Source organism: Camellia sinensis, chromosome 2, assembly GCF_055761805.1.
Source record: "Camellia sinensis isolate YWXY chromosome 2, ASM5576180v1, whole genome shotgun sequence".
NCBI lineage: Eukaryota > Viridiplantae > Streptophyta > Magnoliopsida > Ericales > Theaceae > Camellia > Camellia sinensis.
In genome coordinates this window covers 38,386,846-38,452,500 of record NC_138962.1, presented here as the reverse complement: position 1 = coordinate 38,452,500, position 65,655 = coordinate 38,386,846, and the positions used below count along the sequence as shown (strand labels likewise).

Sequence of the window (65,655 nt, the reverse complement as noted above, 5' to 3'; positions counted from 1 at the left end):
TCTTGTACTTTGTTTTTTTTTTTTTTGATTTTCTATGTTTTTAGAGTTTATTGATTTAGATGGCTGTATTATTGTTGTTAAAACATTATTATATTCATACAATTTTTCTTTTCAAATCATCGAATAAATTAACAAGACAAAATGTAAGTTCATCATTCTAGGGGTTTGAGGGAAGAAAAAAAATTATATGAATGAATCATTAGACAATTTATTGTAAGAAAAAAATGATATTATTAATAAAGGTACATTTTTTAAATAATATATTTTTAAAAATTTATCTCAATAATATAGATGGTTCTGTATGAATTTATTTCAGTATTATTTATCTTAATAGTAGGTAATTTTTTCTCAATTAATGATTTATTTAGGAGTAGTTTTGTTTTTAAAATTTGATCCATATAAGATATTATTATAATGATGAAAATCAAATCAAATCAAATAGAACATTAATCAATTACTATCTTCCTGTATACAACATGAAGCTTAATTTGATTTACAAATCTATATAAATATTTACACGGGCGTACAAAAGAAAGAGAAACTGGGGGAAATTAGAGATTCTTCTAAAAGCTTGGATGCGATGATAGGTTTGATGAAGTTGCAATTGGACGGTGAAAATGTTCTTATAAGGATTGGTATTTTGCTGAAATTATTTTTGGAAGGGTTGGACTTTTCTTGCCCATCTATCTATACTATATGAAAATTGTTTGAGACCACTAAAACAATGAGCTCTAATAGTTCTAAAAATACTGTGTCCCTAATTGATTTGATGTTTTGCTCTTTGTTTTTTTTATTTTTTTTTATTTTCTGGACTGCCAGCTCATTAGAGCTGGCATAGTGGTCCATTTTTAGTGGGATCTATCACCACTGATACTATATATATAACCAAATGTAGTTGCTTTGTCAAAAGCCTCCAAATATTTATTCCTAAATTCTCATAATTTTAAAACACTCTCTTTCTTACGTGGCAACCTTCTTTGATTGCTTTTCACGTTTTCTATTTTTCTTCATTTTTTATTTGTTTGATTAATTAAAATTAGAATTAATTTCATTACTTGTGGATAAAGATTTGAATTTCAAAATTCCTCCATATAGATAAACATATAAAAACTGAAAAGTAATTTTATAATCTACAGACAAAGATAAAAAATAAACAATTAATTTAAAAAAATTAATTTCATAACTTATAGATAATTTAAAATTTCTTCCCATAAATAAACAAATAAAAATTGATAAATAACTTATAAAAATTAATTTCATGGCCTACAAATAAAGATAAAGATTAAATAATTGATTTTTTTTTTAAAACAAAATTACTCTCTTTTTTTCCCCCTCATTTCGTACTTTAATTAATTTCATTATAGATAAACATATAAAATTCATAAATAATTTATGAAAATTTATTTCATGACCTATAGATAAAGATAAAAAATTTAAAAATTATTTAAAAAAAATAATTTCATGACTTATAGATAAATAAACATATAAAAATTGATAAATAATTTATAAAGATTAATTTCGTGGCGTACAGATAAAGATAAAGATTAAATAATTGATTTTCAAAAAATTAAAATAATAAAATTTAGATAAAGATATGATTTGTTAATCTATATATCTATCAAAAACATATATATTTAAATCTTTATTTTGATTTACTCATTTTTTTTTTCTCCTATCACATATTATCTTTTTTTATTTTAAATTTTTTATCTTATGAAATGCTCTTATCTATAACTTCTTATCTCCTATTGAATTCTTAACATTCTCTTAATAATTTTTATTATTTGTTATTATCTACCAAATACCAAATGATAAAGATTATAAAAAAAAAAAAAATTATCGCTCTAAATGAGAATAGTATTAATAATGAAATAATAAAGGCTACACGGGAGAAAGTAGCACAAAAATCTTACAAAATTAATTTTATTCACTATATTTATAAAAGGTAATAATTTGAGATTCTTTCTATTAGTTATTAAAAATAATTTGCATTAAATCATTGTTATGTTTTTTTTTTTTTAAATTTTTTTATAAGGCTGTCATTCGTTATAGTATTTCTTCAATCTCATATCTAAATTCTCTCTTTGAAATTTTTGTTTTTTCAATAATTAAGTTTAGAATCAATTTCTTATCAAATTTGTTTTCTTGATCCTTATTTTATTGAAGGATCGAGACGAATAAAACTTTCATATAATATATGAAATTAATGAATATAATACAAAGATGATAGGAAAGTACTACATATTTGTCAATATCTCAATGTTATTATTAGTTGATTTGCTAGATTATACTATCAATTTAGAGCCCATATGATTTAATTCAATGTTCATGACTCTATTTGTATTTGACCATTTTTTCGTTAAGTAATCGATATAATTTTTTTTTTGGGTTTATAATGATTAAAGCTATCATTTGTTATATTTTTTCAAGTACAGTTTAAATAATTTTTTATTATTTTTTTTATAAATAAAATGGATTAAAACTATTCTCTTATATAATTTTTATAATACTATGACATTCTTATCTTGATTAATTTTTTTAAAATGACGTAGGAATTATGAAAGTATTATTCAATCTATGGAGAATGATTTATACTTTGATATGATATGAGTGTGTCATTGATAGAGGAAATCAAAGATAGAGAGTTGCTAACATAATCAATTAATGATTTGTTTGAGAAGTTCTTTTTATAAGCTTGGCAACAAACTTAGATTAATTTTTTTTAAAAACTACTTATAAATTATAATTAAAAGTTGATATTTATTCATAATTTGATCCCACAATAATAATATACACCACTGATTTAAAAGTCCAAGTAAATTTATGATAACTTTTCTGAGCTTATAGAATTTATCTCTTTTAATGTTTTGTTTAGTTTGATACAAGTTATTTATGTTATTAATTGATTGTGATACTATTATTCTCAACAATTTTTATAATTAATAATTTCTTATGCATATCAAATTTTATTGTAAAATTTTGTAAGTTAATTATTGTTAACATCTACCTAGATGGCTTAATATTATGGCTTGTCGCTATTAAGATATAATTTAAGATTAAGATGATTTATTTATCACACAAAATATATATAGTCTATTTTTTCGTGCATCGTACGAGTTACCGCTAGTTTCAAGAGAATGTTTGAGTTTGGTAGGTTTATTTTGAAATTAATGTTCATTTTTTAGATTCGATGAGTAAAATATTCATGTAAAAAATAAAAATAATTAAATATCAATAACTATATATTTGAATCAAATTTATATTATAAAAAATAAATAAATATTCTTAAAATTATATTTGTAGTCTATTATTTTAAAATAAATATGATTCAAATATAACTATTAATATCTAATCAATTTAATTTTTTACATGAATATTCTCTTCGCCAAGTCCAAAAAGTGAACAATTCAGATAACTAAAATCGGTTCTAAAATAGTCCTCCTAAGCCCAAATATTTTTTCAAGTTGAGATGATAGAGAACCCAAACCCTTTTTGAAAACCGTTTGTCAAATAGTGTTATCCAGAAAATGAATATCAAACAAGCATTCTCATGTAATATCAAACAAGCATTCTCATCTTTCAAGGTTATCATATTTGTCCGCATATAATTTAGAGCATGTACATCGCCTGCAAATCTCCTCAGAAACAAACCACCATGTTTCCATCACAAAAAGAGACATCCAAAAGATGCCACAAAATATTGCACTAGGATCATATGCATTCACCACATTTTTAGAAGAGAAATCTGAAAGATGCCATAAAGTATTGCACTACGATCATATGCAATCCACCTCCAGTGAAACTCAAGCAACATAGGGTGTGTTTGATTGGACGGATTGGAAAAGAGGGGATTAGAATCCATCGGACTTGAGTCCTGGGACTGTGAATCCCCGGATTATTTGGTCAGATTGGATATGTATCCTGTAGGATTATTTGGTCAGATTGGATATGTATCCTGTATTTTATCCTGTATTTTTTCATGGGATTAGATGTTATATTATTTGGTCAGATTGGATATGTATCCTGTGTTTTTTCATGGGATTAGATGTCTGGATAGGACTATTTTCAGTGAATCCAACGTTTGGTTGGACGGACTGAATAGGATAAATGAACAAAAGACTATTTTACCTTTTTTCAATTGTTTACTAAGTAATAGCAATATTAAACATATCTTTAATATTTTAATTATTTTTAGCTAGATTAAATAAAAATTTATTTTATTTTATCTTTTACACAATTAAATAATTTTTTTTTAAATTAAATAAATAAATAAATAAAAAGGGTAAAATTTGATTACGGTGTAACCATTACTGTGTAACCATTACTAAAGGGTTAAATTTGATTACTGTGTAAACATTACTGTGTTAAAATTTTTTACACCATTATACTGTTTTAAAATTTTACACAATGATTTATTAAATAAATTTGTTTTAATAAAATACAGAGGACATTATTTTTTTTATATTATTTAATAAATCATCAAAATTTCATTTAATACTGTATAACCTGTATAAAAAATTTATATTATTTTTTTAATTAAAATTTTAAATAAATTTTAAATAAAACACCTATTAAAATTTAAATAATAAAATTAAATAAATTATAAACAAAATTTTAAAATAAAACATCAATAAAATATCTATAAAAAATTATTTTAAAAAATTAAATAAATAAAACATCAAGAAAAAGTTAAATAAAATTATTTTATTTTTAAATTGAGACATTTAAATTTTATTGAATTTTAGTAAATATAATACATAATTAAATAGTAGAGGGTCAAAATGGTCATTTTAGCATCTAATCCCAACAGTGGATAGTCCCCCACATTCTGTCCCACCTCCCCCAGGACACAATAGTCCCCCATATGGGGGATAAGGAGTCCGGCCGGACTCCATGTCCGGCGGACTAAAAAAAAATCAAAAGGAGCATTATTTGAATTGTAAGGAGTCCGGCCGGACTCCATGTCCGGCGGACTAAAAAAAAATCAAAAGGAGCACTATTTGAATTGTAATCCAAATAGTGGATAGTCCCCCTCCAATCCCACGAATCAAACACGCCCATATATGTTAACTGCTGTTAGACAATCTCCACTGTCAATCACTGGAATGTGTTCACACTGTTGAAACCATTAACAAATGCATGAATCACATAAAACAATCGCAGATAATATACGGAGGCCACTACAAACAGAAAACAAAGTATTGATCATTCATGTAAACATCAAAACCCAAGTTAAACTTTTTCACACAAAAAATATGGCTTCAAAATGTCTTTTTATCTTCCAAAAAACCTAACCAAGCACTCACTGATACATACATAAACTTACTGTATCCATAAATACTACCTCCAATGTGATAACAATGAGGGAAACCAAAGTTGCCAGACTAGGCATGGGGTCTCACAAAGGCCACCCAGGATGAAAGGCAGGCTGCTCTATGTCATCATCTCCGTCGATAACTGCTTGAACCCCATAAAGGTAATTTGGACCGTAAAGTTGAAAATGTTCAAAATTCACAGGAAACCACTCGAACATACCACTTTCCTTACTCCTCTTCCTAGTCTCCCAGGAATTTGAAAACTTCTCTTTCCAGTGGCTTCCCTCTTGTGATCCCTCCACATGGCCAAACTGGTCCACAACCTTTTGCTTCCATAAATCATCGTTTGAAGATAAATCGCGCAATTCTGAACAAACACATCCTACTTTAGCAATATCAACACCATGGAGAGATTCAAAAATCTTAAGTTTAAGGTCAGATGGGAGACGCATAAAGCATGGCGGAGACGCCAAACCAGCCTTGTCACATAAATCTACTAAGAGGGGCAATGCAAGTCTGTCCTTTACATTGTTCCAAAATTCAAAAACTTGCCTCTCGGGATATATATCAAGGAAGATGCCTTTATCAATGCTCTCAAGAATGCCCCACATAACATTCAAGTCAGGAACCAAACGGTTCTCGTCCAAGCACAACCGATATATCCCGGAACCATTCTTAGTCAAAGATCCATAGATGCAAACATAATTCCCCAATCTCTGAAATTTCAATACAACAGTTTCAACTGCAGAAGATCCCTGAACAATGAGCTCAGGAAGAGTGTACGACAGAGACATAGTGAAAGCGAACGATGGGCGTTCATCAGGAAGGTAAAACCCTTCAATCTTCCTCTTCAAGACAGGGTCGAACGCAATAAATCCAGATTCTAATAGAACAGCATGGACAGCAATCACCAACAGCTTGTGATCACCACCACGACGCTCACCCACCTCATTTTTGAACACTTTCATGAGAAAACAAGGCACAGAAAACGACTTTGCCACCTTTACAATAGACCCATCTTCATCAGTATTCATGCTCTCTGGTTCAGTCTCCATCTCCCCAGATTCTGAATCTAGGGTTTCTTCCTTCTGGGTATTCAAAACTAGGGTTTCATCTTATTCAACATCTAGAGTTCGTTTTATCATGTTCTCTGGTTCAGTCTCAATCTTTTCAGATTCTGAATCTAGGGTTTCTTCCTTCTGGATATTCAAAACTAGGGTTTGATCTTCTTCAACGCATACAGTTCGTTTTTTCTGGGAATCAGGTCCTAGGGTTAGGGTTTCTGGTGAATTCAGGGATTGTGATGAATTGGGTTTCAGAGAATTACTATGAGATTGGACAATTAGGGATTCAGAAGAAAAAACATTAGGGTTGAGAGTGAAGAAAATAAGATCACCTGATGTATCACCGAGAGATTGGAGAGAGTCCTGAGGCGAAGAACCAAGAAGCTCGTCCTTTTGATTGAGAGAGAGGTGCAATGAAGATGAAGACGAAGACGAAGACGAAGACGAAGACGAAGAAGAAGAGGATGTCAAACGACATCTTCGAGGTGTTGAAGAGGGTACGAAGAGGGTACTTCGATTTGAAGGGTTTCTTCAGTTTTGATGGATCTAAGACTCAGTTTCATGGTGTGGATCGAAGAACAGAGCTTTATGATGATATTCAAACAGAGCAGTCTTCAATGGAGATTTGTTGGACTCTGTGTAAGGTTAAATAGAGAGATTTGGGGTAATGATTCCGTAATAACACAAAACTGGGTTTTATTAATAATGCCCTTATCGAGGAATTATTCATCATGTTTATCTTCATTTTTTTTAAAAAATTCTATTTTCGTATTTTTTATATTTTTTATTTTTACTAAATTTTATTAATTGTTTAAACATTTTTTTTTTTAAATTTTTAAACACATCTAACATAAATATACTTAAAAAATATAATTTTTATAAAAAAATATTTAAAAAATTCACTAAACACCAAAAATATAAAAAAATACAAAAATTCAATATATCTTTTATATTTTTGTGTATTTATTAATTTTTTAAAATATTTTATTTTTTAGATAATCACTATGGTTTGAATACTTATCCCATTTGAATTAGCATCTATATATTAGGAGAAAATTATGAAAGCTAATAAATATCCTATTTAAAATCTTACTCTTTTAAAATTATGAAAGCTAATAAGGCCAAGTTTGACAACTTAAAAATAATCCATCTTTTTATCTTTTTATTTTTTTTTCTATCACATCACCTCTTTACTTTTCTGAATATCTTTTCGTAAAAAGATAAAAAATGTACTTATTTAGGTCATCTCAAACAACCCCTAAATATCCTACTTTCATACTTTTTTATAATGTGAAAATTTAAAAATAACGCAATAAGAAAATCTAAATGAAAATTAAAATATAATGTGAACGTTCATAGAAAATAATAAATATACAACTAATTTTTTTAAAAAAAACAAAACACATACTAAAGTATAATGTGAATATTCACAATAAATAACAAATATACAACTAACCTTCAAAAAAATAAAACTTATACCAAAATATAATTTGAATGTTCACAATTTACAATTAACATACAACTAGCATTAAAAAATTAAACTAATACCAATGTGAATATTCACACTGCAACGTGAAAATATAAAACAAAATTGAAAAAAGTAAAAATCGACTATTTTGATTGTTCAATGGTAACAAAAAATGATTGTTTGATCAATAAGCATAGTAAAAAAAAAAAAACATATAACTAATTTTCAAAAAAATAAAATTTACAGCAAAATACAATGTGAATGTTCACAGTTTACAATTAACATACAATTAGCTTTAAAAAAATAAATTAACACCAATGTGAACATTCACATTGCAACGTAAAAACACGAAACAAAATTAAAAAAAGTAAAATTGACTATTTCGATTGTTCAATGACAATAAAAATAATTGTTCAATTAACAAGTATAGTAACAAACAATATACAATAAATAATCAAATAATATGTAAAAAAGTCATCAAATAGTTCATATGTATTGGCGCACATTTTTAGAAAAATATATATATAATCAACTCCGGCATAATACCGGTGAATAAATTACACAATATCGATAACTATACAAACCGACAGAGAGACTACGATTTATGTATAACAATGAAAAAAACGATTATTCATTGTCAATTTACTATCGTCTCTGTTGTAAGTCCATCATCATCTTTATCATCGGTCTATATGTACAACTAACCTTCTCTTTCAAATATTACTAGCATATCACTCATGTTATGCACGTGATTGAATTTAAAAAAACTATTTATGATTATGTCAAATATATTTTTAAATTGTTAATATAAAATATACGTAATTTTAAAAGAAAATGTTGACATTGCATAATTAAAGTAATAAAAATAAGAATTTATTACATTTGTTTCGGAATTCATTGAATAAATAAAATAAAGTATAACTAAAATCTAAATTGTTGTGGGTCTTCCATCAGCGTTCTTGCATTGTTAACATGATATTTAGTATCATAATCGATGAACAACACATATATTATGTATTTATAAAATGTTATACTCACATATTTTTTTTTTCTACCTTTTAAAAGGTATAGACATTTTTCAGACTAATTTATATTTAAAACAAAGGTTACGTACGGTACACAATCTAGTTGACCTTGCATTGTTGGCATAGGTATGATAAATGCATAGATACAATATTGGCATAACGCAATATAATCTTTAATCATTCTAACTTTATTATCCTGTAAAATTTTGAAATTATAACATTGTGTTTGAAAATATAAGAATAAGTTATTTAGCCTCCGTTTGGGAAGTGGGTTGGCTTTTTGGCTTTTTTGGCTATTTTAGCCTGGGCTAAAAAGCTTGGTTTGGGAAGGGCTTTTTGACTTTTTGGCTTTTTGGCTTTTTTTTTGTGAGAGAAGAGTGTAATGATTATGGGTTGGATGTGATGTTTTGTTTGTTGTGGCTAAAATAGCCTGTTTTGTCTTTTGTGGCTATTTTAGCCCCAACCCACTTGCCAAACACCACCTTATAATAAATTATATAGTTTTACACTTTTGATCTCATATTCTTCAAATATGATGGTTGACATCGCAAGATATGTAGTAATCTAGAATTTTTCCTTCCGCTCGAGCGGGGGAGTTGATGCTCGAGCGGACTTGTGAGGCTTCCAGTATTTTTGCAGTCTGTCCGAAATTCTGAGAGTTGTGAATTCCCGCTCGAGCGTAGGAGTGGTCGCTCGAGCGGCCGGCTTTGTTGGTCTGCGCGCTCGAGCGCGAGATTAGGTGCTCGAGCGGTCTGCCTGGTTGAGTTTGAATTTCTGAGGCTGGTGGGATTGTTTTTAACCCTTTTATTATTGTCTTTGGAGCCTCCTAGTTTTATTTTGGGTCATTGATCGAAGTGGTAACATGATGGTAAAGTAAGATTGGACCAAAAACTTTAATTCGGATAATCTTCCTACGAACAACCGTCACTCTTTTGCCATTTTCTTTTTCCACACTTTGAATTTGGATATGAGGCTAGAACCATTGGAAAACTTATTTTCGAGGCTTCAATTTGGACACAAGAACGACCTAAAACGGAGTCCGGATGGGAAAGTTATACCTGTTCGAAGTTTCAGAATCTGTGTTGGAAGTAGGTATGCTCGAGCGGGAAAAGGGACGCTCGAGCGGAATGCGCGAGTTCAGCAGCTTAAAAACGTGATTTTTAGATCATTTCTTACATTTTCTTTTCCCCTCTTCTTTGCTCTCATTCTAGGTCCGAAAACCTAGCCCGAAAAACCTTGATTTCCTCCACTTTTATTAACAAATCCACAATGGATCTTGCATTAAGGATGGAGAACAAGAGAAGATCAACATTTTCAACCAATTGAAGCTCGGATTTGTGACGGATTCTCATCAAAGCTTTGCTCATTTGCTTTATTCTTGAGGTAGGGGTTCTTGTTTTTTCTCAATACTTCCATAAATAGATAGATTTATGGTATTTTGATTATATACATACAAAACCTACATTTTTGGGCATCTAGAGTATATTATGAGAATTGGAAGTTTTGGGTTTGAGATGTTGGGAGCTCAATTGATGGGCTAAAATGATGGATTGTGAACCCTAGGTGTATAATCAATGGGAAAGTTGGAATAAAAAGTAATGGGTCAAGAAATTTGATTTTTTTCTAGAAATTTCTAGGTTTTCTAGAAACCTCAGGTTGATTCATGATGATAATCAATGATTTGGCCCAAATTGAAAGTAGAATCATGAAATTGATAGATTGAATTATATACGTACAAGTTTAATTGGAATTTGGTTATATTTGAAAATTATGTTTAAAATTTGCGAATGAACTTTGTTATGAGCATTGTAAATCATGCTATAATGAGAAAAGAAATTGGGGGAAATGATTTATTAATGATATAGATGACATAAACTCGGTTATGGAATGTTGAGATGGGATTTAAGAATTTACCTTGAATTATGTTGAATTATATCTAGTGGTGTTGAATTGAATCATGTTGAATAGTGTTGATTATGTTGAATTGTGTTGACTATGTTGAGTAGTGTTGAATTAAGTTGAGTTGTGTTGGGTTGTATTGATTTTGGGTTGATATAAATAAAGGAAATTTTGCCCTAATTGGATCAAATTGTTATTTTGTATAAGTAATTAAAATTGTCAGTGTAAATGTGAAATCGGAGGATTATTAATGATGATGATGGAGTTTGATATGCATTATCACTCCCATATGAGATTTTGGAAAAAAGCATATCTTCAAAGGAATTTATATATCGGTTTAGATGTATTTGTTTTGGGCTATCGGTGGAGGATAGCTGTGATTGGTGTAGAAATTGCATGTTGACTAGGCAAACCGGACTATTTATAAATCATGCATATCATGGAGAATGCAATGGATTTTGAGGATTTAAACTGTATGTTTTGGAAAAAGATTTTGGAAATTCTTGTGCTATGTTTAAGAGCACTTGTTTCATTTGAAAATCATATTTTGGATCACATGTATTGTGCTAGTTGAAAAGAGTAAATAATATGATAAATCTGAGAAATGGTTGTCATTGAATATGACTGTGTGTTTTAATACATTCTATATGTATGATTGTTTGGGAGGAGAAATGGGATGTACTCCATGTGTGATTGTGTGATTAAATATATTGTATATGTATGTTTGTTTGGGAGGAGAAAGGGGATGAGCTCCATTGTTTGGGAGGAGAAAGGGGATGGACTCCACTATTTGGGAAGAGAAAGGGGATGGACTCCATTATAACTAAGTTGGCCGGAGTGTCCTGGGTGAAAGTCCCGAAATTTATACATGGGTGCTGATCCCGCAGATGAAATTTTCGTAAAATGGCAGTTTGAAGTGTTTATGTATATTTTGTATGATTGGGAAAACCACTGAGTTGTAGTCTCAGTTTGGTTGTTGTGAAATAATGAAATTTACTCATGAATTGAGAAGAATAAATGAATTGAAAATGAACTGAAGGGAAATGGATTAAGGATTGAAATTGGCATTATGTGGGTAATTGGATTAAGGGCCAGTGATGACGAACTCAATGGATTGCTTGTGACAAAAGGGAAGACTATGAGCTTTGTTTTGTAAGTAATTGGGAAATTGAATTAAAAATGGTTTGTGATTCTTGTGTTATGTTTGAACTAGGGGTGGGCGCGGGTCGGTTGCGGCCACGGAACCTCCAATCCGCCATCCGTCCGCCAGATTGGCGGATTGAAGAAAATCAATCCACATCCGTCCGCCAATCCGGCGGATGTGGATTGAGCGGATTGGCGGTTTGGCGGATGGATGCGAATCGGTTTGGCGGTTTAAAATTTTATAAATTTTCAACATAATTCAAGTTGTGCACTTCCTCAAATAAAAAAAAAAAAGAAAAAAAAGAAAAAGAAAGTATTACAGTCAATGACTTAAAAAAGTATTACAATCATTGTATGCCTTATCCAAAGAAAAAAACGTTTGAAACTTTAGAATATCACGATCACTGCATGCCTCATCCACATATTACAATCACAGCATGATTAATCCCCATAAAATATTACAATCTGTGATTCTTAAAATATAATAACAATTCATTCCACCAAAACCATGAACAGAGCAGTAGTAGAGATTGAATGTCTCTGTATTGTTACATCTACATATGTTTTTGAAAACAAAAACCAACCAGCATATATCATATTTTCTATTTATTATTTTTAGAGTTACATTTAAAAACTAAAAAATATATATGAATAATACGTTTATTTTTTTCAATTCAAAAAATATATTCTAGTTGAAAACTTTTTTTCAACTAAATATTTAAACTCTTTTTCAATTGAAAACACAAACATAATATTTAAACAAATTGAAAATACAAAGTCTTATAAATTACTAGGGGTGCTCATGATTTGGCGGTTTGGCGGTTCGGTTGCGGCCAAAAAATCTCAAATCCGCCATCCGTCCGCCAAATTGGCGGATTTGAGAAAATCAATCCGCAACCGTCCGCTCGTCATCACGCATCCGTCCAAAATGTGGCGGATCGGTTCGGTTCGGTCGGTTTTGGCGGATCGGTATATCCGCTGCTCACCCCTAGTTTGAACTCTAATCTTTTAGATTTTGATGTTATGGAGTATGATAATTAGAAATGGAAATGAAATGTGTAATGTTAGAATGGAAACGAAATGTGGAATATTAAAATGGAAACAAAATGAGGAATAATTTGGAATCGGGTTAATGAATTTAAGATGATGTTCTTCCTTAAATATACTTGTTTTCAAAGAAAATTTATGGCTTCTTAAAGATGAGAGACTACATTTATGGCAAGGAGTTTTCTTAAAAGGTTCAAGTGAAATTTTAAGAAAAGATACTTTTTGGTATAATATTTTGAGCTTACAAAATGCCATCTTACTATATGATATCACTCTGCATGCATGATCATTTCTATCTATGTGGTTGTTATTGTTGTAGACCTATGAGATTCCTACTGGGCATTAGTGCTCACCCCTCGTTGTTTTATTCTTTTTCAGGAAGAGAATTTCGGATTCATTAGTTGAAGAGTATGGATTTTAGGTACCTTATGTGTAAAATTTATCATAGATGTTAAGGGAATGAAAAATGTATCTTGTGGTTTGTAATTATTTATTTGTAGCTCCGTAACGGAAGCTTGGCATGTATTATTGTTGTCATTGTAATATTCATGGAGAGAGAGAACATGTATCATTGTGTTTCTATCACCCAAGGGTAATAGACCTTTAAAAAAAAAAGGATCTAATTTAAAGGCTTTGGTAATGTTTCAGAGTAATTGAAAAATGGGGTGTGACAAGATAAACTTTGCCCATTTATCTTAAACAATGAGATTTATTGAACCAGTATTATCTTTGACCAAAATGTCAACATTGCATCTAATAAAAAAAATATTCAAACCCCCACAAAATATTACCCCCACAACACCCACTCACTTGTGATTGGTCCAAGTAAGAAAGAGAAAAAAAAAAAAAACCAATACAAACACATCATTGGTTCACATCACTGTGGGGGTGATGGGGGTCTCCCCAAAAAGGGGTCCCAAACATTTTCCTAAAAAAAAAAAAATGGTTAAAAGAAAATATTGTATTTAATAAAAAAATTAAAACACTTGTTAAGTTTGAATTATTATTGTATATAGAAATTATTTACCTAAAGAAAATTACCTCGTTATAATATTAGTATCATCATGCATGCAGTGATGACAAACAATATGACCATAATGATATTTAACTTTTTGATAACAACTTTTGCGTCAATCAATCCAAAGGTTGTCAATATCAATTTGTTCGATGTACCCAAGTATTCGAAAATATGAAACCTACAAAATATTTGAAAAAACATAAATTAATATCTCTCTATAAACAAGTATATATACATATCATTTAACTTTCATTACTTGAGATGATAACAATTCTTACCTTTGGCATATGTGTAAAATCACGTATTCAAATTCTTTTGGCATTTGATATTACCAATGACTGTGAACTTGAAAATCCATTTTTTCGATTCCAAGATACCAACTTTTGTGATATAGGATTCATAGCAAGCCTAAATAGACATCAATATATATATATATATATAATTGTGAGAATTATATTGTCATATGTAATTGGTTAATATTATACAATCATAACATACCACACTCGAATATGATTTGTATAACGGAATGAATGATTAGTATATAACTTGCTGTATTTGCATGTAGCGAGACATGGACCTAGAAGTTGAGAAAAGATAATTTATCAATATCAATATTTGTATATGCAACTATATATTATAAAAGTCAACAAAAAATAATTTTACCATAATAATCTTTAACTGATAATCCAGTGACAAATAAAATATTATCATTTTCTAGAGTATGATATAGTTACATGCCATCGGTTGTTGTAAACACGTTCTATAGAGTTAGTCTTACTAATGTGAAACTGTTTTTACAATTAAAAAAAAAAGGTTAAATCATTCGTAGAGTATTTCAAATTTGATAAAGACACAAAAATATGTTATAGTATCATATATTGTATCAAGTAGTAGAATCTCTCTTTTGTAATTATCAAGATTTGCAATACTTTGAAATTTCGGTTCTTTCTCCTTTGGTTGTTGTATCCGGACTTAGGTTCCGTGGAGTTGGTTGTTGTATATATTTTGTTGTCATCCTTTAATTCCATATATTTGAGTTTTAGGATGTATTGGGCAGGTTTGTTATAGGTTGGTTGTGTTTGGGAACAAATGGTTGCTGTCCAGATTTTGGTGTCTTCGCTCGAGCCAGACTTTTGTCGCTCGAGTGAGCTCTGTGTTTTAGATCCTTCGCTCGAGCCAGGGTTCCTTCGCTAGAGCGAGAGTTGAGTTTTGTGTCTGGTGGCTCGAGCGAGAAGTCTTGCGCTCGAGCTTGCGTCTGCATCTGATTCTGGACCTGAGAGTTGTATTTCTTGGCTCGAGTGAGCTTTCCTTCGCTCGACCGAGCGAGCTGTATGTTTTGGACTTCTTCGCTTGAGCGAGCTTTTGTTCGCTCAAGCGTGCTTCTGGGTTGCAAACCTGAAGCTTTGAATTATTGGCTCAAGCGAGGCTTTGTGCGCTCGAGCGAGGATTCTTTGTGTGTGGTCGCTCGAGCGACCACTCTTTCGCTCGAGCGAGCCTGGTATATTTCAATTCGCAGCAGCTTCTTGTTCCTTCACTTTTTCATCTCTTCTCTTATACAATCCCTAGACCAGCAGATTTTTCTCTCTCTACATATCTTCTCTCTAAGGTTTGATCTAACTCTAGTGTGTTTCTATCCTTGTTCCATTGTAGAAAAGGTAGAGCTTCACGAGGGCTTCGCTTTAATCTGAAAAATCTTGGATTTGGAGCACTTTGGGTTTTCACCATCTTCTCCATTTGGTCTCTTCATTTCGAGATAGGGATACCCTACTCCATCTTATGGGTTTTGACATGAATTTTAGTCATTTTGATTAGTTGGTGTTGTTGGGTAATTTTGAGAAAAGTTAGGGTTTGATTCGTGATTTATAAAAAGGGGGTTTTCAAAAGATTAAATCCCATGTGCATATGAGACCTTGAAAAAAATGGAATTATTGTCGTTATATTGGAGAAATTGAACCTTAGGGTTGATATCGAGAATTAGGGAAAAATGCCCTAATTATGTGATAAATTAATTTGAATAATTAATTTGTGGGAATATGAAATTAAGTTGGGAATTATGAAATTGGAGAATTATAAAGTTGAATGGTGGAGTTAGATAATCTAATCACTCACCCATGAGAATGTTAATATTCTATTGGTTTAATGCATTTATTTTCTATTTAGAAATAACTGCTTTGGGCTATCGGTGGAGGATAGTCTTGATTGTTGTAAACACTGTATGTTGATTAGGGAAAACAGAAACTAATCACATTGAATATGTCAATGAATATGACGGTTGGAATAATACATCAAATATGTGTATTGATCGATCCTTGTATATGATGAGTGTTGATATACTTGGAATATGTGTATTGTGTAGGAGGAGATAGGGGATGTACTCCACGGTTTGGGAGGAGATAGGGGATGGACTCCTAAATCGGGTATTTGGGAGGAGATAGGGGATGGACTGTATTGATACAGCAAATCTGTGTATCATTTGTGAAGTATGGAAGTGTTTTAATATGAGTTTTAATCTCATGTGAAATGTGAAGTATGGAAGTGCTTTAATATGAGTTATAATCTCATGTGAATTGTGAAGTATGGAAGTGCTTTAATATGAGTTATAGTCTCATTAAATTGTTGGCCAGGTTCTGAGCCATGTTATGAATTGAAAACTTAATAAGTAAAGGAAAGGAAAATGAAACATGGACTTTTGTCATGGAACTGAATTGGGTTATAAGTGGTTTTATAAGTGTTAGCCATCTATCGAATGCTAATGTTTTAGTTATTCCTTATACTTGGTTTAGTATATCTCTCATAGACATTGACTCACCCTATATAGGACATCATTTTCAGGTTCAGGGACATGCCACCTCCAAGGACATAGCTTGGAAGGTCTTGGGAGTTGAAGACTCTTTTGTTGTTTACTTTTTGTGTATTACATGTAAATTCAAGCCGAGGGCTTAATGTGTATGAGTTAGTACTCTCATTTTTGTAACTAAGTGTTGGCTTGGAAAGTTGTAAGCCCATAGGGCATTTACTTTTGTTGTCAACATGTAATACTTTTGCAATGAATACTCTGATAAATGGAAAAATGCTTTATTCTCTTATGTCTATGCATGTCAAGAATGTGGGTTTTTATGTATTATTTTGAGGGCGTTATAATTTACACTAACAACCAAGCCAATCACATCTACATAATTTAGCATTGACATATTTATTATTTTGATAGTTTAAATTTTTTCTATTAGTAATAAACTATGTAAGTATGTAATCTAGATAAGTATTATTTAGTAAAAATAATGTATCTATTAATTGAACATATTGACGAAGAAATTGAACAATGTGTGATAATTTTTACAATTTTTTAAAGACCTAATTACAATTTTTTTGCAAGACAACATATAATCTAATCATCAAAAAACATAGAAATTGTCACAACTCAAACAAAGCAACGAAGTCAATTGGTAATTAAAAAATACAATTATTTTTTTTCAAAAAACATCGTGAGTTAAAAATCCAATCTCAAATTAAGTTAACTGACAGTTAAAAAGCACAACATCTTTTTTGTTTTCTTCAAAAAATATAGTGAGTTAAAAAATCCAATTACAAAATACAATCTAATCATTATCATCAATAGTGAATACTTTATGTGAACTTAATGAATACAATCCAATCCCAATCACAAAATACAATCTAATAATCATTAATAGTGGGTATTTTATGTGAACCTAATAAATACAATCTATTTTTTTTTTCAAAAAACATAAAGTAAAAATATAATCACCGTGTGATTGTTTTCAAAAAACATGAGTATAATTTTTTTTCCCAAAAAATACAGATTAAATGAGTGTAGAAAAACACAATCATTAAAAAAAATAAAATCACCGTGTGATCAAAATGGAGTGTAAAAAAACACAATCACAAATTAAGCTAATTAAAAAAAAAAAGAAGCAATGAAGTCCATTGATAATTAAAAACTACAATTATTATTTTTTTTCAAAAAGTATAGTGAGTTAAAAACCCAATCAGAAATTAAGCTAATTAATAGTTAAAAAGTACAACCATTTTAAAAAAAAAGTGCAGTGAGTTAAAAAATCTAATTATAAAATATAATCTAATTATCATTATCAATAATGCGTAGTTTATGTGAACTTAATGAATAAAATCTAATTTTTTCTTCAAAAAACATAGATTAAAAATACAATCACCGTACTGAAAAATAAATTAAGTCCAATCACAATAACAAAATACAATCCAATCATTATCAATCAAACAGAGTGTAAAAATACAATCACCGTATTGAAAAACAATGAAGTCAATTGGAAATTAAAAAATAAAATTATTTTTTAAAAAAAATACAAATTAAGTTAATTGATAGTTAAAAAGCACAAACTTTTTTTTTTTAAACTACAGTGACTATTTTATGTGAATCTAATAAATAGAATCTAATTTTTTTCTTCAAAAAACATAGACTAAAAATACAATCACCGTATGATTGTATTAAAAAAACATGAATACAATCTTTTTTTTTTCTTCAAAAAACATATATTAAATAAAAAAAATAATCATTTTAAAAAAATAAAATCACCGTATGATCAAAATAGAGTGTAAAAATATACAATTACATTTTTTCTCATAAAAAAAAGCAATAAAGTCACTTGATAATTAAAAAATACATTTTTTTTTTTATCAAAAAGCATAGTGAGTTAAAAACTCAATCGTAAATTAAGCACAACCATTTTTTTTTTTGTTGAAAAATACAGTGAGTTAAAAAACCTAATTATAAAAAATAATCTAATCATTATCATCAATAGTGCGTACTTTATGTGAACCTAATGAATACAATCTAATTTTTTTTTTCTTCAAAAAACATAGATTAAAGATAAAATATTGAAAAATAAACAAAGTTTTAATCACAATTACAAAATACAATCTAATCATCATCAATAATTAATATTTTATGTGAACCTGATGAATACAATCATTCTTAATTAATTTAAAATATAATCAATATATTAAAAAATAAATGATTTACTCACAGACTTTGAAATGTTTTTCTTCCAAAAGTCTATCCCAAAGCTGCTGCCGCTGTGATAAGAAGGCTCCAAAATTCTGTCTTACTTTATGTGAACTCTCTCTCTTGCCCAAATTTTTTCTTGAGGTTGCTGTGTGCTGTGGTAGGATTTAGGTTAGTAGGTAGTAATGGGTAATAGGGTTTAGGGTAATACAGAAATTTAATGGGTAATAATGGGTAATAGGGTTTAGGGTAATACGGAAACATTACGGCTGTGTTTGGATAGATTTTCAAACCATAATTTCACCCCTACAATTCCAATGTCATGTTTGGATACATCTTTCAAATTATATTTCCACAACAAAAAAAAAAACTCTACAGAAAATTATGAGTCATGCGGGATTTTTTTTTGAAATTTGGCTTAACCGGTCGTCCGGTCAACCAGCACAAGGCAAGTTTTTTATTTTTTATTTTTTTTTTATTTTTATAAATATTTTTAATAAAACAATATTTTCGAAATTAAATTTTTTTTTATGAGCTTTGAATAGATTATTGAGTTGTATGTTTGGTTATGAGTTGTAAGTTTTTGTATCAGATATCATATGTCACATCAAAAATTGCCGATTCAATTCAAAACTCTTTTCAAACTCCTAACTAAACAAATCTTCTACACTCAAATCATAATTCTAAAACACATAAATTCAAAATACAACTCTATTCTCAAATCATATTTCCAAAACTCTTCCAAACACTACTTATTTTTTTTAATCAGAAAATTAAGAAATTATGATTGGAATAATGGAGCTCCCACACGGTTTGTGGGTTAAAAAGACCTTTTTTCTTTAGGTTGCGGTGTGCTGTGGTAGGGTTTAGGTTAGTAGGTAGTAATGGATACTAATGGTAATAGAGTTTAAGGTAATATGGAAATTTAATAAGTAATAATGGGTAATAGGGTTTAGGGTAATACCGAAATATATATATATATTTTTAATCAAAAAATTAAGAAATTAGGATTGAAATAATGGAGCTCTCACAAGATTTGTGAGTTAAAAATACAATTTTCCTTATATAACAGATTCCATGTCAGTAGCTTATTGTAAAATAATGGTGAAGGAAGATTTTTAATAAAGGGAATCCCTCACATTGAGGCAAACAAACACTAAGAATAATAATTTCTATATTTATATATAATATTTTATATATATCATAAATGAAATATATTTAATAAATGATTTTCTCTCTCCTTCATATATGGTATAATCTATATATATAAAGAAAAGAGACTTTTTAGTGAGAAGCCTTCTAGGAGCTCAAAGCCCTCATTCTAATTTTCTTGATTTTCTTAATTTTAAATAACTATTTTTATTTGATAATCATACATTGGGAAAAGAAGAAAAAAATGAGCTGTTTTACTCATATGAAGAGAATCTTATGCTCACATCCCATTTAGTAAGGAGCCTTGTGAGAGTTTCAATATCTCATACTAATTTTCTTGATTTTCTTAATTTTAAACAATTAAGAAAATTTCTATTGGCTAACTTTTATTTGATAATCCTATATCAGGAAAGAACGAAAAAGTGAATTGTTTAGGTTAGGATATTTTAGGTTGGAAGCTTTTGTCATAATTTAAATTGATAGTTCACCAAACTGTACGAAGAAAATATGTCTCTCTATGTAACAACCCCGACCCATGATTAACATTAATCCACGATTAATTATGCGTAACAGTAATTAAGGAGGAATTCTGAATTAATTTGCATGTGTGTTGCATTATCTGTGTTTATATCTATTTTGCGTAGGAAGATCTGTTTGTGTCTTAGTCCAATTTGCGAATTGAAGGCCTTATCGGTGTCCGATACAGAAATTGATCTGAATTATGTGTTAATTAGAATTTATAGGATTTTATGGTAGGTTTAATTGAAATTCGTTTCGGAACGGTTAAATAAGATTAATTTAATCCCACTTAGTTGCCTATGACTTAAACTAGTTAGGCACCATTTCTTTTATGAACCCACTCATCTCTTTCCATCTATTTTGATTACACCTTTGGGCCTTCAATACACACACGTGAGAGAGAGAGAGGGGAAGGAGGATTGAAATCAAAAGCTTGAGGAAAGGAGGATTGCTAGAATTGTTGGCAAATTAAAGAGAATTTGGGAGCTACAACTTTTATACTTGTAAATTCAAGCCTTTAGGTAAGAATTTTGTCTTATAGCCTTGAAGTCTAGACTCTAATGCATGAAAACAAGAGGGCTAAGTTGATTAACGCAAGAATTGAGCTAAAGATTGGGATTGAGAATAGTTTTGTGGTTGCATGTGCATTTCATGAGGTTTTAAATGTGTTTTCAAAGAATTCCCTCACGCATGTCTTGTATTCACTTTAACTTTGGGAGAACAATGAGTTTTATGTTGTTTGGTAACACTTGATCATGTTTTAAGAAGCTTTGGTTCAAAGAATTGCATGCATGTCATGTTCTTGGGTTATTCATGAGTTTCAAGTTGAATTTAGTACAATTGGCATGTCATTAGGCCATGATTTCTTGAAATGGTCCTTTAAACATGTTGTTTTATGAGTTTCTAAGTGTTTTCTCAAGTTTTGGCCATAAAAATGAAGTTTGATGCTTTAATGTTTGAGTTTGAACTTGAAGATCAAATCTGGAAAGTTCCAGAAATTTGATCCACACTTGAGCGGGGGGACTCCATGCTCGAGCGAACATCTTGAGTATGTGCACTTCCGCTCGAGCGATGTGAGTCATGCTTGAGCATGAAATGCATGTACTCAGAAGTTCATGTGATTTACAGTCTACTCGAGCGAGGGACTTCACGCTCGAGCGAAGGTCTGAGTCTCACGCTCGGGCGGAGGTCAAGCGTCCATCGAGCGTGAAATTCATGCATCCAGTACTTTTGTTAAAATTTACAGTCCGCTCGAGCTAGGGAATTCACACTCGAGCGAACCTTCACTTTTTGCATGTCCGCTCGAGCGAGGAAAGCCACGCTCGAGCGTGGACCCTGTTTTCAACAAGTTTGGAAAATATTTTTAAGTGCATTTTTGCATCCTCATTCCATCCTAAGCATTCCTAGGCCATGATTAAGACTCCATAATGAGGTTAAAGGCTAAAAACACACTAAGAACAAACGAAATAAGTCATGTACAATTGAGCGTGTGTTTCAATGTATGAATCTGCCATGTTATGTAGGTCACGCGCCTCAGGATAAGTGATTTGCCTACCTTGCCACGTAATTGGAGCTACCAATTATCTGTGAGTAATAACTCTATAAAGTTATGTTTAACTTTAATTATCTTCTGATGATATGAGATGATAAGTTTTTGAAATGCTATGTTTTGTATGAATGAATGATTGTCCAATTTTCTTTGAAACGTAATTGTGATATCCTTAGCAGAGGCCCTCGCCCAGGGGACATAATACTGTGGCTTATGGTCATGAGGCCCCAGCCCGGGGGATAATACTGTGGCCCAGGCCCAGGCCCGGGGGAAATAATACCATGGCAAAGGCCCTCGCCCAAGGGAAACAATACCGTGGCCTATGTATGAGACATGTTACCCGGTACCGGAGGTTCCTTCATGGAACATAATAAGCTTGACCCAAGAGACATGTTTGTGCTAATGGATGTACCGCACATGATTTGAATACGGACAAGATTATGATTCAATTTCGTTATGTGATTATGATTCTGTTTGCTATGAGATTGGAGTTATGTTATGGGCATCATTAATTAAAGTCTTTACTCTGTTATTATTCACTAGGCGATCGCTCATTATTTATAATATGCATGTAGGTAAGCAGGCACGTGACCAGGCCCAAAGTTGACGGCTTAAGTTTCAGTTTTGTCAGCCAACCGTTGTGCCTCCCGAGGAGGTTCTGATTGAAGTCAAGTTTCATGGTTGTTTTTGTAATCATGCTAGACTTTGTTATACTATGTTATGTTTGGGCAAGATGACTGATAACGTGTACTTGGAGTGATGTGTAAATATTGCATCTATGTTTATAAAAGTTTCAAGTTATCTGTTCCATATATGTCAGCACAGCTCTATGGACTATGTATGTCTTGATTATTTGCTTCCGCAATCCCTAACTTTATGTTAATTAGTCAAGAGGCCTTTGGTAATCCAAGGATTACTGGCCGGTTACGATACTAAATCCATGGGGGCGGGTTTGGGTCGTGACACTCTAATAGGAGGTGTAACAACCCTCGTCACTGATTACTGATTAGCCGCTGATTACTGCTAAACTGAGACTGATTACGATTGGTAATCGAACTGACTGAAATCCAGAACTGACTGACTGACTGTATCTGTTTAAAAGCATTGTCTATCTGTTTGACTGCCAAATTGTCTGTTTATGTCATATGCATTAAACTACAGATTGAAGGCCTTATCGGCGGCCGAATCTGAAATTAATTGATGTTTGTGACCATTGGAATTTATATGATTTTTTTTGGCATATTTATCTAAAATGTGATTTAGTATGACTAAATTAGATTAAATAGTAGTCAATTACAAGAGTTGGACTTATTTACTATTCTACCACTTAGTGGCCCACTATATGGACCATCTTTGAATCATATTACACTTCATTCAAAACATTTCCTCAGCTCATTTTGAGAGCATAACCGAACTAGAGAGAGAGAGAGGAAATAACTTGATTTCATTGTGATTTGGCTTAGAGAACTTGAAGATTTGAAGTGTAGGTTGCCCATTTGAGCTTCATTTCTTGAACTACAAGACCTAAGGTAGTGTAATTACCCTCTTGTTATGAATTGAGCTTGTTCTTGCATGATTCATGTCAAAAGTAGTGATTTGAGCATAGAACTAGCTTAAGTTGTTGAAATGAAGCTTAATTGTTGCATGCATGTTTATATCGCTAAGTTTTGAGGTTGTAGTTCATAATTCCTCACATGCATGTTCATGTCTTGAGAGTAGATCATGAATTCATCATGTTTTTGGAAGTTTAGACTCATTTGAACTTACTTTGGAGCTTTGAAGTTGATTAAAGCCATGCATGTCACATTTGAGTTGTTGTTCTTGAAACTTGGTTTGAAATCATGTTTAATTGAACTACCTTTGGGCTTTGATTTCTCAAATTGATCTTTGAAACATGTTATACTATGAGTTTTGAAGTGTTTTCCAGAAAATTAGCCCAAAAGGATCGAATTTGATGCATTGGAACTTGATCTGAGCATTGGAGTTCAAATCTGGATTTTCCAGATTTTGGTCTCCCGCTCGAGCGGGGAAAGTGAAGCTCGAGCGGGGAATTCGAGCTCCCAGCATCTTGCACTGTTTTACAGTCCGCTCGAGCGGATTAATGCACGCTCGAGCGGAGACCTTTGTCAGTATGTCCGCTCGAGCGGGGAAACCCACGCTCGAGCGGGAACTCTGATTTTCTGAAAATGTTTTCTGAGTGCATCTTTGCATCCTCTTCCCATTCTAGGCATTCTTAGGCCTAGTTTAAGATATCTTAATGAGGATATAGATGTAGAACACACCGAGGCATTAGGGGTTAAGTTATTATCTTTCCCAACTATGTAGCTTAGTGTGTGTTCGATCTGTTGATTGTGTAGGGTTGACTTCCGAGGAGACGCTCTAGCTTACTATAGCCCAGAACTCTGTGAGTAACATTTGTGTAAAGATATGTTCAAACTGATTATCTTCTGAACAATTAAACTGAACTGTTTCTGAACGGTATTGTTAACTGAATGAATGAATGTATGACCTATATTCTGAACTGTATTGTGGCATCCTTAGCAACTACTGTTATTGACAACTACTGTTACAGAGATCTCTGTCGGTTCCCATATTGGAACCACTACTGTTTACTGATATGATGGCCATCATTCACTGTTTGGTCTATTAAGACCCGGTCTATTAAGACCTACTGTACTGTTTAGCTACTGGATGTACCACATATGACTGTTATAATCTGTGAAACTTGGAGCAAAGTGCTGCACGGAACTAAGTGCTACAAAGTGAGCCACCTCTAGAATCTGTGCGAGACACCTCTTGAGTCCATAAGAACTGTATTGTTACTGTTACTGTTACTGTTACTGCTACTGTACTGCTACTGTACTGCTACTGTTACTGCTACTGTACTGCCACTGTACTATTACTGTTACTATTACTGCTACTGTACTGCTATTGTACTGTTACTATATTGTTACCGTTACTGCTACTGTACTGACGCTGCTACTAGTACTGCTAACGGATGTGCCACGTACGATTACTATGATTTCTAAATGACTGTTACGGCATCAATATGAGCCACAAACTGACTGACCGATGTACTGAATCAATGAACTGTTTAAATATTGAAAAGACATTCATCCTAAACCTCTTTACGTATTATGTTATTCACTGGGCTTTAGCTCACTGCTCATATATATATGTAGGTGTTCAGGCACTGGACCGCTGCTAGGAGCGTCAGGCAAGTTTTTGTTTTGTCAGCCAACCACTGTGCCTCACTGTGAGGTTCTAAGCCGTTCAAGCTTCGGCTTTGGGGTGTTTTAATATTCCCTGTCCGTCCCTGTAACTGTTTTGTTTACTGTATAGACTGTATAGACTGTTACTGTACCGTTTAATAGGGATTAGATCCCTGTTCTGAATGATTGTGCATGTATGTGTAGACTGTCACAGCTCATTGGACATTGTTCATTTACTATATTGGCTTCCGCCAGGCCCTGTACTCTGTTTTACTGGTTTACTGTTAGGCAGGCCTTCGGTAATCTCGGATTACTGGCCGGTTACGGTGCTAAACCCATAGGGCCGGGTTTGGGTCGTGACAGGAGGTCAACTTATATAATTTAAAGGATTTTTTTAATAATTAATGTTATTATTATTATTATAAAAAGGTTTAAAAATTTAGAGGCCATCACCCATCTCCCCCAAATGGGTCTATCTTGCTTGCATGACTACAATTAATTATATTTTTAAAACAATATTTTGCTCCAAATGCAATGATGTAGTGATGCAAGTTAATTCCACGATTATGACCACATGGATGGCAATGTAACAAGGCACATGTCGGAGAGGAGAAGAGGTCAGTTTATTGACTTCGATTCATTTTCAGTTTTTATTAGCAACATTCTGAACAAATTAAAGTTCGATTTACTTTGAGCGAAACTATCATTTATAATCACATAATTTTATTATATTTAATTTTTAAAAATAAATAATATATAATTTTATAAATAAATTATATATTTTTATTAAAGATAAATACATTAAAATCACATGAACATGACTTTAGAATGAATTTGATATTTTTTTTAATATGCACATGAGTCTACAAAATGATCGAGTATGATAAATCTACCAACCTAAACTATGCCTTTCTAATTTCCGTTGGCTAGCTTCCATTTACCTTTCATTTTACAATTCTACATCAGAAAAAGAAAGAAAAAGTGAATTGTTTCACTTACATGAAGTGAATCTTATGCTCCCATTTATATAAGCAAAATGAGATTTTTAGTGGGAAGCCCTATGATCAATATCTCATAATCATTTTTTTTGATTTTCTTAATTTTAAACAATTAAGAAAATCCCCATTGGCTAGCTTCCATTTAACTTTATTTTACAATCCCACATATTTTGATTTTAAAAATAATTTTGTATGAGATTTTGAAACTCTCGTGATATTTAACTTTAAAATAATTACAATCCCACATTGAGAAAAGAAAGAAAAAGTGAGTTGTTTCACTCATATAAAGTGTTACAATCCCACATCGGGAAAAGAAAGAAAAAGTAAGTTGTTTCACTTATATAAAATGAATCTTATAAAGGGAGTTTTAAGGGAGAAGCTTTCTAGAAGGTCTAAACCCTCACTCTAAAATTATTGAATTTTTAAAATTTTAAACAATTAAGAAAATTCCCATTGGCTAGCTTCCATTTACCTTTTATTTTACAATCCCAAATCGGGAAAAAAGAAGAAGAAAAAGTGAATTGTTTTATTTACATAAAGTGAATCTTATGCTCCAGTTTATATAAATTATTGAAATTTCTTAATTTTGAAACAATTAAGAAAATCTCCATTGGTTAGCTTCCGTTTAACTTTTATTTTACAATCCCACATCGGGAAAAGAAGAAAAAAAGTGAATTGTTTCACTTATATAAAGTGAATCTTACGCTCTCATTTATATAAGCAAAAGAAGATTTTTAGTGAGAAGCCCTATAATCAATGCCAATTTTTTTTGTTTGTTTTTTTAAGAACACATATATAATACTCCTAGCATATCAATGTGAAGGTGCTTTTGTAAACACAGTTTCAATCTGCAATCCAATGTACATATCCATTTAACTTTTATTTTACAATCTTACATAGGAAAAGAAGGAAAAAGTTAATTGTTTCACTCATATAAAATAAATCTTATGTATATCCATTTCACTTTTATTTCATAATCCCACATCAAGAAAAGAAGGAAAAAAGTGAATTGTTTCACTTATATAAAGTGAATCTTATGCTCATATTTATATAAACAAAAGAAGATTTTTAGTGAGAAGCCCTCTAACCAATACCATTTTTTTATACAATAAACAATTAATAAAATCTCCATTGGTAGTTTCCATTGAACTTTTATTGTACAATCACACATAGACGTTTTAATTTTAAAAATAATTTTGTATGAGATTTTGAAACTCTCACAATATTTAACTTTAAAATAATTACAATACCACATCGAGAAAAGAAGTAAAAAGTGAGTTGTTTCACTTATATAAAGTGAATCTTATACTCTCATTTAATATTATAGCATTGTGCATGTTTCAGTTCAAGATGGTTTAAATTTTAAAATAAAATTTAAAGGTTTTAATTAATTAATTTTGTTATAAATTGGTTGGTCTTTTGACTTAGCCGATTAGGCTGAATCGTTTTTTGACTGATTCACTGGTTTAACCACAGTTTTAGCTGATTTATCAAAATATATTACTTAGATTTGTTTGATTTGAAATAAACTAAGATTGACATTATTAAAAATTGAACGACTGAGATTGCTTGATTAGAAATGAACTTCCCGTCCAAATAACTGTTAAATTTTATTTTACAATCCCACATCAAGAAAAAGAGAAAAAATTGAGTTATTTCACTATATAAACCTTATGCTCCCATTTAATATTGTAGTGTTGTGTATATTTCAGTTCAAGACAGTTTAAATTTTAATTAAAATAAAATTTAAAAGTTTTAATTAATTAATTTTTGTATAAGTTGGTTGATACTTTGACCTAGCTGATAGGGTGAACCGTTTTCGATTTAACTGATTTGCTAGTTTAACTGCGATTTTTGCAGTTTTATCAAAATATATTGGTTAACTTTGTTTGATTTGAAATAAATTAAAGATTGGTCTAATTAAAGATTAAACGGCTAAGATTGCTTGATTTGAAATAAACTTCCTACCCAAATAATTGTTAACTTTTAAACAATTGAGAAAATCTCTACTGGCTATCTTTCATTTAACTTTTATTTTATAATCCCACATCGAGAAAAGAAGGAAAAAGTGAATTGTTTCACTTACATAAAGTGAATCTTATACTCCCATTTATATAAGCAAAATGAGATTTTTAGTGAGAAGGCTTATGATCAATATCTCATACTAATTTTTTAAATTTTTTTAATTTTAAACAATTAAAAAAATCCCAATTAGCTAACTTTCATTTAACTTTTATTTTACATAATATAAAAATTAAATATAATTATCATATTTTTATTAAATAATATATTATTTTATCCCGTGCATAGCACGAGTGATATGTTAGTATATGTTATAATAAAAGTCTATAAAGGTAAAATAATCCATATAATACTTATAATATGGGAAAAATGATCTATTGAAATATAAGTTTTAGGGAAAATTGGTCTAAGATCCCTGCCCAACTTTTGATAGGAGGAGAGGTCTACAATAATACTTTTTGATGCCTAAGGTCCCTCAACCTTATTTTAGGTTATAAAATGCCTAATTTACCCTTCGTTATAACATAAGTTTGTTTGGATTTTGGCAAGCTGAATATTCTATTGTTGACTTCTCGGTGGAGATTTTGGCAAACTGACTTCACGGTGGAGATTTCGTGGGAGATTTTGTAGGGATTTTGCAAGTGTTACAGTTGACTTGACGATGGAGATTGCTATGACTGTGTAGGTGTTACAACGGTATTGATCATGTAGGTTTTTCAGTGGAGTTGAATCAGGTATGTTTTCGATGAAGATTCCACATGGATTTCGATTTTTCTTTTTGAATTTTATGTAAGGATTTCGATTTCATATTAGTTTTTCGAGTATATTTTTCCATTAGGTTTTTGTTTTGAGATTTCAGTTTAAAAGAGAGGCTAGCTCAGTGAGGTTGTTTATAATTTTTGGAGTTGATTTTTCATTCTCTGTTATTGATCAATTTTAGAGAGAGGCTAGCTTGATAGAGTTGATTTTGATTTTTAGAGTTTATTATTCATTCTCTAATTTTTGATCAATTTCAAAGAGAGTTGACAGTGGAGTTGATTTTAATTTTTAGAGTTCATTTTTTGTGCTCTGTTTTTCATCAACATGCTTATCAATGATAAGTTTTGTTCTCTATTTTTTCAAACAAGAGAAATTTCTTTAAACTAGAGATAAGTGTAAATTTCTTATCATTTTTTATTCTTTAAGTTTTGTTCTTGTTTTTTCTGCACTTTTGTTGGTATGGTCTAGAGAAAATTGTAAGTTTGTTATTATAATCCAACGAAAATCATAGAGAAAATTATAAATTCATATGGACATATTATTATAAGTTTCTAATGTAGATAGAATCACAGAGAAAATTGTAAGTTTGTAGTCCAGTGAAAATCATAGAGAAAATTGTAATTTGTTATGGAGATGTTATTATAAGTTTGTTATTATCTTTTTTTTTTTCTCAATTGAATGCTTTGTGAGTATAATAGATCTTCTCTGTGAGTTTCTCTGCGTTTGTGTGGAAGAGTTAGCATTTTTGTCAATTTGATGTTAATGTGTTTTTGTTTTTGTGATCCTGAAAGTGAACATAAGTTCTTATATTTCTCTGGACTTTTATTTGTAGTTTAGATAAAATTATAAGTTTGTTATTCACTTTCAGTTTGTAGTTCAGAGAAAATTATAAGTTTGTAGTTCAAAGTGAATATAAGTTTTTGTTTCTCTAAGCAAAAGTTATTTTTTGTGTTTTTTCTTTCAGTTTAGATGGGCAGTGCAGTGTTTTTTGCTATCTTGAAGGTGTATATAAGTTTTAAATTTCTCTGGATCTTGAAGGTGTGGTTGAGTTCCATACTGCTTTATGCAAGTATGCTATTGAGGTTGGTTTTCATTTTACGTATGATAAAAATGACAAGTTGAGGGTTACGACAGAATGTGCATATAAGGAATCAAGGGGATGTATGTAGCATGTACATGCTTTAGTTGAAAAAACAAATGGGTTCGTTTACATAAGAACTTTGAACAATGAACATATGTGTGGTGTGGAGGTTCGTACTAGTAAACATGCTAGGATGACTTCCAGCTTAGTTTCTGGGTTGATACTTGAAGAGGTAAGTGCAAAACCTTTAACTCATCCAGTGGATGTTGTCAAAGAAATGAAAGACAAGTATGAGGTCTTAACCAATTATAACTGTGGTTGGTTGGGGGTTGAAAAAGCAAAATGTAGTATATATGGCACTACTAGAAAAAGGGATATATGACACGAAACTTTTTGCGACGGTACACATTGTCGTTGCAAAAAGCTTCTTTTTGCAACAGTTAATATCCTGTCGCCAATGGTCACTTATTGTGATGGTAATTTCTGTCTCAAAAAGAAGGAAGCATATGTTCAATGATTTTTGCGACAGCAAACCTATATCCGTCGCAAAAGGCTCATTTTTTGCGACGGTTCTTCTCGCCCGACGTAAATATATATTTTTAATTTTTTTTTTGTGATGGGCATCATTGTGCCGTCACTAATAGCCACAAAACACCCAAATTTCCCAAATTCTCAAACGCTTGGTGCCTTTGATATTTTCATTTTTCCCACCCCTCTTTTTCTCTCTCTCTCTCACACACACTCTCTCTTTCTCTTTCCATTTTCCATCTTCCATCTTCGAGTTCACTCTCTCTCTCTCTCTCTCTCTCTCTCTCCATCTTTCATCTACGAGTTCACTCCCGCCGACATCAGTTTGTTGATCCACCTTCACCAAGATGACATCGCCGCCCACCCTCTCTCAATCTCGCCATCGATCTCGGTCAGTACATGGATATCACCTCTCTTAAAGCTTCATAAGTCATCAACGTTCAATTGGTACCTCTCCCAACGGTCTTACAGATCCAAAATTTGCATTTTTATTTGCAGTTTGCACTCATCTGTTTTCATCTCTCTCTTTTAATTTCTTCAAAAACCCTAGAGTTTGAAGGTAATGACTCTCTCTCTTTCTCTATTTTAATTTAGGAATTTTGCATTCGATATTTGTACTACGAATTTGAAATTTCTGATTTGAAATTTATAAAAACCTAGAGCTTGAAGGGTAAGGGTTTTCTCTCTGCATTCGAAATTTGTATTACAGATTAAAATCCTTATAGAATAATAACCCTTCTCTATTTGTTGTTCTGTTTAGTCATTTTTGCTATGTTTTTGTCTGAATTTTTGGCCCTGTTTGGTAGGGCTTATTTCCAGCTTATTTCAGTTTTTAACTTAATTTAAGCTATTTTGATGTGTTTGGTTCAGCTTAACAATACAGTTTATAACTTTTTGTAAGTCAAAAATCAACTTATTCTTTGAGTGGGGGAGGAGAAACTTAATTTATAAGTCAAAAAATCAGCTTATGTTCACAGCTATAAGATATAAGCTGTTAGACTATAAGTTATAATCACTTTCCCACAACTTTACCAAATAGGACCTTTGTAGTCTATCTATAAAAATAAAGCAATCTCAGTTTTTCTCTTTATTGATCTGTTTTTTTTTTTTTGTGATTTTTTGACCTTTGAACATTTGTGCTAGAAGCAACTTAGTTTCCCTTTTTCTATTTTTTGTTTCAGTTTCATATCTTTGATCTTTTTTTTTTTCTTTTTTGTTTGTTTGTTTGTTTATATCTTCATCACCGTAATTGATTGATAGACTTGATGATGATGAAATAAAGGAGGAGATCTATGTGCAGGTTTGTTTGACGAGTTAGACCTCTAAAGTCAGATCTCTGTATCTCTCTCTGTTTTCTTTCCATTCCATATATTCGATTTCCAGATTTTTTTAAATTTCTTTTGGTTTTGTCTTCAGCCCTTTAGTCAAGTCATAGAGACGATGATGACGGAGTTAAAGAGATCTATACGTAGGTTTTTGGCTCAAACCCAAATTATAAACATTCATATCTATCACATTTGATGTTGTTCTATACGCAGGTTTTTGGCTCAAACCCAAATTATAAACATTCATATCTATCATAGTTGATGTCGTTTTGTTCATCGATTCACATATAAGTCCAACAAAATCCAAGGTTCTGACTGAGATCTTTGTCTGTCCTTCTCTTTTTTTACATACATGGTCTACTTCATCACTTTTCTTTCCAATTTTGTGATCTAATCAAATCTAATTTTCTAATTTTGTTTATTCAATCAGATCTAATTCTTTGTTATTTGTTGAGAAACTATACTATTTGTAAAACATTTTTTTATTAGAGCTCCTCTCCCCACTCCAATCCCCAATGAGGGTTGCTCTTATGTCCCCATGCCATTTTGATGGGGTTTCTAGAAGGTGCTGAGTAAATAGATTATAGTTTGGGGAGAATGTTTTGATGTATATTTTTATTATGTTTGTAGTTTTGTATATCAATGCAAGCAGGAAAATCTCCATGATTTGTTAAGAATTACTAGAAGTAAATAGTCTTTGTAAAATATCAAAAATTAAGGATGGATTGAATTAATGTTTCTATGAATGAAGTTGGCTATGTACCTTAATATCGATTCTCTGTGTGTGTTGTACATGGGCACTTTGGAACATGTTAATCCATGCAAGTATGATTTGATAAAGAAATTTTTGGTTTGACACTAATATGATATTCCGAGCAATGGAAACTTTCTTCTCTTTGTGATCCTGAATTTTAGTTTTATATTTGGTTGTTGCCATTTCACGGTATCTTCTTCACAACATTTATGGCCTCTTCATGTTACCTTGGTTGCCGTACTGGCTATTTTGTGGATCAGAATCAGATTACCATATTTTGAATTATATGTATATATTCTGTATAGAAACTCTAGTGCCTGTAAATTAAATTGGAAATGTGTACATAATATAAAAGGATATTGTGTTTTGTTTACCAAAAATTCAAAATAAGAAGGAAAAAACTTGCTATTCAAGAACCTATTTTTGTAAATATCATTTTTTGTTTAATTTTGTTCTCAAAAATCTTATTTATTTGAATATATGGTTTGCCAATCATGTCTATTTTTGTCATGGAATATGTAGTCTTGTAAAATGGGCCAAGTTGGTGTTCCTGAAATTGATGCTGCTTTATTACCCTTTTTTTAAAAAAAAAATAAAATAAAAAATTTGCAGACTATATATCACTAGATGAGCTATTTTTCTTCCTCCCTGTTTTTTCAATTTTCTTTTAACTCTAGCAACATTCAATTAGAGATGAAAGTATGCCAATTTCCACAAGCTAGTGAAAATTCATTAGAAATTCTTGTTCTCTGTTTCAATCAATGTGTGTTGCCTTAGTCCCTTAATACTAAATTCTTACTCTGTTACAAGTTACAATCTCAATTACTAATCTTGGTGGCACAAAAATTGATTTGAAAATTGCTAGTAATGATATCTATATGTCATTGTTGCTGAGTTGCCTCATATGCTTACATAATTTGAATAATTTCTAAACAGAAGCTTTGTTTTTGGGGCTTGCTGATAGCCCTTTAAAGGGCTTGAATAATTTGGATACATGCTACTGATTGTGATTTTGAGCAAGTCTCCATGACCATGAGTGCTTTCTGTATTAGTAACTGACCATAGAAAAACTGTTTAAAGCATTTTAAAAAGTTTAGTTTTTGTGTAACTACCTGTTGGATTTTAGTATTGTGGTAAGTAAGTAGTAGGTAACCACTTGGTTGAAATGGAGACATAAAAGATGATCCTTTTGTCAAATTTTCACTAAGCTTTCTAGGTTCCAGTAACGTATACCAAATCGTTTGAAGGTTGTAAAAACTTGAACTGATTTTAACTTCTAATAAATCACAACAGTGGAAGAGATGCCCAACTTAGCTGCATCATATTTATTATTATGTGATAGTTCATAGAAAAATTTATAAATTCTCAGTGTAATTGGAATGAATATATAGCGCGATCCACTGTTTGAATTGAACCTTTGCTCCATGGAATTCATTACACTGGAGTCAGAGAGGAGTTGTGCAGTTTTATCCAGTAGAGCTGGAGCAGGAGGTTTACAAGAGTACTCTTCAATGCAGTTGAACATTCTCAGAGGCGGCTTCTGTTTGTTTATTTTTTTTTTGTGGGTAAGCTACCTCTTTAGTTCTAGTTCATGAATATGTGCTCAAATCAGACATTGACAGTCTCACACATGTACGTATGGAGGGGGATTTTTTTTTCTTCTTATTTTAGCTGATTTTTGGTATAAATAATTGTTTGTTTACTTTTTAACAAACCATTAAACTTGCACATGTTGAGACTGCATTGAGTTTGTGGTCATCTGTCTCTCTCTCTCAAATTGGTATGCAACTTATGCATTATGGTCATTAGCCTTTCTGGCCACGCTAATATTCTCTGTCGTGTTCTATGAAATAGTTATGAAGTGTCAGTTTTCACTTGCACAAACCACCCTCCTGCAAAAAAAGATAGGCAAATTCCCAAATTCTCAAACGCTTGGCAATGCATTTGCTTATTTGCAATACAATTATCCCTTTTTTCAAATGACAATAAACCTGTTAACTGTGCTACTAGCTCTTCTTGAATTATTTTGCATATATGCTTGATTGTACAAATTGGAAAATTGTGGTTAATAATTAGTGTTGTGTGGTGGTCTTGACAAAGTTATCTGGCTTGGCTCTCAAGTTAATAAACTTGAGCTTGAAATTTATTGAATGTTATATACTATTAAGATCACTGTGCAGCTTATTGGAAAAAAGTATCTCCGCAATTGCTTGGAACTGGACTGTGCTTAAATTCAAATCATTTGTGCTTGTGCAAAAAATTGGGTTCAGCTAAAATATTGTAAATTGTGTTTTTTCAAAGCTAAACTCTAGCATTGTTCAACCATGTGTATTAATAAATAGTCAATGAGTCTTGATAACTTGGTTTTGGAATCCTTGAATGAGGATTGATATCATTTGGATGGCCAAAATTGATGGGAATCCTTTTTGAGGAGTTTTGAGATGACCATGACTGAAATTTTATATAAAATTCATCTGTCCTTTGATGGTTTTTACGGCATTTTGTTGTTAGAAACATCATATTCTAAACCATGCTCAAATCATTTAGGCAAGTTTGTCTCTGAGAATATTTGCAGTGAGCTTCATAGTCATATTTATGTGTTAGGAAATTTTGGACTATTGAATTAATTACCAACAAATCTATTGAGAAACATACTTATTCGTAGAAACATAAAATGAAGACTCAAAATAACTTGAAACTTGATTACATAAGGTAGGCTTGTGTGAAATTGCTAATTTGACCTTATTTTTCTTGGCATGCTATGCATCAATTCAGAATGTTTTTTTGAGATTGGTATATAGGCTGAATTAGCTGATAATACATCAAGAAAATTACTAGACATTGCATAATTTTGATATAGAACTAGTATGCAACAGATAACTGTCAAGTGATCCTTGCTGCAAAACATTGCAGAGTGTATGTGTGTCTGTGTGTCTCTTTCTATGTCTATGTAGAGAGAAAGATGGAGGACTGATTGGTGGATAGACAGATGAATGCTACAAGTTTATGAATAATAACTAGTGAGCTGTATACAATTCAAAAAGTATGGATGCTGTTGTTGCTGCTGCTGCTATGATGAATTATTCTGCAGCAGCTTATAAGCATAGACTTAGAATTTCTCTCTAGTTGAGCTATCCATTGGAGTATGGTAACTTGACTAATTGGATATGCCGATTCAAATTTACGTGTAAAGTCAATTGACTAATTGCACTTTGATTTGACTTAGATATTTGGATTGAGTTCTTCAGTGGCTATAAGGGCAAACTTGTTGAAGGATTTAGACTCTGAAAACATAAAGCAAACAATTTTTGGGACTAGGAAATCCATTTTTGTCCTAATACAAACTTTCGGGTGTCATCATTTGTGAGCGGAAAGTATATGCTGACTTCAGCAAGTTTCTACTCCAGCTACTTTCAGAAATTCCTGAAGTTACTGAGGTTCCAAGCTTTAGTGGGGAATCATAGTCTTACTTGCAAGGATTGATTGATGGATTTACCATAAATGATGCCTTGAAAGTTAAAAATATAGAGAAAGTGACAAACCATGATGTGAAAGTAGTGGAATACTTCTTAAAATAGAAATGCCAATCACATCCAGAAATTGCGAAGGTTTGAACTTGTCCTCCAGTTTTTTCAGATATTAAAATGACCAGTTTTAGTACATTTATTTGACATAATTCAACTGTTGGTGTTGTGTTGTCAGTTGTGTTGTGATGCTTATCATGATGTTAATTTTGCTAATGCAAAATTTTTTAGCAGTTAACCTGTTCTCTTTCAGTTGCTCAAGATAGTATAATGACTGCCTTTGTGTATTTGACATAATTGAATTGTTATTGTAGCCAGTCTTAAAGTTGCAATGTCTTTCATTATTCCTATTGCTAATTGAAATATTTTGTTCATTGGTATTCAAATTGTGGTAGCTAGCATTCCAAAATCTACTCATTTCCACCTCATTACTATGATTCGTTAATGTCAAATGCAACCATAAAGCAAGCTAATTGGGATGCTTCAAAAGTTCGTACAAAGTTGAGACAAGAGCTAAGGGATGAGATTAGAGACGAATTGAGGGAGGAGATGTGGGCAGAGCTTTTGACACAAATACAACAAGTGAAAGCTGAAATGTTGGTTATTGTGTCTCAGGAAGGGAGTACAAATCACAACAAACAGGTTTGGTATAAATTATGTTTTATAAATATCTAACTTAAGAACAATTCTATTATTATATATAAATACGATTAACAAAGAATACCATAAATATCATAGGTACTGGATGCATTGAGTGGCCACCGTGAACCTACGGATTATGAGGCCGATGAGAACCCCCATACACCACCACCAGATGATGCGGTACAACTTTCAAACACTTTGAAAACTTGTCAATTGTGAAAACTTGTCGTTTAGAAACTTTTTTTTTGAATCGGTTGATTCACTAAAATGGTCAAACGGTGTTGGATGTCGACGAACTAGGCACAAATAACTTGTAGGAGAAGACGGAAATCAAAACCGATTCCCAGTTTTGAATGTAGAGGCTAATTTCCGTTTATGAAAATTGTTCTTTAGAAAACTTTTTTCCGAACCGGTTGACTCACTAATATGGTCAAATGGCGTCGGATGTCAACGAAACTTGACACACACGACTAACTAGGCACAAATGACTTATAAAAGAAGACAGAACTTGAAACCGATTCCCGATTTTGAATCTAGAGCCTAATTTCGGTTTATGAAAACTTATTCTTTAAAAACTCTTTTTGAACCGGTAGACTCACCAAAATGCTCAAACGATGTCGGATGCCAATGAAACTTGGCACACGCGACTAACTAGGCACAAATGATGAGTAGAAAAAGACAGAACTCGCAATTGATTTTCGGTTTTGAATCTAGAGCCTAATTTCCATTTATGAAAACTTGTTTTTTAAAAACTTGTTCTTTAAAAACTCTTTTTTGAATCGGTTGACTCACCAAAATGCTCAATCGGCGTTGGGTGTCAACAAAACTTGACACATGTGACTAACTAGGCACAAATGACTTGTAAGAGAAGACGAAACTCTAAACCGATTCCTGATTTTGAAACTAGAGCCTAATTTCTGTTTATAAAAACTTGTTATTTACAAACTTTTTTTCCGAACCGGTTGACTCACTAAAATGCTCAAACGCGTTGGATGTCAATGAAACTTGACACACATGACTAACTAGGCCCAAATGACTCGTAGAAAAAGACAGGACTCGAAACTGTTTCTCGGTTTTGAATTTGGAGCCTAATTTCCGTTTATGAAAACTTGTCTTTTATAAACTCTTTTTTGAATGTGATGATATCTTCGCATATCGATATTGTAGCTTACAATCTTTTTTATTTATTTATTTATAGAAATATCAAATATTTTACATTTTCTATAGGTATGAAATTAATTATATTGTAAATAATGATTTTTTTTTTTTGGGTTTCTTTTTGCAGGTGCGACCCCTTTTGAGCATGTGATGATATCTTCACATATCGATATTAGAGTTTACTATTGACATTAAAACAAGTTATAATATATATATTTTTTATTTGTATTGTCAATACTTTTGTTTTGCTTTAGATACAAAAATTTTAGTTCTTAAATATAAAAAATTATTTGTATTGTTGGAGGATGTTTTATATATTTTTGTAAAGAATATTTAGTTGACAATTGTTATGGGGTACATATATACGTATGATTTTGTGGATGTGAATGTGGATGTGGATGTGGATGTGGATGTGGATGTGAATGCATTTTATTTTAGAAAATATTAATAATTTGTAAAGGGAATGAATTAATAAAATATATATTGATTTTATAAAAATAATTTTATTGCAACGATGTAAACTGTCGCAAATATGGTATTAATTTAATTCAACTTTTTTGCGACATTTTAGACCGTCACTAATAATACTTTTGGCGACGGTTTAAACTGTCGCAAATACAATATTATTTTAATTCTATTTTTTTTGCGACGTTTTAGACCGTCACTAATAATACTTTTCGCGACGTCAAATGCCGTCGTTAAAAAAGTTTTAGCGACGACAATCAATATCGTCACTAAAAGTGAAGTTTTTTCTCCTTTTTTGTGTCAGGTTAAACCGTCGCAAAAACCATTGATTAGTCGTCGCTACAAGAAAGCGACGGTTTGTTACCGTTGCAAATACTTTTTGTCACGCCCCTTTCCGTCACCCCCTATTTTCCGTCGCTACTCCGTCGCAAAAAGTTTTTTTCGACGATATGTGAACCTTTTGCGACGTTTAAGACCGTCGCAAAAGCCCCGATATTTAGTAGTGTGGGGATTCTTGTTTGTCGTTCAATCAATTACGGTGGTATTTTGATAAGGCATTGAAGAACAATCCAGGTAGTCGTTTTGAGTTAGATTTTGAAGATAACAAGCATTTCAAAAGAGTGTTTGTGACTTTTCATGCATGCATTGCTGGTTTCAAATATTATCGGTCATTGCTGTTTCTTGATGGAACATTTTTGAAAGGATGATACAAAGAAGTTATGCTTGCTGCGACGGGAAAAGATGGGAATAAAGGTAATTGTAAATATATCTAATTTTATCTAAGTATGTGAATTTTTTATACATGTGGGAATTGAGTGAATTTTCTATTTTTGTGGTTATGTTTTGTGATTTTTCTCCAACACTTTGAATTTTCTCTGGTTTTGGTCATTCTGTGAATTTTCTCTGGATTTTGGTTAGTGTGTAAATTTTCTCTGGATGTTGTCATTGTGTGAATTTTATCTATAGTTGGTCACTGAGTGAATTTTCTCTAGATATTGTCGTTGTGTGAATTTTCTCGGTAGTTGGTCACTAAGTGAATGTTCTCGATAGTTGGTTATTAAGTGAATTTTCTCTGGAGTTGGTCACTAAGTGAATTTTCTCTGGATATTGTCATTATGTGAATTTTCTCAGTAGTTGGTCATTAAGTGAATTTTCTCTGGATGTTGCCAATGTGTGAATTTTCTCTGGAGTTTGTCACTAAGTAAATTTTTTCTAGAGGTTTCCATTGTATGAATTTTCTCTGGATTTGGCCATTGTGTGAAGTTTCTTTGGATGTTGGCAGTGTCAAATTTCTCTGGTTGTTTATTGTTCTAATTTTATCTGCATGTGTATGTCTAATATGCTTGTTCTTATTTGTTTTGTAGGTTTTTTTCTTATAGCTTTTGCCGTTGTTGATGCTGAGAATAAAGACAATTGGTGTTGATTCCTTGAACATTTATGTGAAGTATTGGGATCAGAGAGGGTGATAAGTTTCATATCAGATCGACATTGTGGTATTGTGGAAGGAATTGCTAGATTTTTCTCTAATTGCTATCATGGATTTTGTCTTGAACATCTAAAGAGAAATTTGAGGGATAAGTTATCATGTGGAAACACAAATTTGGTTAGCGAGATGATTGTGTCCAAAATTTTAGAATGTGCATATGTGCCAACAAAGGCATCATTCTGTGGAATCGCCTCTTGTCGTGCCCCGCCTTTCGGAAAGGGTTTGAAGACATGGCCTCACAGTTCGAACTCCCGCGGTTCTGAATCTAATCTCACAAAATGCAATGTGAAATTGATAAACACTAAGAGTCCAAATCCGACAAACTTTTTTGGAAAATCGATTTTAAATCAAATAATGCCAAAATTGGATTGCTTTGCCAGATATAGAGTCGCCATCTAAATATTTTATTTTTGAAAAATTTAGGAAATTGTGACTCATGCCAAAGGCCACCTGTCCGTCATCACCAAAGTAGCCTCAGCTCGGGAACTTGGGTACGAAAGGGAAAGGTCTTGAAATGAGCACCCCCGCTCGCCCCAATCAAAGATCGGCTTCTACTAATTATGATATGATATTTTGTAAACATTATGTGCTCTTATTTCGGTTATTAAATTAGCTTTACTATGTGACACGCACAAGCAAGTGTAGACTAGTCGCAAGACTTGAAATAGTTCAATTCGTGCTTGTTTTCGAAAATGGTTTGAATTTGCCACCTTAAGTGGGCTTAAAAATGCGGATTTGCCACCAAACATAGTGGGCTTAAACACATGATTTTCCACTCAACAAAGTGGGCTTAAAACACACATTTATTGAATTGTTCCAATTCAAACAACAAGCCTTCATCTACAGGCATTCATGCAGTTTATCAAGTAAGCACATAGCCTCATGGCAAGCATGCAAAACATGGCAACATGGCAATCACACTCATGCAAGTATGCTAAAGCATAAAACTCACTGAGTACTCCAAGCCAAAACAGAAACTAGTTAGAAAAAATGCGTGACCCTAACTATACAAGATGCCTAATACAACACATGCGATAATACAATTAATAGGCTTGGCTACTAATATGGCATATGAATCGATTTGAACAACATGCGATTAAACACGTATTCAAGGAAATATTGAATTAACAATGTAGTTTGAATGATGCGCCGAGTCTCGGTGCATGCAATACGAATGAATGGATGCAAGCATCAGGTATGCTAATTTAAAACATGTCCCTAAACTAACCATCGAAAGTAGGTAAATAAAAGGGTGAAAGATATGGGGTTGGAAGACATACACACACATGCACACACACTTATTTACAACATTACACCCTCGCGAAGGAGGGTTCGAATGAATAAGCTAACTAGCTATGCTAATTAAGTTAACTAATTATTACAAAACGAATTAATTAACTATTCTAAGCTAATTAAATATTACAAATCAAATTAATTAGCTAAACACTTAACTAACTAATTACAAAGCAACTAGAAGGTCTCAGGAAGTGAGGGATGCATGCATGCTTAGCTTCTCCACCCGAAAAGCCACCACCTTGCAACTGAATGCCTCTGTTTGCACATTTGAACACCAACAGTGCTGCTAACTTCCAGAATACCTTTGCTCCACCTTACCAACATACTGTGCAAATTTCATTGATGGCCGGTCAGCTACCAATGGTGGCCTCCGACTACCATTGATGGTCGATTGGCTACTGCTGGTGGCTGTCGGTCCGACTACCATTGATGGTCGATTGGCTACTGCTGGTGGCTGTCGGCCACTGCTGATGGCTGGTCGGTCACTGCTGACCTGAATTTCCTCTTGCTGCAACAAAGAACAAACAGAGGCAAAGCAGTATATTCTCAAGGGTTGTTTGTATTGTTACCCCCCTTGTCATCAAACAAGTTCACATGAGTGTAACTCTTGGCCCTCAAACCATCAATCAAGTAATTTCCATGCATGATGGCTAAGGAACCAAGTTTGTACAAGTTAATGAGTGCAAAACAAGACTAAAAAAGACCACCACCTTATCATGCATGATCAAGGGTGGTAGTGACTAAGGAAAGTAGCACATTTCATCACTTTTGATTATGGAATGTCCCATTTTCCTTATGTTTGAATTAACGTCCGATTCGAACACATGCAATGCAACACGAAAGATGCTTATCTTGCCTCTTTTACTTGTCCAATTTTGTTTACTCATTTTAATTACCAAAACCATTCTTTAATTGATTTGTCCATTAGTGAGTGTCCTCTAATGGAAAGATGACTCAAACAACAAGTTGCTTTCGGTATGAAAGAGGCATTACACTGTTAGTAATGAACCCCCTAAGGGATTAAACCATTAGGTGCAACACCTCCATTTCACACTTAGGCAAACAAGTGGTTTGAAACCACTTTCAAAGCAAACAAAGGAGTGAAAAATGGAGGGAGATTGTAGAGATTTTAAGTGCTGAAATGAAGTGCAAAACAACACTAAAACATGCTATTAACTCAAAACAATGATAGTAAATGCCTTAAAACACCAAGCTAGTGAAGGAATTAACACTACAACTATGTAATACAAGGCTCAAATGAAATAACCAACCCAAAATAGAGCCAAAACAGGTCAAAACAGAGGCAAAAACATGCTGGACTAGAGTTAAGTTAAGTTAAGTTAGAAAAACATGCTAACTCATGAAGCTAACTAGGCATGCAAACAAGACAAAAGGAGGGGAGGCTAACCCCTCAAATTTTGGACTTCAAAAGTTGATTTTTACTACTGAAAAACCTCTGAGATTTAGTGGTTAAAAGGTCCAAAAAGTTGTTTTGAAAATGGTGAATAATAGCACAAAAGCTTAACAAGCTAAGAAGCAAAAAGGGTGAACAACCCCTTAACTCAAAACAGCCTTATACCACAATTTTTAGGTCATAAAAACAGAGGTTTTAACACTTCAAAACCAGCCTTAAATAATTTAAAAGGATGGCAAAACAAGTATATAAAGCAAGTAGAAACAAGGCAAGTGCTATACCTTTGAAGCAAATCACAAAATAGCTAATAATCCAAGCTCAAACCACCTTCTAGAGCTCAAAGAAGGTCCCAAGTTATCTCAGCTCAAAGGTGAGAGTATTTGGTTAAAGGTTGGTATACAAAAGCTAAGAGAAACTAGGCAAATGTGTGCAAAATAACAAGAGAGAGAAAGAATTCTACAGAGAGAGATATATTTTTGTTCTAAAAATGTTAACCTCCTAAAACGGGGGAGGAACCCTCGTATATATAGAAAAACAAGTCGTGAGCTTAGAAACATCTCACCATACATGTGTATGGAGATGCAGCTCAGTGAGCAACAGTTAGCACAGCTAGCAACAAATATCTGGAAAAAGAGACTAATGGTCGTCAGCCACCACTGGTAGCCGACAAGCACAAGCCATGGCCGACAGCCTCTGGTGTTGGCCGACAGGTCACCCACTCTTCCAGACCAAAGGCAACAAGCTCTTGGTCCAAAAACATACACAAAACAGATACGGTTTAGAGGCTTAAAGACAAGGCGTTCCACCGAGGACTTCGGGCGCTCAAAACGAACACAAACAAACACAATCATCGAGTGCACAAACAATGACGTCCAAGCCTTGAGAATGGTAAAAAATGGGGTGTCTACAGTTGCCCCTTTTTGACAGAACTTGGAAGTCATGAAATGACGGGAGTAAATCTTAAAGCCTAGAGATGACCTATTTTTGACTAGGCCGAAGACTTGGACAAGTAAACAAACAAGACAAAACAAATGGTTAAGCCCGCAGGCCACCTACATATCCCTTTGCAAGGAATCAAACTAGCATAGTTCTGGGGCAAGATGCAAATGATATGCACGATACAAGAACATAACTTATGATCATGCAATGAGGCTGTAATGAAACATGTAGATGTAAATGTTATGCAAAGAAATGCTATATTTAAACCGAAACAAGGTACAACAAACTCAAACATGAACAGAAGTAAGTAAACATGAACCAAACTACATTTCATGCAGAAAGGATATAAGAAAATTATGCAAGCTTAACCACGAATCACGTAGGAAAGGCAAAGAAAAACACAACTATCGAGCGCACCCGAGGTATCAAACAAGATTCCAACGTGTTGCACATGCGAGGAGAAAGATAATGTGAACACAGGGACAGACCCGAATGTTTTGAATCGGAGCGTCCTAATGCACCGCACGCGAAAGGAGAAGAAGGTGATGTGAACATAGGGACGCACCCGCGTGTTCTAAACCGAAGCATCCTAACACACCACACGCGAGAGGAGAGAGAGGGTGAACACCGGGATGCACCCGCGTATGCAAAACCAAAGCATCCTAACACGCCGCACGCGAGAGGAGAAAAAGGGTGAACACCGGGACGCACCAGCGTGTTCTAAACCGAAGCGTCCTAACGCGCTGCATGCGAGAAGAGAGTGAGGGATTAGGAACACTGGGACGCACCCAAATGTCTCTAACCGAAAGCGTCCTAACGCGTTGTATGCGAGAAGAGAAAGAGGGTGAACATTAGGACGCACCCGTGTGTTTTAAACCGAAGCATCCTAATGCGCTGCACGCGAGAGGAGAAGAGGGTGAACATCGGGACGCACCCGCATGTTCGAAACCAAAGCATCCTAACGCGCCGCACGCGAGAGGAGAAAGAGGGTGAACACCGGGATGCACTCGCATGTTCGAAACCAAAGCGTCCTAATGCGCTGCACGAGAGAGGAGAAGAGGTGGTGTGAACACCGGGACACACCTGCGTGTTCTAAACCAAAAGGAGTGGTTCGAAGGATAGGAATGATTTCACTTAGAACTCCTTTGAATGAACCGTACATACAGTATCGTGCTTGCATAAGAGAGAGGCTCAACATGCATAACATAGTAAGAATGCATGTTCTATGCACAATAAACAAAAGCATGTTATATGCAAATGTATTGACAGCATGTTCTATGCAAGATAAATTGGAAGCATGTTCTATGCAACAAGGGGAAAGTGCATGTTCTATGCAACAAGGGAAAAGTGCATGTTCCATCCAGTAGTAGCAAAAGCATGTTCTATGCAATAATGGAGAGATGCATATTCTATGCAATAATGGATTGAGTAGCAACTTCCGATTTACCTCTTAGAAGAGTTGCAACATGTTTTAAAAGGATACACCCCGTTCATGTTGAGTAGCACTGAACATCATGTTTTGAAGACACGGCTTAGAGCTTTCGCAGAGGCAATTGGAACTTAAAAGTGAACTTTCTTTGCATTTCTTAAGAAATGAAGACACAAAACAACATCAAAATTCAAAGGAGGAGCATTGGGCACTTGTCGGCCACCAGGGGAGGGCGTCGGCCACCCGTCAGCCACACATGAAGGTTGTCGGCCACCAGTGGTGGCCGGTCGGCTAGCGATGACAGTTTTGGGGACATTTTAGACATTTCATGTCGGGTCTTTAAGTAAACACGCCCAAACTTCATTTCCCCACTTCCCCATTGCCGAAAATCATCCCTTTCTCTCTCTAGACATTTTTCTCCTCTAGATCTGCGCTTTATATGCGTTTTCCAACGCCCCACGAACGTTTGATTTGCTAAAACCTCTTGATTTCCTTTGTTTTGAACTGATTGAAATTTAATTTCGGTGTTTTTTTTTCTTTATTTTCACCACTTGAGGCTTGTTTCCCTCAAGTTCTTCTTGCGTTCTGTGCTGTTTCCCAAACTTTGACTTTTTCTTCCCGTTTTCTCTCTCCTAGGGTTGACTTTCATTGACTTTTGGCATTTTATACCCATTTCCCTCATTTTCGCCCACTTTTTCACCTCCTTTCCAAATGGCGGATGACATTTCGCATGACGGATCTTCTTCGGGGATGGAGGTAGATCCCAAGCCTGTACCACTACCACCTAGGGTTCGACCCTTTGACCCAGAGACATATCATCCTGAGACACATGTGCTTCCACCCGACATCATTCTTCATTTCAAAGGGTTTGCACGAGGTGTGCCAGAACACCTCTTGCTACGAGAGCTGGAGTCCCATTTATCCTACGGCGCCACCGAGGTATACACTGTATTCTTACATTTTCCTCAGTTTACCCTACATTTCTTGCATAAATCACATTCTTGCACTGTATTTCTAATACTGCATTTCATCTGTTTGGGTCAAATACATTCTTGCACTGTATTTCTTACACTGCCTTTCATCTGCCCATTCTGATTGCAGAAGGACTCACACTCTATCAGAGGATATAGAGCCACATCCGCGAGAGAGTGGTACACGGAGCTCCCTGCCAGCGTTTGCCAGATCATCGATGAGGTCGGCTTCGGCTTATTTTGTATGGGGCTATCACGCCTCATAACGAGCAGGCCCTTAGTCAGCGCACTGGTAGAGAGGTGGTGGGATGCCACCAACTCTTTCCACTTCTCTTCTACGGGGGAGCTGACAATGACTCCCCATGACTTCGCCATGCTCACTGGCATAGAGGTAGGGGATCATCTGATCTGTTACGATACAGACATAAACGAGTGGGAGGCTGCCTGGATCTACCTGGTGGGAGCTCATCCGCCTATCTTTCGATTAGGGATGGTGCGATACACTTGGTTCTCAGAGCATTTCAGAGGGATAGACCCAGAGACCCCTGAGGAGATCGAGTAGTACGCCCGAGGCTTCTTAATGTTTCTCTTTGGCACCACTTTGTTTGCCGACAGGGCGAACACTATAAGGCTGTATCTCTTGAGTGCCCTGGTGGACTTGTCTCAGGTCCGGCTTTACGACTAGGGCGGCGTTGGCTTGGCCACCTTGTACGGATATATGAGCTCGGCATCCCGCAGGAGCGGGAACAGAGTCGGCGGCTAATAGAGAGCCTGTGAGGTATGCTTTACTTTTTTGCTTTGTATTTCCTGCCGTGCTTTCTGCTTTGCACTTTCTGTACATTGCACACACATAGTCTGATCTCTGCTTTGCACTTGTACTTTTTGTACGTTGTATTATACATTCTGTTTTCTGCATTCTCTTTGTATTCTGCATTCTCTGCACATTGCACACATATTCTACTTTCTGCATTGCCTATGTTTATCTATTATATACTCACTGTTGCCCTTTTGATTTTTGTAGCTGTGGGTATATGTATATTTTCCCACCCTTGCCCCAAAGCCGGAGGTGGAGATGCCTCCTATTGTACCTTACTCTCATCGGTACGACGACAGGTGCATGAGGAGGACCAGGGAGACCTTTCCATTCTTCCGCCGGTATTTTGACACCGTGACCACTACAGAGGTAACTCAAAACTCATAGTTATTGCTACTTTACTTCAGCTTTGCTTCATATTGCATATCTAATAGCAACTAACAATCTGTGCATTTTCTGTTTGCAAATCTCGTGGCAGCCCTGGGCGATGATGCCTGAGGGTGTCAAGGACCAGTTTGCTGGCGCTCGGGGGCTTTCTCGTTATCGGCTTGTACTTGAGGGCCCGGTCTGTCGAGCCTAGTTCTTAGGCAAGTGCTTCATACGTCAGACGTTAGGTTTACCGCAGTAGGTAGTTCCCATGCCACCTCCGCCATCCATGCGAGCTATAGAGAGCCTCTCCTCCAGGGAGTTGATCGACTTTACTCGGGGCCTGGATGTCGACTACTTTCTTGGAGAGGGGGACTATGCGACATTTATCCAGATGTATCTCATACCTCCCTTGACAGGTACTCATGCTCGTATAGGGAGGGCAGCAGACGTCCTTTCGACGAGCAGGGCTCGAGCATCGAGGGGTAGGGCCAGAGGGGAACCTCCCGCTAGATAGGGCTTCGGTTGGCTAGAGCTTTCGATCGAGTTGACCTGTTGGTGGTATGTCGGAGAGGCATACCAGATTCTGATTAAGCCTCTAGCGGCTGGTGTAGACACCCATTTTTGATCGTCCTCAAGACTTGGACGTCATCGTTTGAACACTCGGTGATCATCCTTGTTCGTGTTCGTCTTGAGTTCCCGAAGGTCTTGGCTACGCGCCCTACCTCAGGATCTCTCGACTCGACTGTTTTGTGTCTGGTTTTGCACCAAATATTTGTTGTTTTGCTTCTGAGGGTGGGAAATAGCTTGTAGGCCATCCCCACACCTCACCGGCCATGGCTTGAGGCCACCGGCCTTGTTTCCTTGCCACCGGCCATTGGTGATGGCCGGTCGGCACTATTGATGGTCGGTCGGCATTGTGTTTGGTCGGCCGGCCACTGTTTTTGATCAATCGGCCACTTGTCCTGACCGAGACCTTTTCTTGAGGAAGCTTGACCCTTTTGAACCTTTTTTTTAGCTTCTCTAAGAAGCTTGACCCTTTTTTAGCTTCTCCAAGAAGCTTGAACCTCTTGACCCTTTTTTTTAGCTTCTCCAAGAAGCTTGACCCTTTTTAGCTTCTCCAAGAAGCTTGCCCCTTTTTTAGCTTCTCCAAGAAGCTTGATCCTTTTTTTTTAGCTTCTTGAAGAAGCTTGAACCTCTTGACCCATTTGCCTAGCTTCTCCAAGAAGCTTGGCCCTTTTGATCCAAGCTTCTAAGAGAAGCTTGGCCTTTTTGCTCAAAGCTTCCAAGAGAAGCTTTGCCTCCTTGGTTTCTCTATAAAAGGAGGGCCTCTCCTCCCCTTTAGAGGGTTAGAAAAATCAGATATATATGATATATATATCACTCCCTCTCTATATCTCCCTCTCTCTCTACATTTGTGTGAATTAGAGGGTCCAAAAGGGTCTAGTTCTTGGCCATTTGAACTACACCTCTCAGCACAACACTTCCATCATCACTTGGAGGTTCTTGGGTCTTGTTTTCAGAGGTTGAGGGTTGCTTTTTTGGGTCTAAAGGCTGCTGGTTCTTGCTGGTCTTCAAAGGTAACCCCTTTTCCCTCTTTATTCCTCTTTTTTGCACACCCTTTTAGCTTGTCTTGCTTGCGGATTTGGGCTTTGTGTATAACATAAAAAAGTTCTTTTTTTTTTTTTTTTTTTTTTGTGTTTAAGATACTTCATTAAGGTCACTTTTGTGTTTGGGGTCGTTTACCCCCTCATAGACCTTGTTTGGCCCCATTTTGTGCTATTTTTGGTGAGCTCCGGGACCACCTTGTTTGGGCCTCCTCACCACTAAAATCTTGAGGGATTTCAGTGGTGAAGATGGTGGTTTGAGGTCCTAAGAAGGAGAGGGGTGACCCTCTCCCTTGTTGCCTTGTTTGTTGCCCTTTTCGGCCTTCCAAAGGGGCTCCTATTTGCATGCTTCCAAGCCTTGTTTCAAGCATTTTTCAGTGGGTTTTAGGACCCCCATAAGCCATCTCCAGAGTTCGTTTGGTCTTGTTGAATGTCCTTATTGCATGTGTAGAGTAACCCTTTTGTTGGACTTTCAAAGGAACACCCCATTCTAGCATGTGTGGACCTTGTTTCCATGGGTTTTTGGGGCTTATTTGACATGCCATGTTACTGTTTTTTCTTGGTTTAATGGTCCCTTGCATGCACCTTACACTTGCCTTGCATTCCTTTATTTTGCCTAGAAAGACATCTTGCATTTGGACCACCATGCTTGCATGTTTTGGCTTAGCTTTGTGAAGTTTTTAGTCATGTTTTAACATGTTTAAGTTCTATTTGGTGTCGTTTTGGTCATGCTTGCCATGCTTTGTATAGCCTCTTTGCATTCTAGCTTGTTAGCCTTGGGTGTGTGGGTCAGTAGCATGCTTTACTTGGCTTGTTCTCATGATTTGGCATCATTGGAGACCATATTTCAGTCCATGTTCCATGCTTGCATACTTGCATTTTCCATACCTTTCATACTTTGGAGAGTTGATGGCTTATGCTCCATGTTTAGGCCTTTGTGAATGCATGCTTGTGTGTGTGTTTTCATGCCTTTGTTGCATCATTTTGGCCACTGATTTGGGCCTATTTGAGAGCTGCCCATTTTGGTTTAAGACCATTCCTACATGTCATTGCATTCTCATCCATCTTGCATACTCGTTAGTTTGCATAACTTGCATGCTTGTATGTTTACATTGCTTGTCCTCATGTTCATCTTGCATACTTAGCCTCCATGCCTAGGTTGCATTGCATAGAGCATGCATGCTTTGCCTCTTGAATTGAGTATGATAGAGGTTGGGCTTTATGTGTTTAATTGGTTGGCATGTCATTTGAAATCAAAATGCATAACTTGGTTTCTTGGGCCATCACGCATTGAAATGCGCGATTGGTGGTCTGAGGGTCAAGCACCATCCTCCTTTGAGTCATAAACATGATAAGGAGTGTGGTTAGTGCAAACATTGCTTGAAATGCATTGCCATGCCATGTTTTGCCCTCTGCTGCTGTCAAAACAGATTCTGCAGGAAGATTTGGCCGACTGGCCATATGCAGTGCCGACCGGCCATCCATCCGTGGCCGATATCTCAATAAGAGGCCGGTGGTCATTCTCCATGGCTGGTAGCAAATCCCCTTAGCCGGTGATGTTCCGAGGCATTCAGAGAAGCAACCCTGGGACTTGTGCAGTCTTCAGAGGAGGATAACAGTCAAAGTGGAGGCAACTTGCGCATGGCTGTGACTTTCCGAGCGGAAACGCGCATACATTGCATGGGGCCCTCTTCCCAAGGTTGTTTACTGTTTTCCTAGATTAGTTAATTTTCTTAACTAGTTAACGGACTGTAATAATTAGTTAGCTTGTAGTTAATTAATTGTATTATTCTTTTGGTCCCTTCGAGCGAGGGCGAATTTGTAATAAGTGTGGGTGCGTATGTGTATGTCTTCCAACCCCACGTCTTTCTTCTCTTTTACTTACCTGCTTTCAATGGCTAGTGTTAGGGCATATTTAATTTAGCATACCTTATGCTATTCATGCGTGCATCCATACATTTGTCTTGCATGTATCGGGCTCGGCGCATCATACTAACTGCATTGTACTTCAATTCCAAGTTGAATACGTGTTAGTTGTATCATCATCATATGCCATCTTAGAATAGCTGAGCCTGTCTAGATTGCATCTTTGCATGTGTTGCACTAGCCATTTTTAACATGAACTAGGATCATGCATGTGATTACTAACTAAGTTTCTGTTTTGGCTTGGAGTACTCTGTAAGTTTTATGCTGTAGCATACCGCATGCGTGTGAGTGTTGCCATAACAGCATGATTACCATGAGGCTAGCTGCTTATGTGATATAATTGCTTGAATGCCTGTGGATGGAGGTTGAATTGCCTAAATTGGAATAATGCATTAAAACTGTGAGTTTTAAGCCCACTAGATAGTGGCAAAACCATCTTTTCTAAAAGCCCACTCGAGGGTGGCAAAATCTGCATTTTATCCTACTTGCGAGTAGCAAACCATCTTCAAAACGAACATGCAATGTTTTGTTCCAATTTAGGCGATTTGGTCTATACTTGTTTGCTGCGCGCATAACATAGTAACTCTAGGCTAATTACTGGAATAAGAACGCATAACGTTTTCAAAATTTGATATCATGGTTAGTAGAGGCCGATCTTCAGATCGGGCGAGAGGGGGTGCTCATAGCTGACCTTCCCCGATCGTACCCAAGTTCCCGAGCCGAGGCAACTTTGGTGATGACGGACACGTGGCCTTTGGCACCGAGTCAGGGTTTCCTAAATTCCCCAAAAATAAAATATTTAGGTGGCGACTCTGTATCTGGCAAAGCAGTCCATGTTTGACACTTCTTTTTCTAAAAATCTGTTTTCTCAAAACAATTTGCCAGATTTGGACTCTTTGGTTCAGATTAAGAACCGTGACACAAATCGAGTCCGAACTGTAGCGAGGTCCCTCGCGGACGTGTTACAGTTTCTGGCGACTCTGCTGGGGAGTTTAGAGAGCTTGACTCGAACTCATGATATCCTGTTTTGATTTCATTTATGTGTCTCTTTGCATTGCATGTGCATTGGTGCGCGTAAGACACCGTGTTTGCCATCTGTCATTCCTGAACGGTTTGCCGGAGGCTTGACTTTGTCAAAGCATGCCATAAGGCTGACCGGTTGTGGGCTCTGACAGTATGGGAACACAAACCCCGGTTTTACCGGGGCACCCTTTTCGACCATTCGACCTAGTGCATATCGAAATCCGTAGTGACCATTCCAAGCTAGGACAGGTTGCTTACCCGATCATAGGTTGTTTGAAACCGCTGCGTGCGTAGTGAAACCCTAGCTCCTGACAAAATAGGACAGGGAAACCTTATCCCAACATAGGGGTGTTTTGGCTCTTACTTGCTTGCTATGTGCTGTCAGAGTGTGTCTCTACAAGTTGTGTGTATCAGTTTGCAAGTTTGAGTATCAGGCCTGTGGGCATCAGGATCAGTATTTGGGGAATCAGTTTTACCTGAGGGTATCAGTTTACAAGCAAAATTTTGGGACAGAATTCAGTAGAGGGCACAGTCATCCTAGTGCTCATATCTGTTTTGGTGAAATCAGGTTGAGGTGCTGTCTGTTTTCTCTTTTGCTAGGTAGTCCTGGAACCATAGCTTCAGAAGGCTCTGATATCCCCCGAGGTTCATCGGACTTGTGCTGATAGACTTTGTCAGGTCAGAGATTCAGTTCAAGGGCAATCAGTGCTCCTTTGCCAGAGGCAGGGTAAAAAGGTCAGTCAGGCACAGATCACCAGTCTTCGGATCAACAGTCATTATCCATCTCACCTGTGCACAGTTGGGTTGAGATATCTGTTTTTACCTCAGGGAGGTATACCGGTTGCTCAGTTAGATCAGAACAATATGTCGAGTCTGGAAGAGATGGTGCGCCGACTCCAGGATAGTATGAAAGCCATGCAGCAAGACACTGTCCGTCAAGCAGAATTCGCCAAGCAACAGGCTGTGGTCATAGCCCAACAGACAGAGACAATTGCCAGGTTAGAGCAGCAAACTGGAGTATCTACTTCACACCAGGCTCCTCTCCCATCAAGAGTTCCAACACTCGGGGAGACAGCTAATGTCCAGGAAGATACGGACGTTCCAACAGGGCTAGCTCCGCCCCCGGTTCTACCCTAGCTATCTAAAACACCCACCAACCTACCAGACCTCCCCTTTGATGTCGAGACGGACCTCACAACATTGAAAGTGAGCAAGCTTGAGAAATTGTTCAAGAAGTCTCAGGGGGCCCACTTCATTCCTGACATTGAAGACTGGTATACAGACTCAGCTGTGACGCTGCCGGACAGATTTAAGATGCCGCACATCGACCGCTTTGATGGATCTGGGGATCCCATGGTACATTTGCGGCTATTTTCAAACATACTAAGGCCGATGGGCCTCACCAGATTACAGAAGCTATCATTGTTTAGTCGGACCCTGTCTAGGATAGCCGCAATCTGGTATGCAAAATTGGAAAACTCTGTGAAACAGAATTGGGAAAAGATGGCTGAGGCCTTCAGTGATCAATACTCCTACAACGCACAGATTGAGGTCACAACTCGTGATCTTGAAGTCACCTGCCAAGAGCCAAAGGAGGGTTTTTCAGAGTTTGTGGCGAGGTGGAGAGCAAAGGCCTCGATGATGGCTACAAGGCCTTCTGACAAGACCAAATAAGGATGGTTGTGCGCAACCTCCAACCCAAACTGATGCAGAAAATGATCGTGCTCCCCTTCCCTACCTTTTCAGATTTGCATGAGATGGGAGTACAGATCGAGGATGCCATGAAGCAGGGCCTCATTGACCAGGAGAAGGAGCAGCCCAAGAGGGCGTTCACCCGCAGTTCGAATACGACCACCAGCAGTGATGCAGCTGTTAGGACTTCAGACGTGGGCATGGTCACCACCACCACACCAAGAGTAGCCACCCCCTTTGTTGGTACATCCACTTCAAACCCCCGAACTTCAGACTATCTACCTCGAGGCAAGAGGGTTTTCACCCCACTCTATATGCCTTTGTCTAAAGCCCTAGGGGTCCTACTCAGGAAAGGACATCTGAAACCGTTGGAACAACGGCCTCTACCGGATCCTCTCCCTCCAAAGCATGACCCGACTAAGTACTGTGCTTTTCATCAACAAACCGGTCATGACACCGACAGTTGCGTCCGTCTCCGCCACGAGATACAAAATTTGATTGACAACAAGGTCATCCCCGCACCAGGTCCTGCAAAGTCTATCGACACTTGATCGGTGAACTTGTGGGGGATAATGTGATGTGATCGGGGGATGAACCACCTGCGGGCGGCGCTTAGTTTACTCCGGATGTGGCGTATGGCACGCACTATTTTGAGCATTTTGCGAATGCTAGTTTTCGTGCTTTCTGACTTGGGTATTGGGTCAGTATTGTCATTTTGTATTGAGTCAACCTTGTCATACTGAGTCAGTCGGGTCTGTCTTGTTGTATCGAGTCAGTCCTGTTGTGTAGGAGTCAGGTGATTCTGGGGGTGTTACCTCGGACATCACTATCTTGTTTTGTGTTTGTCTTTTTGCTTTCTTTTGAGTCTGTTTCAGCCTTGGAGCCAATTATGCCAACAGATTTGAATGGAACAACAGTGATTTTCACACTCTTGTGTTTGCTTCTGCTGTGTGTCAGTTGTGCCAAAAGTTTGAATGAAATGACAGTGCTCTTCGCCTGCCTTTTCTGTGCCTTTGAAGTCATTGTAATGACCTAAGTTTTTCAAAACTTTTTTCGAAACATTGTGATAAAAATGAAGAGGAAGGAATTCCTCAGGTTTTGCAAAACTTGATCAATTGAGAGAAAGAGAGGCATGCTAAGCCCTTAATGATTGAGATCATGCTTGTTAATGTGAGTACTGAGAAGGACCCTGGCTTGATCTAGATTGGTTCTACACTGTCTTCGGCAGGAGCGATTTGTCGCTTTCTTAAAAAAATTTCAAAAAATATTTTGCGCGGTCTTGCGAAGACTTGTGTGGGATCGCTCTTGAGATTGTGCAGCTTAGGATCGCTCTCAGCCTCGAGATTCGACCCCTCACTTTCAAACCTTGAACCTGAGTTCAGAACGTTCAACAATCAACCACAAGGTGAGGCATGTGTGGCCATTTTGAAGCAGCCCTCGAACAAGAGGCAAGAAAATCAGATCAAGAAGATCAGATTTCATCAGAAGAGGCTTGCGAAGCTAGAACAAAAGCACCCCTCGAACTAGGGGCAAAAATGTCCGATATGCTTGAAGAGCCGAAGATGGATCCTTCAGTAAATCAATGCAACGGCCACTCTCCTGGATACAGATGGCTGCAAAACCCTAAAACCATTTGGCATGGACTTGTTACACTTTTACCCTTTGAGAGGCTCGCTGGGCCGAAAATCCGGAAGGGCGACCCAGGCAAAAAATAGAGCAAGAGAAAAGAACAAAAAAAAAAGGAAAAGAAAATAACAAGAATAAAAGAAAAAAAAAAGAGAAAAGAAAAAAAAAATGAAAAATGAAAAAAGAAAAAAAGAATGAAAAAGAATGAAAAGATACAAAGCTCGCAAGGTCGAAAACCCACAACGGGCGCCTTGGCAAAAGTTAGAGCCTAAAAAGGAGAGGTTAATACCCGAGTGTACCTTAACCCTGAACTACGTGAGGCTTGATTCCCATCTTTGGGATGCGTAGGCAACTTCATTCTGAAGTCCAGCCGTAAAATACTTCAAATTCAACTGTGTCCATGTGATGGTTCTAGTCATCTTTGTCTTTTCTATATCCGGGAGTTCGGTTGCAATCATCACTCTGAGGACTGATTACAATACACTACGGTGCCATTCAGATAAGGGATAACTTTCCGTTGCCATTCAATGCACCGCGGTGTCATTCAAACAAGGGACAACTTTCCGTTGCCATTCAATGCGCTGCGGTGCCGTTCAAATAAGGGGCAACTTTCCGTTGCCATGCAGCTCTCTTCGAGTAAGGGGGCAATTTTCCTTTGGATCCGAGTTTGTGCATCTCAGGAGTAGGTTTCATGCTCGTTGAGCAATGGTCGTTTGCAAAAATAGTTTTTGAGAATTTTTACTGAAGTTGACTAATTTTCTTGAAAATTGTTCATTCTTTTCCAAAAACTGGACCATTTCTTGGACCCAAAAAAGAAAAATTTTCTGTGCTCATAACCTGACTTGCATGATTTCAAATCAAAAATCGAACAAGTGTGTTAATCTAACTCTCATATCGGTCAAAATTGTTTTAGTAGAAAACCAAAACAAAAAATGGTCAAAATGATGAACTAGGGGCACAGTTGAGTCAGGTGTCCTGTCTTTCCCCTATTATCAACATACCTGCCAGAAAGAACACTCTACCTGCCAAGAAGGGCACCCCCGAAGCTGACCACAAAAGGGCAGAAAGCTCTCACATCCTTTGAGCAACGAGGTATCGAGCCAAGTGCGAAGCACAAACTGGAAAGGATCAAGATATTCCACTCCCTCATCTGGACAGATCTGATCACATCCAAACTCCCCAGCAAAGCATCATCAACCGATGTCAATTGCAAATTTGCTGCACATCCAGCCGCATCACAACCTCTCCGTGGGAGAAGATTACTGTTGTGAGCAGAAGAAGAGAATCTAGTAGAATGCTAGGGGCAAGAGCCCGTAACTCGTTGTTTATCCACCAACCACCTAGGGGAGGGATAAAAAATGAGAGATTAAAGAATAGAGAGATGTGCGCTGAGAGAAAAAGTGAGAAAATGGCTTTTTTAGAAAAACAGAGATTGAGTGCCAGAGTGACGTGAGAATCACAAATGAGAAAAGGGTGGGAAACAATACCCAGAGAAACTGGCTCCTCGTGCGCTGAGAGGTCTCTCGTCTTTGTAACACGTCTGTGTGTCATGTCTCTTGTTTTGTTTGTCTCGATTCTGGATTTGAGTCGTTCCGAGCGTGTCTTGATGTGTTTAGGTTGTTTACCTTTTGTTTTTCGTTGTTGAGTCTTTTTCGCTGTGTTCAGTCGTAGGCTCAATACTTGGTCGAGAACTCATTTTCTCAATTTCAAAAAATGATTTGTTGTGTGCTCAGAGTGCTGTGCCATCCTCCACATTTGTGCAAAAAAGGAAATTTGTTCTTTCGAAAACTGCAGGGATCAACCCAGGTCACGTGAGAACAGTAAAACCAGGACCTATTTGAAGCTATATGGGTTCTAGACTAGAAAACAAAAGCAAAAGAGGAAAATATCGGGTATCTGAGTGTGCTTCAACTTCGGAAAACTCCGTGATTGTGCTCCGGATGTACCTCTTCAGGCCTTGTCAGTGCTTCGAAGAATGAGTGTGCCTCTACTCCAAGCTTAAGCCCGCTTCAAGTCAGAATGGCAATTAAAGCAGCAGCAGATGCTATCTCTCGCCAATGTAAACAGGGTGTCCCTTTTTCGAGCAAAGTTGTGTTGCCAAGTCGTCCGAAAGGTAAATCGGAGGCACCAGAGTACATGTTTGATACCCTTCCAGTGTATAGAATGTGAACTTTCATATACACTTCGGTTGCATGCGTGCCGCGCATCGTTATGTTTCTGCATAGAATATGCTTTCAATGTTGCATAGAAAATGCCCCCATACTTGCATAGAAAATGCATTTTATCGCACTGTCTTGTGCACCTGCATTGCATTGTTTTGCGCGCTCCTTTGTTTGGAAACACTGGGATATGTCCTTTTGTTTCTTATACCTTTCTGAAACACCGGGATACGTCCCTATGTTTCTTCTCCTCATTCTGAAACACCGGGATACGTCCCTATGTTTCTTCTCCTTGTTCTGAAACACCAGGATACGTCCCTATTTTTTTTTTCTTCTCCTTTTTCGAAACACCGGGATACGTCCCTATGTTTCTTTTCCTTTCTGAAACTCCGGGATATGTCCCTATGTTTCTCCTTCTTTCCGAAACACCGGGATACGTCCCTATGTTTCTCATTCCTTGCAGAACACCGGGATACGTCCCTACGTTTCTCTCTCTTCGAAACGCCGGGATACGTCCCTATATTTCTCCTTCTTTTGAAAACACCGGGATACGTCCCTATGTTTCTCATTCCTTCCGAAACTCCGAGATATGTCCCTATGTTTCTCTTTTCCTTCCGAAACTCCGGGATACGTCCCTATGTTTCTCTCTTCTTTTCGAAACTCCGGGATACGTCCCTATGTTTCTTCTTCTTTTCCGGAACACCGGGATACATCCCTATGTTTCTCCCTCTTCGGTTAAAAGTGTTCGGAATACGTTCCAATGCTTACACCATTTCGAAACACCGGGATATGTCCCTATGTTTCTCCCTCTTTGGTTAAGAGCATTTGGAATACGTTCTGGTGCTTGAACCACTCTGGAACACTGGGATACGTCCCTATGCTTTTCTTTCTTTCCGAAACTCCGGGATATGTCCTTATGTTTCTCATTCCTTCCGAAACTCCGGGATACGTCCCTATGTTTCTCATTTCTTCCGAAACTCCGGGATACGTCCCTATATTTCTCATTCCTTCCGAAACTCCGGGATACGTCCCTATGTTTCTCATTCCTTCCAAAACACTGGGATACGTCCCTATGCTTTTCTTTCTTTCCGAAACTCCGGGATATGTCCCTATGTTTCTCATTCCTTCTGAAACTCCGGGATACGTCCCTATGTTTCTCATTCCTTCCGAAACACTGGGATACGTCCCTATGCTTTTCTTTCTTTCCGAAACTCCGGGATATGTTGCTATATTTCTCATTCCTTCCGAAACTCCGGGATACGTCTCTATGTTTCTCATTCCTTCCGAAACTCCGGGATACGTCCCTATGTTTCTCTTTCCTTCCGAAACTTCGGGATACGTCCCTATGTTTCTTTTTCTTTTTCCGAAACACCGGGATACGTCCCTATGTTTGTTTTTCTTTTTCGGAACACTGGGATACATCCCTATGTTTCTTTCGCTCTTCCGGAACACAGGGATGCGTCCCTATGTTCCTCTCTCTTTGGTTAAGAGCATTTGGAATACGTTCCAATGCTTATACCTTTCCGAAACATCGGGATACGTCCCTATGTTTCTTTACATGATCATTAGTTATGCTCGGCTTGGTGCATTGTCTTGCATTTTGCCCCTGCCCTCGGGTGCATACCTTTATTTGTAGCTTGTATGCTTTGTCTAAGTCTTCGGCCTTGTCAAAAATGGGTCGTCTCTGGGCTTTGACATTCACTCCCGTCATTTTTATGACTTTTGAGTTCTGTCAAAGAGGGGCAACTGTAGACACCCCATTTTTGACCGTCCTTAAGACTTGGACGTCATCGTTTGAACATTCGGTGATCATCCTTGTTCGTGTTCGTCTTGAGTTCCCGAAGGTCTCGGCTACGCGCCTTGCCTCAAGATCTCTCGACTCAACTGTTTTGTGTCTGGTTTTGCACCAAACACTAGTTGTTTTGCTTCTGAGGGTGGGAAGTAGCTTGTAGGCCATCCCCACACCTCATTGGCCATGGCTTGAGGCCACCGGCCTTGTTTCCTTGCCACCGGCCATTGGTGATGGCCAGTCGGCACTATTGATGGTCGGTCGGCATTGTGTTTGGTCGGCCGGCCACTATTTTTGATCAATCGGCCACTTGTCCTGACCGAGACCTTTTCTTGAGGAAGCTTGACCTTTTTGAACCTTTTTTTACCTTTTTTTAGCTTCTCCAAGAAGCTTGACCCTTTTTTAGCTTCTTCAAGAAGCTTGAACCTTTTGACCTTTTTTTTAGCTTCTCCAAGAAGCTTGAACCTCTTGACCCTTTTTTTTTAGCTTCTCCAAGAAGCTTGCCCTTTTTTAGCTTCTCCAAGAAGCTTGATCCTTTTTTTTTAGCTTCTTGAAGAAGCTTGAACCTCTTGACCCATTTGCCTAGCTTCTCCAAGAAGCTTGGCCCTTTTGATCCAAGCTTTTAAGAGAAGCTTGGCCTTTTTGCTCAAAGCTTCCAAGAGAAGCTTTGCCCCCTTGGTTTCTCTATAAAAGGAGGGCCTCTCCTCCCCTTTAGAGGGTTAGAAAAATCAGATATATATGATATATATATCATTCCCTCTCTATATCTCCCTCTCTCTCTACATTTGTGTGAATTAGAGGGTCCAAAAGGGTCTAGTTCTTGGCCATTTGAACTACACCTCCTAGCACAACACTTCCATCATCACTTGGAGGTTCTTGGGTCTTGTTTTGAGAGGTTGAGGGTTGCTTTTTTGGGTCTAAAGGCTGCTGGTTCTGGCTGGTCTTCAAAGGTAACCCCTTTTCCCTCTTTATTCCTCGTTTTTGCACACCCTTTTATCCTGTCTTGCTTGCGGATTTGGGCTTTGTGTATAACATAAAAAAGTTCTTTTTTTTTTTGTGTTTACGATACTTCATTAAGGTCACTTTTGTGTTTGGGGTCGTTTACCCCCTCATAGACCTTGTTTGGCCCCATTTTGTGCTATTTTTGGTGAGCTCCGGGACCACCTTGTTTGGGCCTCCTCACCACTGAAATCTTAAGGGATTTCAGTGGTGAGGATGGTGGTTTGAGGTCCTAAGAAGGAGAGGGGTGACCCTCTCCCTTGTTGCCTTGTTTTTTGCCCTTTTCGGCCTTCCAAAGGGGCTCCTATTTGCATGCTTCCAAGCCTTGTTTCAAGCATTTTTCAGTGGGTTTTAGGACCCCCATAAGCCATTTCCAGAGTTCGTTTGGTCATGTTGAATGTCCTTATTGCATGTGTAGAGTAACCCTCTTGTTGGCCTTTCAAAGGAACACCCCATTCTAGCATGTGTGGACCTTGTTTCCATGGGTTTTTGGGGCTTATTTGACATGCCATGTTACTGTTTTTTCTTGGTTTAATGGTCCCTTGCATGCACCTTACACTTGCCTTGGATTCCTTTATTTTGCCTAGAAAGGCATCTTGCATTTGGACCACCATGCTTGCATGTTTTGGCTTAGCTTTGTGAAGTTTTTAGTCATGTTTTAACATGTTTAAGTTCTGTTTGGTGTCGTTTTGGTCATGCTTACCATGCTTTGTATAGCCTCTTTGCATTCTAGCTTGTTAGCCTTGGGTGTGTGGGTCACTAGCATGCTTTACTTGGCTTGTTCTGATGATTTGGCATCATTGAAGACCATATTTCAGTCCGTGTTCCATGCTTGCATACTTGCATTTTCCATACCTTTCATGCTTTGGAGAGTTGATGGCTTATGCTCCATGTTTAGGCCTTTGTGAATGCATGCTTGTGTGTGTGTTTTCATGCCTTTGTTGCATCATTTTGGCCACTGATTTGGGCCTATTTGAGAGCTGCCCATTTTGGTTTAAGACCATTCCTACATGTCATTGCATGCTTATCCATCTTGCATACTCGTTAGTTTGCATAACTTGCATGCTTGTATGTTTACATTCCTTGTCCTCATGTTCATCTTGCATACTTAGCCTCCATGCCTAGGTTGCATTGCATAGAGCATGCATGCTTTGCCTCTTGAATTGAGTATGATAGAGGTTGGGCTTTATGTGTTTAATTGGTTTGCATGTCATTTGAAATCAAAATGCACAACTTGGTTTCTTGGGCCATCACGCATTGAAATGCGCGATTGGTGGTCCGAGGGTCAAGCACCATCCTTCTTTAAGTCATAAACATGATAAGGAGTGTGGTTAGTGGAAACATTGCTTGAAATGCATTGCCATGCCATGTTTTGCCCTCTGCTGCTGTCAAAACAGATTCTGCAGGAAGATTTGGCCGACCGGCCATCCATTCGTGGCCGATATCTCAATCAGAGGCCGGTGGTCATTCTCCATGGCCGGTGGCAAATCCCCTTAGCCGATGATGTTCCGAGGCATTCAGAGAAGCAACCCTGGGACTTGTGCAGTCTTCAGAGGAGGATAACAGTCAAAGTGGAGGCAACTTGCGCATGGCTGTGACTTTTCGAGCGGAAACGCGCATACATTGCATGGGGTCTTCCCAAGGCTGTTTACTGTTTTCCTAGATTAGTTAATTTGCTTAACTAGTTAACGGACTGTAATAATTAGTTAGCTCGTAGTTAATTAATTGTATTATTCTTTTGGTCCCTTCGAGCGAGGGCGAATTTGTAATAAGTGTGGGTGCGTGTGTGTATGTCTTCCAACCCCACGTCTTTCTTCCCTTTTACTTACCTGCTTTCGATGGTTAGTGTTAGGGCATATTTAATTTAGCATACCTTATGCTATGCATGCGTGCATCCATACATTTGTCTTGCATGTATCGGGCTTGGCGCATCATACTAACTGCATTGTACTTCAATTCCAAGTTGAATACGTGTTAGTTGTATCATCATCATATGCCATCTTAGAATAGCCGAGCCTGTCTAGATTGCATCTTTGCATGTGTTGCACTAGCCATTTTTAACATGAACTAGGATCATGCATGTGATTACTAACTAAGTTTCTGTTTTGGCTTGGAGTACTCTGTAAGTTTTATACTTTAGCATACCGCATGCGTGTGAGTGTTGCCATAACAGCATGATTACCATGAGGCTAGCTGCTTATGTGACATAACTGCTTGAATGCCTGTGGATGGAGGTTGAATTGCCTAAATTGGAATAATGCATTAAAACTGTGAGTTTTAAGCCCACTAGATAGTGGCAAAATCATCTTTTCTAAAAGCCCACTCGAGGGTGGCAAAACCTGCATTTTAGCCTATTTGCGAGTAGCAAACCATCTTCAAAACGAACATGCAATGTTTTGTTCCAATTTAGGCGATTTGGTCTATACTTGTTTGCTGCGCGCATAACATAGTAACTCTAGGCTAATAACTGGAATAAGAACGCATAACGTTTTCAAAATTGGATATCATGGTTAGTAGAGGCCGATCTTCGGATCGAGCGAGAGGGGGTGCTCATAGCTGACCTTCCCCGATCGTACCCAAGTTCCCGAGCCGAGGCAACTTTGGTGATGACGGACACGTGGCCTTTGGCACCGAGTCAGGGTTTCCTAAATTCCCTAAAAATAAAATATTTAGGTGGCGACTCTGTATCTGGCAAAGCAGTCCATGCTTGGCACTTCTTTTTCTAAAAATCTGTTTTCTCAAAACAATTTGCCAGATTTGGACTCTTTGGTTCAGATTAAGAACCGTGACACAAATCGAGTCTGAACTGTAGCGGGGTCCCTCGTGGACGTGTTACAGCTGGTCATAGATATGTCAGAGCTCCTGACTCACCTCTGATATGTACTATAGTTTTCATTTTTTCCTTTTTCTCTGATATTTATTCATTCTGGACATTAATCATTCCAATGCATTTGCAGGCACCTGCAGGGTACACTGAGGGATTACTTGAGCTGGTGGCTTCATTTGAGGGGATGATATTGAGGAGAGAGGCATTGCTCAGTCTCCACTGTATTCAGGTATTCTCTTCAGTTTTACATTCCAGGCATCAAATTTCCAATGACACACGGACACTGACATTTCAACTGAAAACTTCTCATATTTGCACTGATACACTGCATCTATAGATCACATCTGACACACTGCACTCACACACTGTATTTGACTTCTGCATCGCATCTGATACATATGTTGTTACTGATATAAACTGCCCTTAGCAGCACTTGCACTAGTAGTACCTCCTCTAGCAGTAGGGAGAAAAGAGAGGCAGGGTCCAACATGCGGCCGAGGGTGACATCGTGGTCGAGATCGGAGGAGCCCTTCAGAGCCCACTCTGAGCGATGACGGTGCTGAGACTAGCGAGGCCGAGAAGGCCGCGAGTCAGCAGGCTGAGTCATCCGAGAATGGAGATGATGACGCTGGCTCGGGTTCTGCTAGTGGAGATGATGCTGAGTCAGGCTCTGAGGCAGAGAGCGGTGATGACTCTGGTTCAGACTCCGGTTCGGAGGGAGGTGCAGACATCGGTGCTGACGGAGATAGCTCTGAGACCCCGCCCAGGAAGAGGACGAAAAGGACCTCTTGAGCCTGAGATAACTGGCGCTGATTTATCTTTTTGGCTTTGTTTTTTGTTGTTAGTAGTTTTAGCACTTTGTACAGCTTTAGGCAGGTTTTATTTTGCTTTAAAACTTGTACTCTTTTGTAAAAAGTGACCATAATTAGAATGAAAATGACTTTTCAATGAAAATGTGTTGTATTTTGCATTATGAGCACCGCATAACATCGCATAGCATAAAAACGAGATTGATCTTGATTGAAAATTGCACATTGTATTGGCACTTTCTTAATCGGGTAATGAGCCGACCAACACTTAACAAACAAAGTAAGACAACTCGATAAACAACTAACAATAACAACTCGATAAACAACACAACAACTCGACAAGCAACATAACAACTTGATAAACAACACAAATACAACTCGATAAGAAAAACAAGATGAATACAACTCAAATGAACATGCTCAAGCCCAATGGGACTGAAATCAAGACCTTGGAATGTGCAAAAAGCAGAACAAAGCACAGGTTCTCAGCATTCTCAATATACAAGTGGACCACAAGATAGACCAACAGGCTGTCGGCCATAAATGGAGACTGTCGGCCACCAGTGGTGGTCGATCGGCCATAAATGTGGCCTGTCGGCCATCACCACTGGCCGGTCGACCATCAATGTGAGGGACCTCCAGATTATTGCCACCTATTTTCACTCAGTGCCTTATCTTTTACAAAAGCTGGGATTTCGTAGTTTTTTCATTCCAGCTCTGTTTTACCGCAAATGGAGCCATTCTTTGCCAAAAAACTCTCAAATTGGATTGCAACTTTGGATGGCTCGAAAAAAGTGAATTTTCGGGGTTTCGGAATAAATGCACTATTTCCACTAAGTTGTTCTCTGCTGTGTTTTCCATTCCTCCATGCCGTGGCTAGGTGTTGGAACCCGATCACACATGTTTTCAGCTTTAGGGGACAAGAGATATGCCCTACAATTGAAGAATTCCAAGTTCTGATAGAATCCCGGCGTGATGAGGAAATCTTGCCTTAGTCCCGTTTTGGTTACATCCAAGCTTTAGGAAGGATGTGTGGGCTCACTTTACATGAGGCTCTATCATTGGTTCACAATGGAGAGCTGGATATTCCCAGCCTCATGCATCGATTTTCTGACGCTGGTGACCGCAACGACCGTCTTTGGCAGAGTTTTCGACAGCATGCCCTTTGTTTGTGCATGTTGGCTCATTTTTTTCTTGCCTCAAGTTTCGGAGGGTCTAGCATTCGCTTGATTGAAGTGGCCCAAGGCTTGAAAGAGGGCAAGAACTGCATTGGCTTAGCATTGGCCAAGACTTTGATAGGCTTAGAAGTCTTCCATCTGCGGGAGACAACCAAATTCGCGGGAAGTCCACTACTTTTGCAGGTAATGTTTCCCACCCTATCTCATATGTGTTTCTCATATCTCTCAACACTTAGGCTTTGTTTTTCTCTCAAAACCTTTTCTCACTTTTTCTCTCAGTGCACATCTCTTTATTCTTTAATCTCTCTTATTTTTCATCCCTCCCCAGATATGGCTTATGGACAGGTTGAAGGTAGTGGACTCTTGTCCTGCATATTCAGCACGAGGCTATTTCTTTAGCGAAAAGCTAGTTAATTTCCTGAACGAAGGGTGGTGGTGCCACTGGATGTGCAACAGGTCTGCTGTTGACATTGCTTGGCGTCGCCCCTGGTTTGATCTGCCCGAGATGAGCTACAGCATGGCTCGGCAACCCGATATTTAGCTGATTGGCCTGACACACTGTGTATTCTACTTTTTGTTCTGGTTTAGGCATTAGTTCAGACTTGATTAGACTAGCCTAGAAAAGAGGGTAGAGTACCTGGC

At 36.4% G+C, this 65,655-nt stretch overlaps 2 protein-coding genes across 51 annotated transcripts; one reads left to right on the top strand and one right to left on the bottom strand.

Annotated features, from left to right (window-relative positions):
- Positions 1-5,185: 5,185 nt before the first annotated feature.
- Positions 5,186-7,084, bottom strand: LOC114293073 (F-box protein SKIP22). Its single transcript, XM_082914173.1, has one exon. It carries the CDS (start codon positions 6,368-6,370, stop codon positions 5,399-5,401), a length of 972 nt encoding a protein of 323 aa, XP_082770299.1. The 5' UTR covers positions 6,371-7,084; the 3' UTR covers positions 5,186-5,398.
- Positions 7,085-30,741: 23,657 nt separating this feature from the next.
- LOC114293087 (uncharacterized) lies at positions 30,742-38,579 on the top strand. 50 transcript variants are annotated; one of them, XM_082914134.1, is made up of 9 exons: positions 30,883-31,186; positions 31,294-31,354; positions 32,056-32,095; positions 32,212-32,263; positions 32,334-32,428; positions 34,324-34,439; positions 36,798-37,040; positions 37,137-37,220; positions 38,326-38,579. In XM_082914134.1, the coding sequence occupies exons 6-9, from the start codon at positions 34,386-34,388 to the stop codon at positions 38,347-38,349; spliced, it is 405 nt and encodes a 134-aa protein (XP_082770260.1). In that variant the 5' UTR covers positions 30,883-31,186; positions 31,294-31,354; positions 32,056-32,095; positions 32,212-32,263; positions 32,334-32,428; positions 34,324-34,385; the 3' UTR covers positions 38,350-38,579. The 50 variants fall into 50 exon arrangements, 49 of the variants coding, with proteins under 49 accessions (XP_082770248.1, XP_082770260.1, XP_082770273.1 ...); XM_082914147.1 differs by having other exon boundaries at positions 36,794-37,040; XM_082914128.1 differs by having other exon boundaries at positions 34,266-34,439.
- The last annotated feature ends 27,076 nt before the right edge of the window (positions 38,580-65,655 follow it).

Coding starts and splice junctions, on each gene's coding strand:
- LOC114293087 (XM_082914122.1), top strand. CDS start 30,884: ATGGGCATCATTGTGCCGTCACTAATAGCCACAAAACACCCAAATTTC. Junction 31,187..31,293: donor CAATCTCGCCATCGATCTCG/GTCAGTACATGG, acceptor TTTTATTTGCAG/TTTGCACTCATCTGTTTTCA. Junction 37,041..37,136: donor GTACAAATCACAACAAACAG/GTTTGGTATAAA, acceptor TAAATATCATAG/GTACTGGATGCATTGAGTGG.
- LOC114293073 (XM_082914173.1), bottom strand. CDS start 6,370: ATGGAGACTGAACCAGAGAGCATGAATACTGATGAAGATGGGTCTATT.